At 40.4% G+C, this 72089-nt stretch overlaps 2 protein-coding genes across 2 annotated transcripts; one reads left to right on the top strand and one right to left on the bottom strand.

Moving 5' to 3' along the window:
• Positions 1-37594: 37594 nt before the first annotated feature.
• On the bottom strand, positions 37595-43806 carry LOC141782048 (homeobox protein engrailed-1a-like). Its single transcript, XM_074658059.1, has 2 exons — positions 42889-43806; positions 37595-40295 (listed from the first exon to the last, which is right to left on the bottom strand). The coding sequence occupies exons 1-2, from the start codon at positions 43472-43474 to the stop codon at positions 39973-39975; spliced, it is 909 nt and encodes a 302-aa protein (XP_074514160.1). The 5' UTR covers positions 43475-43806; the 3' UTR covers positions 37595-39972.
• An 8697-nt stretch (positions 43807-52503) lies between these two features.
• Positions 52504-65994, top strand: marco (macrophage receptor with collagenous structure). Its single transcript, XM_074658242.1, has 10 exons — positions 52504-52716; positions 58076-58174; positions 58343-58509; positions 60012-60129; positions 61946-62026; positions 63228-63314; positions 63705-63740; positions 64473-64532; positions 64684-64848; positions 65743-65994. Exons 1-10 carry the CDS (start codon positions 52611-52613, stop codon positions 65871-65873), a joined length of 1050 nt encoding a protein of 349 aa, XP_074514343.1. The 5' UTR covers positions 52504-52610; the 3' UTR covers positions 65874-65994.
• The last annotated feature ends 6095 nt before the right edge of the window (positions 65995-72089 follow it).

Below are 72089 nucleotides of genomic sequence, written 5' to 3'. Positions count from 1 at the left end.
ATACATAATATATGTTATATAATCTAACTATATAATAATATAAATAAACAACTGTGTAATATTTCTATTTTTTATTTAGTCATCATACAGTGTGTGTGTGAATCCTTGTTGTCATTAAGCTGCAGTGTTTATTCTGTACCAGCTCTCCTCTACTAGCACCTCTTGAACAGGTGCAATGTGAACATGTGAATGTGTGTTGGTGCTTTTGCTGTGTATATGTGTGTGTAGTGTGTGTGTGTGTGTGTGTGTGTGTGTGTGTGTGTGTGTGTGTGTGTGTGCAGAGCAGGTGGGGGGTGGGGAGAGAGGGTAATGGGTCAGGGCTCTATTTTGAACAAGTACTTACTGGTTCTTTAATAAACCTTTGACCCCCCCCATGGGGTCATATATCCCTAAACAACTGTGCCGCTCTGCCACCCACAGTGACTAGCTGCTGGGGGTTTTCTCAAAAGACACTGTACTGTACACATTTACCCTTCAAACACACCTCAATACGAGATGACTGTTTCCTTTATTCACTGACTAATCCAATTATTCATATTTTTAGAAGATGAACTCCCTGGTGGAGCCCCACAGGGCTCCGTCTCTGGCTCATTATTATTCTGTACACAATGACTTGATCTTGATGTCTTTTTAATAAGAGCTTTTGCTGGTGCTGTGAATGTCACTGTGCTCACTGTCAGTTCATCAATGTGTTATTCTGTTGATGCACAAATGTATTTCATCCATAGTGATGCATCGTAACACGTCACACCGTTGCTACTCTTCAAACCACAGTATCACAATCACTTCACTGTACATATTTATGAAATGAATGTATAGGAAGTTGGTTCGTGACATAATGACAGATAATGGGCATATTGACACACTGTCACAGTCTGAGCTAAGGTGGTATATGTATATATATGTATATACTGTATACAGTATATACAGTATATATATGTATTGACATAGGAAGACCTGTGCAGTAAAAATAAAACTGTGATTAGCTCCACAGTAAAGGCTGTGAGGTGATAACATTGAAAGTGTTACAGATATACTGCACAGCTTCAGTCCAGCAGTGTGGGCTGGACGGTGATCTCTTATTCCATTGTTTTATTGTTTGTTTTTTGATTGTATTTGTCTTTGTTGCTCATGATTAACATCCAGTTAGTTCTCCTGAATACTACGAACAATCTGCTGGAAATGTACAACGTCCCGTATCACACTTCCTGTTTTGCATCACTTTTATTTTCTTCCAGTGAAGATCAGACACAAAGGGACTTTATTTATGACACATTGTGCACCCAGAGAAGAGCTTGTGATTCATCACACTACATTCATTACATACAGTCATACTGGTTTTCAACCAAAGGGTCATGTATTATATTACAGTCATGTGTGTGCTATTCAAGCAATGCATTTTTTCTTTTTGGGGTCGGGGTTGGGGGGTCAGGGGGTGGTTGGTAAAGCTCAATCTGTAAAGTAAATTGTGACTGCAGCGGTTGACAACGTGTAGTGTAATAAAAAATACAATATTTCCTTCTGAAACGTAACACTATGCATTACATACACCACTTGGTGTAGACGTAGAAAGTAGCATAAAATAGAAAAAAAAACTATTTATTTGTACTTATTCTCTCTTCGTGCTGCTGTACCACCTGGGGATCAATAAAGGCTTATCTTATTATCTTATGTACTTATTTTCCTCCAGTAAAGTCTGTACCTGAGTTCTAGATTGCTTGAATAACTCATTATTATTTTTCCCAGATGTGATCCTTCTAATATTGCCCAGTTATGAGCATTTGCCCTTTTTCCACTTCTCCATTGATGTCTGACAGCAGAGAAAGATTTCATGTGCACATGTATGTGAATGTTTGTGTTGGTGAGGCTTGGGTAGGGGGTGAGTGTTGCATCAGGAGGAGCAGACGGGGTTCTCCTCCTCATCTGAAAGTGGCTATGTAACCCCTCGGATGCGGGCTGGGGTCAGGGTTCAGCCCGGGACAACACCCTCTATCACTCAGATGCTGTCAGGTTGCCCCCTCAGCCACACGGCCAACAGCACCCTTAACAATAATCTAATTAGGTATCAATGAGCTCCGTAGCCCTGGCTGTAATTGGCTTTTTATGGGCGGGTGTGAGGGGGAGGTGGGAGGCGGTGGGCGTACAGCTGGTGGCGGTAAATGAGACAGGATACATCCTCATAAATGTTTAGCATGTTCAACAGACACACACGACATGCATACATACTTACAAACACCAGGACACACACACACACACACACACACACAATTTCATATTGTGGATTTTGTCCAGTCAGCAGTTTTTGACCACATGAGTATTGACCTTTACACTACAAATATATACAATAACTTGTAAAAATGACTACATGGTCAAATATTCCATACTACATTAAAGCAGGATTTGAGCTGATGTCACTGGCAAGCTAGCTTCACCATCAGCTAAAGCCAAATATTATTAGAAAAAACTTTTTTTATACGTCAAAATTCCTCTTTTTTATCTCCCTGTAAAACATGGAGATATTTTTGATGACCTCATGGACTTGCTAAGTCCTCTTGTCCTGTCAAAACTATTCACAGACTAATAACACACCTGCGCAAATGTGAGACTGTTTAAGCGGAAGTGTTTTAAATAGTACACTTTTAGTGAAGATGCATGTGTTTGGGAAATAGTGATCATCCGACTGCATGAATGAGACTCGGGTTATACTTCACCAGTTGTGTGAGAGTTTATAAACAGATGTTTACTTCAATCCATCAAGACTTTTCTCTGTTTTTGGATTCTTCGCTTGACGTGGAGGCATGAGAGTAAAAAAAATATCTAAGTTTTCTTCAAGAACTTCAAGGTAACAGAGGAATTGATATACAAATATTGAATACATTTTGTGGGTGAAGTTCCTTTAAGCCAATCATACTAGTTCCTGCCAGTTTATATTCCAGCAATGAGAATTGCTGCCCAGTAGCTATGTGACCGTACCTGTTAGCATGGATATGAAACTGTAATACCCATATAATACAGCAGCACACACCTGCAGACCAATACAACAGTCTCAGATGCATTATTTAGTTTTAAAGGAGAATTCTAGCATATTTCCACCTTGTATTTCCTTTAACTGTTGCCATCTATGGGTCATTTATTATCACCAGCGGGATCTCCAAAGTGCAATGGATGTTTATTCATGTGGTGTTGGTACTTTAATTGATTGGCTGATCATGATGTACTTCAGGTCTAGTCTGTTTTGGAAGTACTGCACATGGCTCCTGTATTCCAGATTGTCAAAACTATCTGAATCAGTGTGTACACTGTTACATAAGACACTGTTATGTGGGTGGTATGGTGATGGTGCAGTAAGACTAAGTGTGGAAACTATCCTCAATTAGCTGCTGCTACCAGACAGGTCACTATCACCCCCCCCTCTCTCTGGTCCACTTCCTCCTTGCTATCGTCCCTGGCTCGGCTCTCCTTGCTCTTCAGACCCCACAGCGTTCTTCCCTGAGCTGGCCACGCTGACCGCAGTGCCGACGCGCTACATTAGCTCAACGCCAAAGAGCAGGGGCGCGCTAATGAGACACGGGCGTGGGCTCTGTAGCTCGTTCATCATCCTGCTCCCTCCAATCCCAGCGCCCTTTTATCAGGCCCCGGCCGGGCCCCGTGTCTTCTCCTCCGACATTAATCAGCTGTCCGGCCAGGCAGGGGCCGCGATAATGCCCTATTAGCCGCCGAGCCCCGGAATCATTACAGGCCAATGAAAAGGCCAAGGATTACGCTCCCACCAACCCCTTTGCCAGCACCCCACCCCTCCAGACGCTCACTTAGAGAGAGAGAGAGAGTCTCCTGGAATCAACAACGCCTGTCCAGGAGGCGGAAATTAGCAAGCTGGCACAAAGGCTTAGCCTCAGGAAGGGGTTTGTTTGGCTTGTATACCCTCCCTCCCTCCTTCCAGCTTCCTCTCTGTGCTGGATGAATACATTTCAGCTATTCTAGAACCTTTTGTTTTCAGTCTGAAGGCTTATTGTCTTCAGAAGAGCTTCTGTAAATCTGAGTTTGGGATGGTGTAGGTAGCACAAACAACATGATCGCTGGCAATGCATTTTCTGAGCCAGGTTTCCACAAAACCACATGAGCATTGAGATGGCCTGCCGTTGTCTCTTATTGGCTCGCAGTGGGATGAAGATGATATTTGGGGAAACCTGTGCTCCCACAACAGCCTCAGTTTAACCCATATTTCTTTCCATTTCCATATCCAGTCAGACACCTCCCATCCATCTTTCAGCCCTTTGCCATAACTCATTTATTATCACCACCGGGATCTCCACAGTGATCAATGATTATGAATGTCATCAGAAAGCGTGTTGCAGAGCGCCAAATCCCCTCGGTAGTAATTCGTCGGTATGGATCATAATCGTAATGATGAGATATGCTTTCACTTCCCTTTCTGATTATCTGTCTGCATGCATGAGCGAACTGGCATTAGAGGTAGCAAAACATCCATCATGTGCAGACACAGGCAGATTAGTAGGGCTAGCCTGGTGATAGATAGCCACTGAAAGGGTAATGATTAGCTCCTTTAGTGTCCATGGTGCCGGGCCTGCTGGTGTCACACACTGCCCTCCACCAGCCATGCAAAGTGGAGCAGATGAGGGCCCATTTGTATTCATTAGAGCATGGAGTTAGCTCGTAAAAAGGTACTCCTCTTTCTCTCCTCCGTGTCTGCTCCCATCTCTCTCTGTCTGTCTCACGCACAAAATGTGCACAGCCTCAGCAAGAAAGAAATCAATTCTGAATCAAAACATTTGTACAAGGTGACACAGAACACGGCGCGACAGGAAATGCCCAGGTGAGATGCATGCACTCTCGTTCTGTAGACATTACTGTGTTGTAATGCAGCCTGTAAGTGTGGACCTGAGACCTGGCTATGAATCCTGCAGAGCTGACAAGTCTGCTTGTCCTGCCTGCTGATAGCATCTTCCTGCCTGCTGATAGCATCTTCCTGCCTCCTAATACCCTGGAGGGGAGTGCACTGCTGTACGTCATGGCCACAAAACAAATGATCAGACACACTGATCCAAACTCTTTTGACCAAAACCAGAAGGAATTAAGAGTCAGGTTTTACAACATTAATCACAAATTAATCACATTTTTTATCTGTTCAAAATGTACCTTAAAGGTAAATTGGTCAAGTATTAAATACTCTTATGAACATGGGAGTGGAAAAATATGCTGCTTTTTGCAAATGTAGTTTAGCGTAAGTTTGGTTATTTAACCTCCTTCAGACAAGCTAGTATGACATGGTTGGTACCAATGGATTTATTAGATTTTATTAATTTCATATGATACCAGTATCTTCAGTCTAGCTTTAAAACTGAGTCCGATGCAACCTAAAAATTGAAAGTTAAAAAAATTTAAGAAATTATTGGCGTTAAAACGAATTGGTATTTATTTTGATATTTATAAATTATAAATTGGCAAAAACAAAAAAGATAAACATTGAATAAGAAATAACACGGTTAGTGCACATACTGTTTATTCTATTTTCATGACCTAAATTAACTGGTTGATCTGCAATATAATCAGTATTTTTTTTTTTATTAAATAAGTTGCATTATAGACTATAATATAGGCTGCATGTGACTTGATACAGTCATGCATGCAATATACTGCTGTTACCTTACATTACTATTTAATGGACAGGTCATGTTCAAAACATTACACTGTAAAGATACATTCATGTTACTCTCCACTTTGTTAATAAATGTGATATTCAGTCTACACACATTCACCTGTTTCTCAGTGTGTTGTACATGTTGTTGTTGAGGTGAGACGAGACAACATGTCGGCCAATTAAAACCACCGTGTTGACGTGATGGAGGTTAGATGACACATTTGATGTTCTAATTAGTCCAGCGGGGTATTTTACAACATGTTGGTTCCATACAGTTACCTCTGATGGCATACAACCAACACAAACACACTCCTGGTTTAAAGGTGTTTTAATAAGCCCAACTGTAACACAGCACTGCCACCGTACTGCCACTGGATGCTGATGCCATTTACAGTTGGATGTTAAATGTGTTGGCAGACTTAAGGGAGTAGTTGAATTATGTAAGCAGCCAGATAGAGAATTACATTTAAGGTTAAAGTGGAAGTGTTAAGTGTTATTATTATTATTATTATGTAAGGGATAATGTACAGCGAGTCGGTCACTGTTCCGGCTCGCATCACGGAAAAAAAATAGTCTGGTATTTCATTTCATTCGGCCCAAATGTAAAGACCGGATGGGCTGCCTTGCCGTTTACCTGCCTACCTGCCCGTGTGCACTCATTTACGCATCACCAGAGTCTTCCATCAGCTGCTAGCTTGACAGTTGTGAGTACTAACAGTAGCCATGTTGGTTGTTTATGTTCACAACAATAATTATAATTTGGGGGAGTGTCTTTGGAGGGAGGCCTGAGGTTTCTCTTCTGGAGCTGGAGCTGCTAGTTACTTTCATTGGAAAAGATTTGGCAACACTGGGCTGGTTTATTGGTTGGATCATTTTTAAAATGTAGCGTTCTCTTGCTAGTTTCTCCAATGTTGCTGACCCCAGCTTTAACTTGAAAGATGACAGATGAGTTGCACCGAACATCACTCAGAGGAATATTCCTGATTTCTGATCATAGCAGCCACAATCCACACGTGGCACATGTGTTGACATTTAGCTTTTGCTTTTATCCCGAGTGGTCAACAATACGGGAGTGTGTAGGCTCACTGTATGAGACATTTGTTGATGGATTGAACCTGTTACCTTTGTTGATTTCTGACATATCTGTTACCTGTTTACCTCCCTTAACCTTTATTTCCTATGATCATATAGTGGAAGACATTGGTTTCAAATGATTAGACTTCCATGGCTGTCATCTGTTCGCTGTTTCTCTTTCTTTTAAATGGCTGACACCATGCGACTGTATGTGTGTCTGTTCAACCTCAGCAGGGAAACAATAAAAGCAGCCTGAGGCTATTGTCACAGCCTGCCTGCCACTGTTGGGGCCCAGTATTGACATATGATGATAGTGTCATTGTAAATCAGCCTGGTTGCAGTGTATCAGATAAGTGGCGCACTGCTACATGAAGACAGGAGGCTGTAATGAATCAACGGGGGCAGAGAGGCCTCTTTAAATAAATACAGTTCACTGTGCAGATAAGAAAAGATCAGAGGAGTAACGTACTGATGCAGCTGACTGGACAGCCGTCTGTTACATACATATATTATATTGGCGGTGGCATTATAATGCAATAAATTACAATGACAGTCACTGCTATTATTCCATCACTCCCTGTCTCAGTGTTGAATGGGCGTGTCTAATTGTGAACCGCTGTCATAAACTGGGTTCATCATACGTACTTAGCGTCACGTCGTCACCTGTACAGAAGCGGGCTCACTGATAGAATCAGCGTCCTGACACAGCTGATCTTCACAGGGTGATTTATGGGAAACAGAGGATGTGGCGTCGCCTGCCTGCAGACAGCAACAGGCGTCTGCTGTTGTCTGGACGGAAAGAGGAGGACGTAAAGAGCCCCGCTGTGACCGTCCCCCCCGTCTGTCTGATAACAGGGTTAGGTGTGTCCCTCAGGTCTGCTCAGGCCAAAACCAAACCGCCTCAAGATGCTTGACACCACATGCTTATCTTCCTCCACTGTTGAGGACATGGAACACCGCTGAACCTTTTCTGGCAGTGTTGATTGACAGATTTATGCCTTAATAATATGATGATGTCTTTTGATATGTCTTCATTAAGAACCCTTAAAAAGACTATTTCTTCCCCTACAACCCACAAGAGTCACTGATTGTGTCTCATCTTAAAACTCCATTCATGCTAAAGCAATGCTATCCCCCTCCCCTGTGTGAAAGGGCAGCGTGCATCATGACCCTTCTTATTTCCATTAATCAAAAATCACCATTTAGTCTGATAGATGTAATTCAGGTTGTCTTACTGTTTGGAAACAAGGCTAAGAGTCTGCAGCCACGCTAGCAGCACAGCAGTGCTTTGAGCTAATTGCTAATGCCAACATGCTGACAATGACAATGCTGACAGTGGTGGAAGAAGTATTCCAAAACTTTACTTAAGTAATACTACATTGTAAAAAAATACTATTACGTACAAGTATATTACTTAAAACAGAACTTTCAATCTGTGTTGATTTTGGCGGTGCCTGTGAACAAAAGTGGTCGTGTTTCTGAGCACCAGATTCTCTTTAGAAAGCTTCTCATTTTACTGCAGCAGGGTCTGACAGCCTGTCCCGCTCAGTCTTGGTTCTGGTTCTCCCGCGCCTCCCTCCCCTGCAGTGGGCCCAGCGGGTCCCTCCAGAGGGCCTCCAGCAGCGTGGGACCGGTGGCGCAGTGAGGCGAAGCTCTGCTCCTGGCCGGAGGAGGAGCTGCTGCTGCCGGGCGCAGAGCTCTCCACCTCCCGCCGGAGCTCCGATTGAAGGTCTAAGGTGGCAGCGAAGCGAGGCCCCGCTGGAGTCTGAGCTGAAGGAGTTTCTGGTGAACCTGCATTACTTATCTGATTTCACACAGAATCCGGCCCAGTGGCACCGATGACAAGCATTAAGAATAACTATAGCCTATAGAAATAGTCAATCTTCTCTTATCTTTGCATTTTCCTGTAATATTGGATCATTTCTAGCTTGTTGGGCCTAGAAGAATTATTTAAATTAAAGTTTAGTGTGGTATTCACCCTCTGATAGAAATCTGAAACATGACAAGGGGCTCCCAACCTTTTGTGAGAGGTCAAAAGCCACTTATTCAATCTTTAACAATGTGTTGTTGATATACAATTTTACAAACTTCGGTTTTTAAAAAAAGTCTAGAATCAGACTATGCCCAGTAACGTGTAACTATAGCTGTTAGATCACTATAGTGGAGTAAAAAATACAATATTTACCTCTGAGTTGAAGTATAATGTGTGTAAATGTACCTGCTTACAATCCACCTCTGGCTACATTCTCCTGTTTACCATGTTCACCATCTCGTAGGCCTTTCACACACAACGTGGCAACGGCATCGCTACGCTCTGAGAAACAGTATTTAACGGCTTTTCGCTGCGCCGAAAGCGCGAAGGCAACGGAGCGAACGCAGCGCAAACCGCGTTCTATGTAAAAGCCTCAAGTCTGCGGGTTCCTACTGAAGATGTAAATATTCAAAAACAGCTCACGAATATAGTTTGATTTTAAAAATGGCTCAATAATTTTCTCAAACAGCTGGTCATTGTAGTCTTTAGCAAACTTTACTCAAACAGGAGGGAATAAAGTATTTGTTGGGGACTATTTTCAGCGGCGGAATAATCCACATCTGGTGCTCTAGTGAGTATTAGTGTCAGCAGGACGGTGTGTGTGGGGTTGAGTCAGAATGAACTACAGTGTGTGTGTTCATGGTGATGAAGGAACATGTCACCCAGTGACACACTGAGGCTCACTGATGGGTCTTAATAGTTTTTTTTGGAGCTCTCTGTCACAGAGGAAGAAGATATATCAGGCTTTAGATACATACACAATACTTGACTGAATTGTTGACTGTAAGAAAAATACAAAATGTCCTTATCCTTTAACCTGGTTGTCATTACATTCTCAGCCAGTTTAAACCAGAACAGTATTTGAACACAAAGAACACAATTGTAAAAGACACCTGCCAGCCAATCAGGTGTAGTATTTTCTGTGTCCATGTTGAAAAATAATGTAACTACTTCCTCTACCATTCCCCAACATTGAACCTTGAGGATGGAAAAAGACAATATTCCTACTAAGCTGTTTACGTCGCTAATGAAAATGAATATTCCTCTTATATTCCTGTTTACAAGCAGCCGTGAATACTCTGATTAACGTAACCGGTGGAGGACCTTCAGCCTCCTTCTTGCAAAGGTCGGTGTTGTGATATTTGTGCGTATCCAAAAACCTGCTGATATACAAGTCTTTCAGAATGTTTAAAAGTAGGTGCGTCTCTCCTTCAGACAAAAAATATGGGCTTTTCTTTTGGGCATGCATCTCTGCTAACTGTCGGCTAGTTGGTTTGTGTATACAACACACAGAGCTGGAAGTAAACAGAGGCAAATAGAGATGCATATTCTGAATGTGCTTTATACATGTCCAAAGAATGCTCCTAAAAGCAGAATAATATCGGCACATCCTACATGTATTACTGAGAAAATGCTCCATTCAGGATAGGACCTAATTCCGAATATCCAAATGGAATCTGCTGTTTACATGACCCGTATTAAATTCAGAATATTTTCATATTCAGAATAATAGTGGAATATTAGTGTGCATGTAAATGTATTCAGTGGTCAGTGCCTTGCTCATAGAAACTTCAGCAGGGAGATATTTGCCAATATTCTGGCTCGAGGTCTCTCTACTTGCATCTGCCAAGATTTTAAATATTGTACCTGAGCATCCACCTGTGTGGAGGAAGCTGTTAGTCCTGACCTTTGGAGAAGAGCACTGGAAGGTCTCTTTTTAATTAGGTGTGTCATTTTTTGGCTGCTGCTTTGCAAAATCCATTTAAAAACCAACCTGCAGCCCGTCCTCATAAAGTTTTGGAGTTTCACATTTCACTGCTTTATGGCCTCTTTCTGCCTGCACAGTGTCAAGGTGGCTGATGGAGGGAATTAGTCATGACCTTTAAGGAGGAGGAGTGGAAGGCCTGTCATTAGCAAGGTACCAGGAAGACATTACCCCGCCTCTGTGACCTACACAGATACTGTTCAGATAAGGGATGAAGAATCACCACTCTGTCCCTGGAAGCCTCAGCAGGAAAAAGAATGTCTTCGCTGACTTGATGCATTTTTCTTCTCAGTTCAGGATTTTCTCCTGAATATTTCAACAACATTCCTCTGGAAGCACACTTTGATTTCCTTATGAAGCATTTCTAGGTATGTTTGTTATATCCACTTATTGCATATATACAGTATATTATACTTAGTATTGTGTCTTGGACATCACAAGGCGGTGTAAACTGTATGTCTGTGGTGTCTTGTCTCAACATATTTGCAGTTAACATTAGAAATAATGTACAGTAGTTGGACTTTGTGAATGTCACAAATCTGGCGTCTTCAAAATAAATGGATGTCATGCCACAGGAACACAACCATGATGTATTAAGTAAAATAAAACGGAGGTAAAATCCCGAAATGTGCCATCATACTATCAGAGCTGTGAGGATTGTTTACGTGATGGGAAGTGTAGAGGAGCAGATGCTGCTCTTCATGCTATTATTCATCTTCGTGCTTGGCCAGTTTGCCGATGTATTTGCCAGAAATATCTGTACTGGCTATAACATGTAGTGCACATAACAGAAATGAGACTGATGTAAAGACATGTGAATATCCACACTTTCTTATTTTCTGGTCATTTTTGGCATTCATTTTGGAAAATACATATCTTTAAAGGTGAAGAATGAGTAAACATGTTTAAAGGGCAACTCATTTTTACAGTTAAATGTCAGTTCAGTAAGGGGACTGCTACCCAGCCTGTGATAACTACGCTTTGAAAATGTGGCTGTTGTTTGTTAAAGGGGCACTCCAGTCATTTTATACATGAGGGTCAGTTTACTCACTAAAACTAACTAAAAGAAAAATGACCCTGATGATGTCAGTTACCTCAACTTGAGCTTGGAAACTACATAGAAAGTCTGTGCAAACTGGATGCACGGAGAAACACGTGAAAGGGATCAAACAAAAAGACGCTAGTGGTTGCATTATGGGAAATGTAGGATTCAATGTTTTTGTAGCTTGACCCATACAACGAACCAAAGTCTGGATGTCTCAGCCTCTGCTTCTTTGATTTTGATCTTTCTTTTTTAAAACTCTCACTCAACTTTAAGTGCAATACTAAATCACTGGAGTATCCCTTTAAATTAAGAATTAGTTTTCAACAAGTATTAAACAGTAAACAAAGAGTACCTGCAGTACACAGTATATTTTTGGCATCATTGGGCATAAATTCGATAACAACCTTTCAGCATATTGTAATTCAAGTGTTCTGAGAGATAATATACTTCTGCTCCTCCTCATGGCTCTGTTTTCAGGCTTTAAAAATCTAGCCTGTGACGGTAGACTTTGGCCAATCACAGGTCATTTCAGAGAGAGAGCATTCCTATTGGCTGTGATCCGGCTGGTGGGCGGTGCTTGGTATTTCCTCAACTGATCTCAACATGGCTGCCGGGTCACAAAGTTTCTCATTTTACAGCTAAACAAGATGTTTCTGAAAACAGAGAGAAATAGGCATTACAGTAACAGGATATTGATTCATATTTGATCAGCGCTGCCTAATTAAACCATTTGATCAGAGTAAGTGAGTGATTGACAGCCGGCTCTCATAGACGGCAGCTGGACGGCAGACTCCAGATCAGCTCTGATTGCTTGTTTTCCTCCGGTCTGTGAAATCTTGCAGATGCCGTTAGGAGGACCGGAAGACACCGGAGGACACAGAGGAACATGATTTTTTCAGGTTACCTGTCTCATGCACTACTGTCAGGATATAGTCTTATAAAAATAACATTTTAGCCTACTTCGGCTTTAATGTATCATAAGCAGTAAACAACACAAAGAAGAGGTGGCACGGTAATAAAACCTCCTCAGGACCTGAGACAAGAGACTCACTAATGTCTGTCCCTCTGTCTCTCTCTCACCTGACTAATGACTAATTATCCTCAGGAAGCCTCATCAGGATGGAGGTGGGGGAGAGCTCGGGCGACGGAGCATTCAGACATAGAGAAGAGGCAGACGGTGGGTGTCTGTCTCCTCCCTGGGCGTGAATGAGGCACCGCCGCCTGGCTGCTCATTGGATGGTATGATTACAGTGCCCCCCCCACCACCACCCCCCGCCACTCTATGTTGGCCTGGTTGCCTTGCATCACTTCCCTGATGCGTCGTATACATCTGTCGCTGGTAAGTGTGAATCACTAGCTGTTTGAGCCACTGATGCAAGGCTCAAGCTTAGAAACAGTGCACGACTAGTCGGTGACGGACTCTTAGGGGCAAAAATACCCAACAAATATATTCAAATAAATAATGATTTTGTATTTGCATCTTTACTACAAAGAGGACTGATGCTCATTGTCTTTTCAGGTGAATATTAACTGTAAATAAAAATATTAAGGGAAAGACGAAGTTGGCAGCATCATCATTTTATTCAGCTCTGAGTAGTATGTACAGGTATTCCTTTCAGGCTGCATAAACCCCTTAACAACCTTTACCATTAAAACAGCAGTAGGTAGAAATGGAGCAAATATGATTAAAAGTTATTTATTAAAGATATTTTTATAAAGCCGTCACTATATCCTGACAGTAGTGCATGAGACAGGTAATCTGAAAAAATCATGTCCTCAGGTGTCCTCCGGTGCTCCTAACGGCATCTGCAAGATTTCAACAACCAGTCAGAGATGATCTGGAGTCTGCCGTCTCTGAGCAGCTGTCAATCACCCACTAACTCTGATCAAACGGTCAAACTAGGCAGCGCTGATCAAATATGAATCAATATTCTGTTACTGTAATGCTTATTCCTCCCCTAAAATGTTCTCAGAAACATAACAGAGCTGTAAAATGAGAAAGTTTGTGAACCGGAAGCCATGTTGAGATCAGTTGAGGAAATACCAAGCACCGCCCACCAGCCGGAGCACAGCCAACAGGAATGCTCTCTCTCTCTGAAATGACCTGTGATTGGTCAAAGTCTCCCGTCACGGGCTAGATTTTTTAAAGCCTGAAAACAGAGCCATGAGGAGGAGCAGAAGTCTAGTTATCTCTCAGAACACTTGAATTACAATATGCTGAAAGGTTATTATGGAATTTTTTTCCCAATGATGCCAAAACCATTCTGCCTGCTGCAGGTTTAAAGGCCTGTGTGTCCTGTCCCCTGAGAGGCAAAACTGCGCCTCACATAAGTGGGAAATTGGACATGACTACCTCGACCTCTGCCTGTTCTACCTCACACACCTTCTTGCTAGGATTTCGACCCACCACTGAATGCTAAATTCAATCAAAGACAACGCCGCTGTGATCAAGGGGCTGGTTTCACAGTTGCTTTTGGCTCAGACTCCACACGCTTTGAACCGAAACCGCTGAAGGACATCGGGAGCTAGACTAAATACACACACAGAGTCCCAACGGCTCGCTGGCAAGCCTTTTTTTGTTTTTCATATATTTTCTCTCTGCATGAGCCAGGGGCACAGGAATCCTATGCCAGAGCATTTATTGATCCTGAGCACGGTCCTCCGGAGCCCCTGCCTCTCGTAACATTGAGCACATATGAACTAACACAGGCGCTGCAGTTTTTCATTATGTGAATGTGTGATGTAGATGTGATTGAGAAATGCTGCCCTGATTCTGGGGCTGAAAACCACACTTTGAAAGCATTTCTGAAGAACGCACAGAATGTAAAGCAAAAAATGAAATTGCTGACAGACCCTCCACAGATTATAGATAACATCACAATATACTTGGCATTTGTACAAACATAGACTTGTCATCACCTCCACACACCCTGTGGTGACATTACGTTTTTGTATTAATGTATTTCTTGGTCAGCTGAATGTCTCCTTTCCCTTTGTATTTGTCAGCATCCAACTGATTTGTGGTTACAGATCAAGCTCAGTCCACTGGCAACACTCAGACCCCAAGATACTCCTGTCCAAACCAAAATATCTGGGAGATAGTGCGTGTTTTGTAGACCCAGAAATTGCAAATAATGCAGTGATAGAGAGAAGCGGGGCAGTGATTTAGTTCAAACCTTGAAGTGACTTAGAAAGTAAAGAACAACCCTCCATTTCTTTCCAACCACCCTTAAGATCCTTTACCAAGGCACGAGTCAGGATAGAGTAAAGTCAGGGGAAAAAAACCAGTCATGTCTCACTCACATCAGATCTTTTTACAGGTTTCTAAACATCAAATCCTTAGTGGAGCCCCTTTGTTCTGGTATGTAACACCTGGATCTAAATGTTCTTGTCATTTAGGTTATTCAGAACAGCTCTCCAGACAGCCAGATTTGGCTGTTCTGAATAACGTGTGTCTGCTGAAAGGAGGATCACAGATCTGGTTCTGATAGTGTGGATCTGCATTACAAACTGGGGATGTGCAGTTTGAAAGACATAGCCATTTGCCAGGCATGGAGGGTGTAATGCAGAGATGCTATTAAGTTGCATTATGGGAAGTGTAGGATCCAGTGGTTTTGGATCTTGGCCCATACTAGGGACTTAAAGTCAGGATATGTGGACCTCTGATGCTTCAATTTCATTTTTCACACAACGTATTCTCATCCCAACTCATCACATACTGACGCTTTGTCAGTAAACACGTGCTTGATGTTGTGAATTAAACAAAACCACTTGCCAGGTGCGTTGCATACCGACGCTAAAGGCTGCCTTGTGCAGCGTTGTTGAACGCCGACGGCTGTGACAAGGCGTCAGTATTTGACGCCCTGGGAATGAAAACAGCCTGTTTCATACATCCCACAACTTTATAGAAGGACAATACAAAATCACTATAGTGTTCCTTTAAACATGTAATGTAATATAATCAGTGGGCAACCTCCAGTTCTGAAAAGTGAAGTCAATATGGAAGTACCTTAAAGCAGCAGGGGGCGACTCCTCTGGTTGTATAGAAAATGTCTATCAGAAAATGACCCTACTTCTCACTTGATTTATTGCCTCAGTAAACATTGTAAACAGGAGTTTATAGTCCCAATTGCTAGTTTCAAGTCTTCTTCAATACAGCATGATGTTCATTTAGTAAATTATGGTCCCATTTAGAGTCAAATAGACCATAAAGCAGGGGATGCTTTAGGGAGGGGCTACCTTGTGATTGACAGGTCTCTGCCATGGTGTTGTCTGCTATGGGGGTTTTCATCTTACAACTTTAATAACCAATAAATGTGACTTTCACTAGTTTGCCAACCAACCATGACTTCCAGTTGGTACAAACCAAATTGCACTCTTGTTTGAAAGTCTGTCTGTGTTATGGTGTTTTCGATGGCATGCAGGACTACAACAACATTTCTTGGGAGCAAAACTGATATTGAGAATCAAATTTACTCATGGCCTCTACAGGATCATTTTCATATTAGTTATTTCACAACAGCATATGCTTAAGGAAGACTCCTTATAACATTATAGAGATGTGAATTGGTAATCTACAAATGTTACACGTTGTTTCAGATTTATAGCAGAAATCAGAATATAGGAGGTCACAGTCTCACAGCTCAAGCTCAGCTTTCAGTCTTCATCAAGGCAGCGGATAAAGATGCAGTAACGCTTTGGATAGAGAGCAGAGACGACCTGAGCTGGATTCAGTCTTGTGCAAACAAAGCTGTAATGTGGTTCCAGAGTTTAAGATTTGTATGCGATCTGTTCCCCACATATGAAAATCTTTGCAATCACTCCGATCGCATTCATCTCCGACGGGGCAAAGCGCTCAACGCTAGTGATGGATTAGTTTGTCGATGAGGTCTGAGCATCCAAAAAGGCTGTGTAACTTTGACACAGCATTAGTCAAAGAATGCCATATGTTGGTGCCTGAGCCTCTGTGTAGTACATGACAAGCCATTATGGTGCCAAATAACTTAGAGCCGACTCTATGAGAACCAGCCAGGCTGTGGAATTCAGGCCTCTGCTACGTCTGCGAAAGGAAACATGCGGGATGTTTCCAAAGCTCATTAATTCCACAGAGCTGATATTAATTAAAATGTAATCTCATGATCAGAGTGACCATGATCACAGTCATGTCATTAGAACCATATGTAATTGACTTTATTGTTGATGTATCTATTGCGTGGAAACACACCCTGGACTTACTTGTCTTGATATCCATCTGTGTCCTAAACAACACTGGGTATCTGACCCAGTGTCAGTGTTCATTCTACATTACTGTTGGGTTACCGGATCAAAACAACCCTTCTGTTGGGTGGTTTTCTACCCGTGGGTACTGGGTGAAATTAACACCATACCACTGACACTGGGTCAAAACACTGCATTGGGACTGGGTAAAGTTAACCCAGTATTGCGTCTGTGCTATATTGACCCACGCTCTGTACATCATTAACCCAGAGTTGTCTAGTGTGAGCTGTCTTTGCTGATAGAACTGCGTGAATAGGTGAAGTTATCAGTGCTGGAGGTGTTGTGTTAAAGGTACTGTATGTAACTTTCAGAAAATCCTTGTTATTAATGACACCGGTGGCCATTAAGTGAACTGCAGTCAGCATCCTGTTGCTTGTGTAAGTGCTCGCACGCCGTAGGCGAGCAATCATCCTGGGCATCGGCCAAAACAAAAATCATATGCAGTATCACCATTACTATCTGTAATGTCTAATCTGCATGATATCAAATTGCTTGCCATTTGCAAATTACTTCATCAGCTAACGTTACAAAGTAAAACCGTCCTGTGGCCTTTAAATAGAAATCAGTCCACAGGCTGTTATAGACAACAAAGTCGGGGAAGATCTCAGTTTTTAAGTTACAATAAAATTTCGGGTTCACACATCGGCAATACGCAGCAATTAATACATGTACATTTTTACATATAGTACCTTTAATGTCCATCACCTGAGAGATGGTGACTTTGAGAACTGTAAACCTAATGACACAGAACTAGATCTTTTTTTTGTTTATTTCCCTGCCCGGAACTGAACCAGGGATGCCGTGGTCACATGCATTTGTCTAAAACACTATAGGCTCCGATCTCTCCACAGAACTAGCTCATTTCATTCATAAAGGAATCTTAAGACTCTTCAAGAATGATCTTGTATTGACTTGTTTTGACCACTCAATTTGCTCATGTTTTGAAGGGTCTGGGAAAACACTTGAACTTCTACAAAAAGTCCCTGAGTATCTCAAATACCACATCTGTCGGGTTATGGAAACAGCTGGCTGGGGTCCGATACCAACATGGCTGTTCCCAAAGGTTTTGTGGTGCCAGAAAAAAAGTTATCACCACAAATTTTAAAAATAAACTGATAGCAATTTAGTTTGTTAGTAATACGTCACCTCGCCTCGACTCCTGCATCTGTAATGTCTTTACCACTGTGAAAATAAATCTTGGACATTCTTGACATTTGTTTGTGATTAATTGTACTCCTCATAATATCAGAAAAAACAAAACACTTTGAACGCAGCACATCAACAGTGTCAGAGCGCTGTGCTTTGTACACCCAACAGTTCAATATACACTATTAGGACATTCTTATGGTCTTTTTTCTCTCCTTTGATATGTTTTTTTTTTCTCCTCACAAAAACGGTGTGCATTTGATTTGGGAGAAAATGGAACACAGCTTCTGAGATTGAGCAATGAGGTGTGGTATGCTGGGCCGACTGGCCGACCGCAGTAACACAGGAACTCAGATTTTTAGCTGTGGAATGTTGTGTTTAAAAATAATCTGGCAATACGCTGGAGGTCTGGAGGGGAAAATGGCCCTATAATGTATCCATCAAACTTTATCTTTAATCTCTATCAATCCACAGCTGCAGTGGAGAAGAGCATGCAGCAAATATGACGGTGTTAGTGTGCTGCACCAATGAACTATGAGTCTGTTTCTCCACTCGCTAGTGTAGAAAAGTCAAAGTAAACTTATTTTATCTGGATAAGACTTTGGCCTGATTTTACATCTCAAAAAGCTGCATTTATTTCCTTTGTGTTTCCAAATAATTTAAGGTGCATCTGTATATCTTTAAGATGTATTATTCATATATTTATTGCATTTCAAACTCACACAACTGACATTCAGTTAATAAAACATTTTTTTATTAATATTTTTGGCAGTCGTTGGTGTGATATTATATATTTAGCTGCTCCGGGGGAGTAGAGCTTCAATCATATTTTAGATACATTTAAAATGAGCCTTGAGTTAAAGAGTAACTTCAGTATTTTTCAACCTGGACCCTATGTTTCCATTTTGTTGTGTCTAACTGACCAACGGGGACAACACGTTCTGAAACAGGTCCAGTATTGAGGGAGAACGCTGTAGACGGCAGCTGCTCACAGGCTGTAACGTCATCTTATTGGGGCGAGCTGGCAACGCCATGTACGTCCACTAATTTATTTATTTATTTGGTTTAAAAGGACTGTGTGCACAGACATTAGTTATTTACAAAAAAAAAAAGATGGGTGCATCAGCTTTAGCAGGAAAGCTAATTTCCATCTGTAGTCCTAAACACAGACACAATAAACACACTACATAACATCACAACAGGATCACAATGTCAAGTACAATCCAAAATACAATAAATATATATAACACAATAATAAAATATGACAGACTTCAATCAAGCAGTTTATCATAAATAATACAGTAAAAATACCCCCTGCCTAGTATAAAGTGCATAAGTGCGGGTTTTTGCCATGACAGGCTCTGATTGTTATTAGAAGTGTGTGACTTTATGGAAAGAGTCTTTCTCAAGGAGAAGTCTCGTTGTGAAATCTGGCAAGGTGACGTGTTGCAGGAAGACAACGTTGGATCAGTGGAATACATCCATGGTGGAAACGTGAGTGTCTGTTGTGTTGGGAGTACTGTGACGCCCTTCCCCCTGTCTTGCTGCCCTGGCCAACCTCAGCAGGCAGTTGGCTGGCGAGGGAGGTTCGTCAGCCTGATTGAGCTCACCTGGGCCTTCCAGGCAATAAAAGCTGCCCCATGTGCTCATTCTCTCTCTCTCTCTTTCCATCGTCGGGCATGTGGCGGCCTTAGGTTCTCCTTGGTTAATCTTTTGCTTGTTTTATACATTTTACAACATGCACACCCCATTTACACTCTCCATGCACACCTTACACTACTGATTCACACTCCATACCTTTTGATCCTTTCGTTCTGCAAAATGTACTCTACTTTTGTTGAATAAATTAATTGATTTAATCGTTACCACGGTGTGTCTTCCTATTTGTCATGCGGCCTTGAGAGCCAAGTTGGGACAGTACAGAAAGCGTAGCTTAGAGTTATCTAAAAGATTTTCAACGTGATGGCTGAATGTTTAGATGATTTCAACAATGTGGATGAGCTCTTTGAATCCGTATTTATTTGAGCCAGAGTATACAGATATTCAGATTTCCCAACCAGACTTCTCCTTGAGAGGGACTTAGACACAATAATAAACAGACAGGTTGGCGCGGAGGGAAGGTTGTGTTGCTCTGGTTCTACCTGTTTTGCGTGGAGTGGAGGTCGTGTTGCTCTGGCTCTATCTGGTTGGTGTGGAGAGGAGGTCATGTTGCTCTGGCTCTACCTGGTTGGCGTGGAGAGGAGGTCGTGTAGCTCTGGTTCTATCTCTTTGGCGACGCCAGGAAGCTGCTTGACATCCTCCTGGATCCACCTTCTCACATGTTCACATTATACTGTATGTATTATTTTTTGTCATATGGATTGTCTATGTTGTATTTTCATTATGTTGTTACTCTGTACACACGACATCTATTGCACGTCTGTCCATCCTGGAAGGAGGATCCCTCATCTGTTACTCTTCCTGAGGTTTCTTCCATTTTTTCCCTGTTAAAAGGATTTTTTTTGGTTACGATTTTCCTCATCCGATGGGAGGGTTGTACTGTAAAACACAGAGGGTGTCATATCCTGTACAGATTGTAAAGCCCCCTGAGGCAAATTTGTGAATTTTGGCTATACAAATAAAATTGACTTGATTTGACCGGATCAAGAGAAAGGTCAGACATTTTTTTTATTTCTCTGTAGGGTTCTTTCCATAATTTTGTCAGACACTTATACTAACAATCTGAGCCTGTCAGCGGCAACAACAAGAACTTTTAGTGAACGTAACATTACATTAATGCTGCTCACTGCCCTCACAGCTCGTGAACAGCTGCCGTCTACAGCACTCTCCCTAAATACTGGACCAGTTTCAGAAAGTGTTGTCTCCGTTAGTCACTTATAGACACAAAAACATGAGAAAATAGGTTCAGGTCGAAAAATCCAGAAGCTACCCTTTAAAAACTGTTTGTCAAACTATTATTCAACGGTCCAGAAGGGACTTGGCTCAAACATTATGACATTAAATGAAGTTTCTGACTGAACTTGTTAGCACAGAGTAGCAACACTGACACATTCCACTGTGAGCTTTCAAATACAAGTCACATGTACAGCAGGATCTGATTCTGTGCACATATGTCCACAGCCCAACTGAAGAAATGTGACTCCAAACAGTTTTTTAGGTGTTTACAGTGATTAGAAAACATCAAACCTATTTCACATGGGAGAAAATATTTAATTTGGCATACCTCCAGATGAAATGTAAGCATCACCTAAGACAGACACTACACACACGGAGACCCTTTCAGTCCCTGTCAGACCCGGCGTCTGGCCCCAGCAGACAGACGGTTGGATGTGAGCAGCTCTTCATCTCTCCGCCACATTAGAGTGACACATGGAAACGAGGCTCCCTGGGTGTTTGTGGTGGCAGTAGCCCGGTGAACTCTGGCTGAACCTTAGCCTTTGACGGCCTCCAACGGGTCAGGCCTGAGCTCAGCATAAAGACTGGCAGAACACACACAATGTCCATCCAGAGCGGTCCAGGAGAACGGGAGAGAATTCATTCTTGTATTCCTCGTAAAATATCCAGCATTTAAAAGATATTGGCCTCCATTTTGAAACATTCCTCACATGACAGCTAATCATTTATAACGTGCTGACATGAAATAAGAACTCACTTAGTGGTTTTGTGGTCGGCTCCTTCCTTATCATGGATGAGATCAGTTACCTCTGAACTATTCAGTCAACATTAAAATTAATGTTTTGTCCAATTGAATACTTGGCATTTTCTTTTAAAAGAAATCTCAATATGCTAATTCAAACTATATATATATATATATATATATATATATATAGGGCTGTCAATCAATTAAAATATTTAATTATTCTAAAGATTAATAGCATGATGTCCAGAGTTAATTACAATTAATCGCTAATTAATCAAACATTTTTTATCTGTTCAAAATGTACCTTAAAGGGAGATTTGTCAAGTATATATAATACTCATATCATCATGGGAGTGGGAAAATATGCTGCTTTATGCAAAGTTATGTATATATTTATTCTTGGAAATTAATTAACAACACAAAACAGGCAACAACAAATATCAGTGTGTCAGTGTGCTGACTTGACTATGACTTGACCCAAACTGCATGTGATTATCATAAAGTGGGCATGTCTGTAAAGGGGAGACTTGTGGGTACCCATAGAACCCATTTTCATTCACATATCTGGAGGTCAGAGGTCAAGGGACCCCTTTGAAAATGGCCATGACGGTTTTCCTCGCCAAAATTCAGCGTAAGTTTGGAGCGTTATTTAACCTCCTTCATGACAAGCTAGTATGACATGGTTGGTACCAATGGATTATTTAGGTTTTCTTGTTTCTAAGCACTGATCTCTCTGGTCACGGTATCCCCCCGCCCGACACACACACCCGGCGGAAGCTTCGAATAGACTTCGCTAGACTCTACTTTTATTGAACAGACCTGCTAAACATAAAGTAAAGTGCTGCTTTAAGTGTCAGCATAGGGTTGCTGAAGAGTCATTGGTGTAACGTTAATGTTACCAGAGGCCCAATCTCAGAACCCATTGGCTATCGGTCTGAGGACGATTTAGCCTCTGGAGGCAATGACCAATATTTCAGGGGTTCCAGTGTAGCCGGCCAATATCTTGATAACAGATATCTGGGCCAAGACTTCCTCTTCTGTGCATTGGTCTTTGTTTACAGTCCGATTAGCAACTTGAGACGCGAGAACGTAGTCGGAGTTGAGAGACGAAATCTACGACCGGATATTGTTTCCCAAGTAGTTTACACTCCGTTAACAACGGTTTATTTTTTAACTGATAAAAAGCTAAATCATCATTAGACGACAGTCAGATTGCATTTGGGCCGATGATTTCCGTCTGTTTTACTCTCCACACAGACTGTTTATTCAACCAAAGCCTGCTCAAACGTGATTGGTCAATACTACTCAGACTACAAAACAGAAACCAGAACACTTTGGATACCAAAATCTGGTCCTGTTGCTACAGATTACATTCATATGCACATATCTGTTTATAGAGATTAGCCTAGCAGAGAGCCATTGATCATTTTGATTAATAATACATAAAAAAACGATTGTTTATGGATATTTCACCCACTACACATCGATATGAAAAGACACAAAGAGAGATGTGTCTTCAGATGTTATCTTTGTAAACAGTTCTTATACTCATCTGTTACTGCCTCGTCTTCGCCTCAAGCATCCACTTCTATGTGATCAATTATGAGACGGTGAGGTTTGCGATGCGTTCTGTCAGAGCGGCTGGATTGAGACATACAGGTAGCCGAGGTCCTGCCTCATGGTGACTGATGGCACAGGAATGTTCAATCCCTTCAGGTGAAGTCAGAGCTCAACCTGGGCAGGATCCTCTTCACCAGCTGTAGATCAGCGGCTGCAGCGCTGTTAGCCTGCGTGTCCGTGCTTGCTGTGTGTGGGGAGGTTGTTCAACCCGCAGTTGGCCTATTTATGTGCGTTTTTGTGTTGTTTGCATGTTGATGCATGTTATGAATGTGCGTGAGTAAAGGAGTTTACAGTAAAATGGCTCTATTTATAAAAAGTTGAGAAAAACGCAAATGAAAAAAGAAGAAATGGCTAAACTAAGGAGTCTTTGAGCTTGAAGGTTAATCTTAAAATTCTTAGCACAAGGTTTCGGACTGGACATTGTATGTATGACAAGTTATGGCCTTCATCAGCACATGAAGTTTGTTTAGATGGAGATGGTTCAGTAGTTATTACGTGACCAAAGTCCATTACATTAAGTACATTACAGGCGATGAATAAGTTTAAAGCTACACTAAGAAATGTATGAGCACTAAACTCCCGCGCAAACTTCCATAGATACAAATAGAACAACGTGGACATAATGCTTCTTATACTTCATTCACTGATACTTTATTATGTCCTCAAACTCCTGAGAAACATATCTTGGTCTTTATTTTTAATTTGACATATCCTCTTCATCTTGATCTGGGGTGGGAGCGTACAGTAGAACTGGCATGTGTGAGCGTGTGTGCAGCTGCCTGCCGTTTTATTACAGTAAATGGTATCATTGTTTGGTTTAGTTGGGCTGGCAGCTTTAAATGTACATGCACGTGTGTATGTGTGTGAGCGTGTATGAGTGTGTGTGTGTTGACATGTCCGTATATTGTCTGTGATTGGGAGTGCTCGTGTATTTATATTTGTCTATATTACTTTTGATTGTGTAGTAATTACAAGCATGGATGTGTGTGTGTGTGTATGTGCACAAAATACTTGTTATATGTGTGATACATATTGTTCATGAATATGTACGTGCATGTTTCTGTGTGTGTGTGTATGTACAATGAGTGGCAGGGTTGTGTGAACAAACAGATGTACACTGTTTGCTTTTACGCATACATATGCATGTAAGAGTATATACATATGAGTAGAGTGTGTGTCTGTGTAGGTGTGTGTGTAAGGGCGATAAGTGTGCTGGTGTTCAAGGTGAGGAAGAGGAGGAGGAGGACGGCGTCTCATCTTCTGTCTGTGCGCTGCAGCGCCGGCAGGGCAGACAGGTAAAGGCCATTACCCCTGGCTTGAACGATATTAGACATGGTCCGACGTGCCCTGATTCTAAAGCCTAAAACTCATTCCATCTCTGCGTGACCTTTGCCACTATCACAACGCAGCAGAAGGTTAAGGTCGATTGTTAAGGTTGAGGTGTAAAACGCCTTCTTTCTTTCTTTCTTTCTTTCTGTCTGCATCCACACAATGTGCGTACATGGATAGCTAAAGATAGGATGAATTGCACCCTGCAGAGGACAACGTCATTTCATTTTGTGTGAAAAAGCACAATAATGATCACAAGAGTCCTGCTCAGAGGAGACAAAGTATCACAGGTTCACCGATGGGAGTTGAGAGCTCTCAGCTGCAGGTTTCCACCAGGTTGTAACAGCAGCTATGTTGCTAACAGCATGGCAGCACATATGGCCCTCTGCATTTTTGGCAGTTACCATACGGCTAATATACCTTACAGCAACCGGCAGGGTGATAAACATTCATCTTCAGAGAATTAACATCACCTGTGAAAAACGTTTGCGTGCTGGAGTAAAAAATGAAGTCAAGCTAAACTCAAGCTATTCTAACTGGCTTTATCATCAACTACTTTTTATTTTTCTAGCTGCTATCATCTCATCAATATGCATCTAAATCTACCTCTAATTTCTAAACCTTTTCATGTAGGCTGTTGTATAGACTGTGTAACTCAAGTGTCATGAATAGAGAGGATCCAGACACTGGAATACAGAGCCAACCCAAGCGGCTGCTTAGGGCCACCTTATGCATTCACCACGCAAGATGCATAAGGTCTGCAAATTATGCAAGGGCTCCGCCTCCCCCTCGTCTCAAAGCGGGTGTCCATGTTTACAATTTCAGTGAGAAGATGTAGAAGAACCATCCTTTTATTCACAAAAAGAGAAAAACCATGAGAGTGAATTGGCGCTGTAAGTAAAGTCTGTTCTCTTCATGTTTGATGTCAGTAAATAACAGTAAGATTAAGTTGATGTGTGATTAATGCATCTCTTGGTCTGTCTGTGTCTTCCACAGCCGTTCTGTCGCTTTGTGCCTGACAAAAGTGAGATAGAAATACAACTACTGTATTTATTATGTTCCATAAACGCCAACGGGCAACGCTGTTGTTCGGAAAAGATGGCCGCGTGCATATAAAGGCGCACATCATTTTAAAACTAGAAAATGATGATCCAGCCTCTCAGTCGAGGTTTAGTTACAACTCTGGACTAATGTAAGATGGAAAGCAATACATTGAAATTGACTATTGACTTAAAATGTTGATTAGCTGGGTTTCGGGGCAATATGGATGCACATCTCTTAGTGAATAATTGTATTCAGCCAAGTCATAGTAGTATTTTATATTTGAAACTGTATGAAAGGAGCCCTGGGGGAGTCTGCTTGAATGGACCTGATGCAGCTGATTAAATTAATAACAGTATTGTTATCTATAATTAACAGGAGATGCTGGATCATCAGCCAGTACAAGCACAGACTGGGGCAAACCAAATCCTGTTTAGGGCACTGTAAAGTCTAGGGCTGGCCCCCGCCAACCAGTCAAGTTGCAGTTTACATCCATGTCTGTCCAAAATGTCATCACTTCATCACTGTTAGACATTTGTGTGACATTGTAATAATTAGCATATGAATTCTTGAGTTATGGCCAAAAACGTGTTTTGTGAGGTGACCTTTGACCTTTGACCACCTAACTCTAAGCACTTCTTCCTTGAGTCCAAGTGGACGTTTGTGCCAAATTTGAAGAAATTGTCTCCAGGCGTTCCTGAGATATCACGAGAATGGAACGTCCGTACAGACGTATGGACGGATAACCTGAGAACATAATGCCTCCGGTCACGACTATCACCGGGGTGGAGGCATAAAAACAAAGGAGAAGAAGTTCTCTGGACAAACAATGGGGATCAGTGATCAGCTCATTCATACCTCTGTCTACCTGACGGTGCTGCTGCTTTGTCCCACTCGCTGGACACAGTCAGTCCGCCCGATGAGTCCAAACATTTATTCAAATCTTGTGCCGTCTTGTTCTTCAAACATACGTGGGCTCTCCGGTTGCCATGTTATTGAAGAAGGTGGAATAGAAGGTGATCGAGGTGGCTCGAGGGCACCGCAGACCAACAAGCATATCATTAGCAAGGATTCGCATGCAGCTGCTGCAGCCACACACTGTGATGTTTCACAAGGCAAGCACTGGGTTTGTAAGCCAAGTACGTAATTGCAGAGGTTTGGGGGGCTGCATCTGACAATTTCTGAAACTTTCCGAAACCAGCCGCCCAGACAATCACGCCTACTTTACACCAATAGCATCCCGCTGCAGAGCTGCAGGCTCAGGCACCTCTGGCTCTGGGACTCATCTCCAGCAGGCTTCTCGTCAGTGTGGCCACTAGGAACAACTATCATTACAGATGTGGCCAGTTCTTTTCAAGCATACCCGCCTTTAATCTGAGAGATGGACTCGGTTATGTATCTCTAGGTTCACAGTAAATCCCAGAGGTGTGTCTATGCAGGTGTTACACCTGTTATTAGTTAGCCTACTGTAGGTAAGTTTCTGTAGTGTGCCACAAAGTAACGTAATATGCAACCAGCAAAGATGTTACAAGTTACATCCCGATGTGATCTAAAACAGCAAATGTGCTGATCATTACTTTGATATTAATATCCTTCTGTAAGAATGTTCTCAGAAGGAGCATGTGTGGTATGTTTAGTTTGTATTTGTGTGTGAGAAGTGTCTCATACGATCCAGATGTAAGGTGCTGGAAAGAGACCACACAGAGGGCAGGCTCTTCTTGACCTCTGCAGGGTCACTGCTTCCATTCACTAACGCTACACACACCTCCTCATCTGCAGACAACACCATGAAGCCTCCAGGAATACAGTAGGTGTTCCTCCACAAACCTCTCGCCTTTCGTTTTTTTTCTGTTTACACGAAAACATGTGATTGACCTCTCCCTCCATTCTCTCTCGCCTCCACACCAAACGGGGAGCTGAAAGCAAATCTGTTTCTTGCAACTGTGTAATGGTTTCCATATGGGAGTCCTCGGCTCCAAGTCTACCACTAAGAGAGTCTATAAACCTTTGAGGTGCACATGCGGCGGTTTCCAAAGTTCAACTCTGGGAACAAGTGGGGATTGTGGGACAATGATAGAGCTTTTATGGGCTGCTTCTATCCAGCTTCTTGGAAGATTATGATCTGGCAGGCAAGGGAGAGGACATGGGTGGCTAGAATTAGGAAGTGCCGTTGAATATTAATTGAACACAGTACACACACATGGAGTGCACACACAGTAAAAGGTGCATACAGTATCAAAGATACACAAACATGATAATTATACAGCTTTGATATTTCACACTTATCACATTCCACACGTATTACAGACAATGTGCTCCTGCATATATCAACATAAACTCAGCGGTTAACACCTTTTAAGAGGCTCTCAAACACACTGGTGATGAAGAGCAACTGCTGCTGAATCAGAGCTCGCGCAGGCTGGCAAATGCACCTGCAGTGAGTTAATCAGTCAGTGTCTCGGGCAGCTTATACAGACCAGCTGTGCAGTTCTGCACTCTGGAGGGTCCCCTGGAAAAGCAGCACATTTCCCCTCACGCTGGATTCGGGTAGATGATAAATTGGGATCCAACAAAGGCGGCCATTCAGCCTCGCTAAAAAGCATATAACCAATTGCTTGTGGATGAGCGATGAGCGAGAATTATGCCTCACAATTTTATGTATTTCTCACTCTCCGCCTACAGCAGAATCGCCCACGTAGACGGCAGATTTGCTGCGGGTCAGCTCGAAATGAACCTGACCTGAATTTAAGCTTTAAGCCCGAATCTGGATTTTGTTGCATCTTTTCTAATAAATATGGTGTTCAGCAGATTACAACTCATACATCAAGGTCACTCCATCTAATTCTTCTCATTAATTGTGGCGTGTCCCGTAGCTCATTTGTTGCTATCTGTAATGAATTTGCCGTTTTTATTTCTCGACACCGCCCTCAGCTGATTACACACACTGCCCAGTTAATTAAGGCACTACCTCAATTATATCACAGCAAGTGATAATCTACCTTCTCCTCATGAAATAGAGCAGTTGTCTAGTAACCGGAAGGTTCCCGGTTCGATCCCAAGCTCCTCCAAAGAGTGTTGAAGTGTCCTTGAGCAATACACTGAACCCCTATAGGTGCAAAATCAGCCATATTGTCGCAGTGAACATGGTGGGAATCCTTTTCCAACCATAGGGTTAGGACCCCACATGATGTTTACTGATATGCAAATGAGGTTGCAAAAGAAATGCTAAAAATAGAAGAAAAAAAAAAATCATTCAGCTTGACAAAGCAGTGTGCCTTGACTTTTTGGGGAATTCTATCCCCTTTTTCTGTACATGGATTTTTATAAATCAAGTTTTTAAAATCAAGTTTGTTTTGTAAAGTTTCCCTTATTATAAAATGTATAAAAAGTAAATTGCTTATATGTTTCATGACCCTTGAACTTCACCAGACTGCATGCTGATGTGATCAGAACAGATGTGTACATAGTGAGGGTGATAAGAGGGTAAACTAGCACGTTAGCAGAAAGTCTGACTCTGTGATTGACCCATTCAACTGTGGTGCGATCTCCGTGGATCTGCCAGCTATAGTGCCACCGAACAGCTGGCTGAGCAGCCATGACATTGAATGCTGCAAGGACTGCATTCAGTCATTCATTGGTAGAGGAGTTTCCCTTTGTACGCAGTGTGAGGCTGGATTCAGTGCTCTCCTTTGTATCGAGTACTGGCCCAGGCTAGGTGTGACAGATGAGATGCACGTTCTGGACTACAGCCCATGAGGCACAACCATCTCGTCAGACACCAGAGTGCAAATGAACATCAGAGTTTAGGACTCTTACAAAGTGATTGTAGATTCAAATATTCTTTCATATCTCCATTAAAATCCTGTCTGTCATTAAAAAGTATCCAACAGAAAACACATGTTATGATATGTTCAATACCAGAGCGTTCAAACTCTTTGTAAACACAGAATATTGAGATGCAGGCAAAAAGCAGTAGCTCCTTACAAAAGAGGGAAACCGACTATACAAATACTCAAATTTTGGTAATTTATAGTGCAATATGTAGATGATATATGGTATAATCAATGAAATAGAGATCATTTCATTGCTTTACTTGTCTTTTCCTATTTTAATGAAAAAGAAAAGACCTTGAACCTGGACGATTTATCTCTACCTAACAATATTAATAAATGCACACAGAAGGATTCACAGATGTATTTTGTGATTTATATATATATAACTCTCTCCACAACTTTTTTTTTTCAATGCACACAAAATAGTTATCGTTGTATATGAATGTAAAAAAAATCCACATATAAAGAAATGAGGTTCACAAATATATTTCTGATGCACACACAAATATTTCTTGTTTTAAATAAATGTAATAGAAATCCACAAATATATGCATCCAGAGGTGCGTGGACACTGGGGTCCACTCTGCCGTATATCTACCAGACACACTCTCTCTCTCTCTCTCTCTTCACGCCTGCCAGTATGCATTGGCGTCCAAAAATATCGCCAATGACATCATGACATGCATATGAGCAGCAGTGAAACCTCTGATCTACACTGTGGCCGTCAGCTCAGCACCGTTTAACAACACTGACTGTACCAAATAAAACTCAGCAACTGTGTCTCTCTCTCGTTTTCATGTGATTACAGAAACTCGACAGCAGTCAGCATCAGGTGCCTTGTTGAGGCTGTGTTGGTCTGTATTGGTGTTGATTTTAATTCTGTATATGAATGCTCACCGTACATCACTGATGCACTTGCTAACTTAAACTCCCTCAAATGAATACACAGGTACAGGTCCAGACACACATGCGATCCATTTCTCTCTCTCTCTCACACACACACACACACACACACACACACACACACACACACACACACACACACACACACACAGAGTGAATTCCATAGGGACCACACATGACGCTGGCTGGTGTTAAAGCTGTTAGACACGGTCTGTGCTCAGCTCCATTCCCAAAATGCCTCCCAGTTGTAACTTGAACTCTTTGAGGAACACATGGGATGAGCACAGCCTCTCCACCTCTCCATCTCTCCATCTCTCTCTCTGTCTGAGTCTCTGACTCTCTCTTTATACACCATCATACTCATTTCAAACATCAACACATTACCTTACCATAACTCTTACCCAATCTATTGATTATTACTCAAGCTCCATCTGCAGCTGAGAAAATCTTCCTCACTATCAGTCAGTGGCCAGTATCCTTTACCTTTGTATCGGACAGTCCTGCAACACACAACCTGTTCATTGCAAATCTTGGCAGCCAGTGCAGGAAGTAGTGTGCTTTTCACACCAGAAACCGGAGTTATTGTTCTCAGACCAAGTGTTCATGTTATCTTCTTTTTTAAATCTGTTTGTAATGCTAACACCATGCACAGGCAGTGTGGGAATACATGTTAATGAAATTGTCAGCAATGAACATCATGCAGAGTTTTGATATGTCCTCCCCAGAAAAATGACCCCAAACTTTTCCTTGACCTTAAACTAGCTGTTTGTGCCTAAACATAGCACTAGGTCTTAGTAGCTTAGTATTTTAAACTATTGTCTTTCATTACTTTTTATTATTTTAAAGAACCACTGTCTCACACTCAACATGTGAATTTAAGCACGTTCATGCATGAGTGTATGTATGATCCATGTTTTATGCGTGTATATACATTGTGACTTTGGTATGTTGTGTGATGCAGTGGCCTAGAGCCCAAGACAAATTTCCCTGTGGGACAATAAATCGTATCTTCTCTTATCTGACCACCATAGAGGTGACAGATCACAATGCAGTCATCATAAAAATCATTTTTAATGGTCATTTGTAACAAATTTGGATTCGATTTTTTTTTTTTTTTTTTTGACAAGACATTGATATACTGTACATATACATTATTATTATCACCTTTTAAAGTTGTTGTGTTGTGTCCCTGTCCACCTGATGTTTTGGTTTTATATCTGTCTCTTTAGCTGCTAAATGCTCTACTATGTTCCCCAGCTGGTCTCTAACTGTGCCATGTCTGGTGGTTTGGTGCTGAGCAGCTAGTGTCCAGTGTGTCTATCAGAACCTTTTCACTGAAAACAGCTGCCTGCTGGAAAAAACAATAATGTTGAAACCAAAACCGTGAGCAGAAGGAGGCGAAAAAGCTCCATGGAACCGAGGTGATAATTCTCTGTAGGTTTCGTCACTATGAGTGACCCCTTTTACTTTCTTATTGTTATATGACCCATTCTTAATATAAACATATGAATTAATGAAGCTTTAAAGACATTACATTTGCTACTAAAAAACTGCTAAATTGGGTTGTTGCTGGCTATCAAGCTGCAGCTGGATTCTTGTGTCAAATATAATTAATCATTCCAATGTTATACTGTACATTCCTCCACATTATCATCCATTTTAAACATTTGATAAAAATTGTCCATGCGTGTTGTGAATTTGGTACCGAAACTTAAGACTGAGCTAAATTCAGATGTGGATTTTATTTAGAGATTTGACACTAGTAGTGATTCATTTTATTCAGTTGAAGTGTTTCAAGTTAAGCATCTTCATCATATTTACATACAGTCTTATAGAAGAAGACCTGTGATATTAGCTGATTGCTGTATAGTGATATATACTACTGTGTATTAATATGTTATGTTCCATGGGTTCAATAAAACATATTAATTTTAACACAGTGTGTTTGTGAGTGAAACATTGTGATCTACATGCTGCTGATAGTAATCCTTCTGTTGCTCAGTAATAACTGCAGTGCTACTGTCCATCTCTGCTCCACTGTAAACACTATGTAACCTTTTATCAGGCAAGAATATGATAAGATTCAATATCACAACACAGTGCGAGTCTATTATTGCCCAGAGGAGGTGCACACAGGCTCCTGCAACAGTATTTTCATTTCATGCGGAGAAGCCCTCGCCTCGATTATCTATCTCTGACACCTCTATAAATGTCTGCTCTGCTGCGGCGATGGAAAGCCTCCCCCCCCCAGTCACTCATACATATTTATGGGGCATATGATACAGCAAAGCGGCGCATTCACACAAACAAAAAATGATCTGTGTGAAGACAAATGCAACCATTAAGGCTCACACACATAGTGATCAAAGCAGGGTGCATGTTGAACTCAAATTCAAGTTTGTTTCTAGAACTTATTCAAATGCTGCATTAAATGTAACTTTAAATTGATCCTTTATTGCTCCAGTTACCTTTATTTAGAAATGTGGATACATATTTGCCTTTTAATTGCATGATAATATACAATAAATGTTTTTCAGGTAAAAAAAAAAGTTATAAATTCTAAGCTTTTTCTATCTAATTTCAAGATCACATTATCGTAAATGATTCATGTTTTTATTGATTAATTTGATCCAAAGTGCCTTATAATATTATATATTTGTATCACGTGTGGCCCCAGAGGGAGTAATGGCAAGATCTTTGCTGTTGTCTTATTAAAATATGATGAGGAGCTGATTTTCTCACATGATTTTTATTACAGTACATTGTATTTTCCATGTCTTTTATTATATTTAGATAAAATAGCCTATACCAAATTAATTCCTGCAGTAAATTCTAACCCAGTGTTCTTAAACTGGTGCAAAAAATGTTTTTCCTCCAGGCACACATGCAGTAAGCACTGCTGCCATTTTGTTTGACAATCTTTGGTAAAGGCGATTGCAAACAGATGATTTGGGGAAATGCCAGTGCTGTCACTTTTATTGCTTCTTTAACCTTTCATACTGGACGCCCAGAAAAGTGGAGGAGACAGTTTTACTGCGCTGCTCGGAAAACAAATAAAACGTTGGTGTGTTTTGGTATTCTTCGTGTCTCGCGGATTGAAGTGGGAGTGTATTTTGGATGATGGGATGTGCTGAATTTGGAGCCTCAAGTAATTAAAGATTGTACAACATCAGTGACACTAGAGACAGACCAATTTGTTTTGAGCCCACTGACACTGACAATTACAGCTGCCATATGTCTTTGTTTTATGGTTTCCATGTTACCGTGTAAATGATGCACCTCTGAAGAATGTTTTCAAAACACTACGCCGTTATATTTAGTCATTTTGAGACCTTTAAAGGAAAACTGAAGGGACATTTCTATTGTGACATTCTCCCACACTCACCAACATGATGAATTCGGCTTCAGCGCCGCACCGCAGACACCGAAACAACTCTCACATGTGACTCGATTCCAAAACTGAATCAGAAACACGGCAGGCAGACCAGTGGGTTTCGGGTGACGCTCGCCTACCTGCTGGCTTGAATCAAAATGGCGTTGCCTCAGCGGGGGGGTGCCCGGCTCAGCCCTTTGAATGGCGGTCCTGTTGAGGAGCAGTGGAATCGGACCATGTAACGCCGGCTTCTTGAAACGCTCTCATCTGGGGATGAGCTAATCCTGTTTGCATGGTTCGTCTGGGAGGAAACGGGGGCTGAGAGGAGGTGCACTGGGGACCAACCAGTGTGGCGTTTTGGGCACTGATACAGTCAGTGATATGTGCAGCCTGAAGCAGCTTTTATTGTGAATCAGGTGTACCTTTAAAGTTGGTCATTTTTCTGCTATTCTTGGAATTAAAGCCTCTGAAGAAGCTTTTACACCATCACTAAACCCGTCTACTAAAACCCCAAATAATTACAATCATTTTACCCACCACTCAGCCATATGGGAAACTATAGGAGACATTCAACAGTGCTGAGCAATTAAATCAATATCACCTGTTTGTGCCTGTTTTATTGAAGAAGACTTATCATATCAGAGGTGGGCTGGTCAAAACATCTGATATTTAACAAATGATATATCACACACACACACACACACACACACACACACACACACACACACACACACACACGTACAGTGTTTAGCAGCAGTGTGGGAGGCCTGTACATCTCAATGCCACTTTTGTTACTCACCCATGATAAAACAACGGCGGCCATTTGTGCCACAACTGCTCTGCTGCCTCACAGCTCACTTGTTGACAGGCTGGTAGACAGAGGGAGACATGTGGAGTATAGTCTGCCTCCTCCTGCACAGCCACTGTGTGTGTGTGTGTGTGTGTGTGTGTGTGTGTGTGTGTGTGTGTGCATATGGAACACGCCAATACACAAGCCTCATGTAAAGCATTTGCTTATGTGTTGGTGTACCCGATCGCCTTGTTGCCTGTATTCCCATGCATGTGTGTGTGTGTGTGTGTGTGTGCTGCTGAGGATCAAAGAGCAAGACGGATGAGTTATTGGACGCAGGATTTGAACAGAGAGGTTTTCTGTGGCTCCCTCAATGTCACACCAGACTGGAGTCGGGTCAGACCCGTATACTGTGCAGTGTGTACTGTATATGGACTCAATCAGACACTGATGATATGATACACACTGTGTGCTGCAGTGATCAAAGCTACCCAGTTTGTCTGCAGGTGTCCCACAGCATGAAGTGCTTCTTGATGACCTTTTCAGTGTACAGGGTCTCTTTGTGGCTCTGTTACACTGAGAACAATGAACAATGACATTCTGTTGGGAATATAACTATGTCGAACATATTGGCCGTAGGTTGCTTTACTATAACTCCCCAAATGAGTCAAACGTGAAAGAGACAACAGGATACTCCGTGTGTGATCTCTATGCATTATTGCAGGGAAACATGATGTCATTTTTAGAAAACAGCTGTTCCAGTTGTGGGGGGAAAAGATCATTATTTAAAGAACCTTTTACTAGTACTTAAAGTCACTATTTATAGTCATTAATTTTAGTGCATCATTGTATGTGAACATGATAATCAATAAACAATAAACCTTAAGATTTAAGACTCTGAAAACATGAAACACAACAATATAACAATACTAGTGATCAGATCAGAGTACTGGGACGATGTTGGTGGCACCTCAGATCAAGAATTACCACTTTAAATCCGAATGCTTGCTCTCTCTGATGCTAAACATTGGGATCCTTTTTTTCTCATTTGGTGAGAAAAATAAAGAACAGTTGTATTTTAATAATTTCTTCTGTTAGAACCACAAAAAGTGATGAAAACAACAAAATCTCAGCGCTCCCCGCTCTGATCCTGGGTCAGCCCTCCTGCTCTGTAAACCTAAACATCACTGACCCACGCAGGCAGAGCCAAGTCCTCTCAGAGTTGTTGTTTTATTTCTGTAGAATAAATCAGTGTGAGTTCTGATACTGTACATCCATGTTCTTCATCAGCAGGGAGGACAGCAGCAGTGAGTCTGTTATTACCTTCATTTGCATGTAAATTAAAGCTGCTTTGTAGCCGCAGGGCCGGCTGTGTGGCCACTGTACTGCTACACACACACACACACACACACACACACACACACACACACACACACACACACACACACACACACACAGTCCTGTGTAATTGGTAGGGAAATGTTAATTTGTCTAATTGTTTTGAAATTTGCATCAAACTCTGATTTCACACACATGCACACACTCTGCTTTTATTATGCAATTATGCATGCATGAAAATGAAGAAGCAGGACTGGAGCATGTGAATAAATGATATGATCCTTCCTCTGTGTTTCTATTGGATAATTACAGACTCTTCTTCTTCTCCTCCCTGCAGATCTGAGGCCAGCAGAGTGGAAGAAAACAGGTAGAGGCAAAGATCCAGTCAGCCTGTCACAACATTTACCTTTGAATTTGACAAATTGATCTCAGCCTTACTGTTACCCTCTGTTTTCTTTTTAAAGAGGGCTCTACTTTCTTTGGCCCGGCTCCAGAGTGATTACAGAAGAGACAAACTCTTCCTATAAGGGAAGTATGAAGCTCCGGATGACAGATGACCTCCAGGCTGGAGGAAATTGCCGGGTTTCATCAGGAAGATGCTCACTCGATAAGTAATTTGGTCCAAAATAATTACACAGTGGACTGCTGTCAGCAGCAGCAGCTCCACGGCTCTCAGTTCACCATCTGAGACACTCAGCAGCTTCACAGAAAAAGATGATATCTATCTATCTATCTATCTATCTATCTATCTATCTATCTATCTATCTATCTATCTATCTATCTATCTATCTATCTATCTATCTATCTATCTATCTATATATATATTTATCTATCTATCTGGAAAAAAAAATAGATTTTCAAACAGTTTCTGGTGCAGAATAAATAAACTTTTCTTCCTCATCACTTTAGAAATAAAGTTTCTCAGGCTGCTGCTGACATCAAGCTGATGAGTTAAATATGAAAATAGTTGGAGGAGGTTGGAGTGATGATTCATTTACTGTTCAAAGTAACTGGAGGGCATCTCACTATTCCACATATCTTAAATCACATATGTTCATCTCTCTCTCTCTGTCTCTCTCTCTCTCTCTCTCTCTCTCTCTCTCTCTCTCAGTAAATAATGATGAAATGAAAAGTAACGACATGTACTGAAGCCTTCTCCTGTAATTTAGCTCAGTAAAAGGGACGAAAGCAATAAATTAATTTAGATAAAAAACAGCCGATAAAGAAGTGAGGGATTATTTTTTGGCTGCTTTTCCTTCATTTTTTGAAAATTGTTATAAACACACACACACGTCATTTGTTTGCATAAAAAAGCCTGGCATCGACAGAAGCTCTCAGTAATCACTTTTAAATGCACACTTTATATGTTATTGTAAATACAATTTTAGCTGGAAAGCACTTTATGCATTTTTTGGGTATATCTTTGTAAAACATCAGATCCTGCAAACAGCCGTTATTTTAAATGGAGATTTAGTTTCTTGTTAGTTTAGTCCGAATAAATAAAACTGAATGGATGAATGATTATCTTGTATTATCTTGTATCTGAATCAGTATTTTAAAGGGTTTCAAAGAAGTCATTATTTACTGTAATGTATATAAAAACAAAACCACAACTTGTTTGAAAGAATGAATCATTATTTGTCTTAATATATGTATTAATAATAATGACTTCTGATGAATAATTGACTTTCATTTAGCATTATGAGACAAAGTCAAAATAGAACTGGGCGGCATATTGTGTAAAATAAAAACGTGGGGAATGTGGAAATAAATACAAAATAGACAGAAAAAACGATCTGTGCTAATAATTGTTTGTGATTTAAACATTTAAATAAATAAAAAATATAGAGGAAAAAAAAACGATCTGAGATTTTGTGTAAATAATATGTTTGTGATTTAAATTTTTAAAAATATAGAATAATTATCTAAATACAGACTGTAGGGCTGCTTGGTATATGATTGTCCATCATTATTTAACGCATTAGAGGTTTTTTTTGTGCGTCATTCTGGGGGATGAGACTGGAGGCCTCGACGCGGCCGTTTGAATGTCTCACAAACACACACAAAGGAAGCTTCCCTCTCTATAACTCCAACACTTCTATATTTGTGTTTCAGGCCTGCAGAGGCTGCTGATGAAATGAGTGAACACAGAGACGGAGAGGCAATTTCATGCTCCGCAACGCTTTGAACAGCGCTGATAGCGGCGCGTCTCGCAGTGTAAATTCACCTCCTTTTCCAAAGACCAAAGACCTCTATGAATATGGATTCAGTTGTCCCCACTCACTTGAACCAATGAGCTGCGACCCACACACACGCACACACACACGCACGCGCACGTGCACGCCTCAATTTATTAATTGAATATATTCGTTTGTCACCCACCAGAATAAAATGAGTGTTTCCTGAGGATTTCCTTTTTTTTCTGATATAAAAGTGTTTATTTGGAAACATGTTTTAATGTACAGAATATCTCCCGCCGCTCTCTAAACACACTGTATATCTCAGATAGTCTGTCTGCAGGCCGCTGCAGCTTTATGTGCCAAAATAAAGACAACACCACATGGAAATGATGCTCCATGGTGTATATACAGTATATGTATGTATACCTTCATATACAGTATATATGTATTTATACCTTGTGTATAAATCCCCTCTGTAAGAAGTGCAGTAATCCTGCAGAGACTTTCAGAGGGACGTTATATACAAACACCACAGTGAACATGTCGGAATATTAGAGAAGATATTCTCTTAAAGTATAACAGGAGGCTATACCAACACAGTCTGGGTCAAAAGAGAAGCATTAAAGAAGATGATAGAGATGCCAGTAATGAATCACTATGATATCAGACAACCAGGAATTTATAGGAATATGCTATAGATTGTTTCTTATTAGTGTGAATCATTTAAACACTGCTAGCTTCATGGATTTCATCTACCTTTAACTGTTTTACAGCAGTATTATAGGCTATATAATACCTATAATACTAATAATACTAAAGAATTTAGAGATACTGAGGTCATGATTCAAAGTTCCCCAAAAATCTTTGATCTTTCTTCAAAGATCTATCTTTTGATATATATATTTGGATTTTTCACATTTATTTGCCTTGTTAATTATTCATTTATATTTTCTGTATGGTCGAAATCTTTGGTTTCAAAGGTTCTGGTGGGAGAATAAAGAATCATTTATTTATTTAATATTTAATTTGGCCTAAAAAAAATTGTCCAATTGAAATTGAAAATTCTGCATCAACAATTCTGGTTGCATATTAATTTTTCATTTAAAAAAAATAAACTCCCTTTAATTTGTTCTAATCCCCAATTTGTAAAAGGCATAATAAGCCCATTGTTCACAATGCTTATAGGCCCCGACATTATAGGCCTTATCTATAGTAATCTAAAATATTCCTGTAATAACTGTGTGTTCCTCGCGCTCCCAGGTGATTTTAAAGTACAGTGCATCCCCTCTCCTGTATCATAACTATATAGGCTATTGATTCGTTTGGCACTTCAGATGTGTGTGTGGCATCTCTGTGACGTGTATACTGTGGGATTATTACAGTTCTTACAAGTCAGTTGGTCCAGAAAAAAACAATAAAACAAAAGTGTAATAAAGCCAGTGACTGTTCTCGTGGTGTTTGGGTGGTGTTTCGGCGGTGGTGCAGCAGCAGCTTCGTCCACAACCTCCAGCAACATGAGCTGAAGGGATGTGGAGGCCGTTGTGGGTTTATCACGGCTGCATGATGGAGGTGGAAGAGATGGAGGAAGGGGGTCCATTTCACTCTCATCTCAGGGCTCACAGAAATCAGCTAAATGTGGGGGTGTTGCTTCTCTCTTTCTTTCTTTCTGGTTTGTGAAAGTGTCCAGGCTCTGATTCCCAATAAAATCTTTGGTTTTTGCGGTGGCAGGTCAGTCCCAGTCTGCAGTCTGTTCTGCTCTCTAGTCTCTTGTGAAGAGGAGGAGACGAAGCTCATCCTCATCCTTAAATTAGATATGATATATTTACATTGTACAGAGTGTGTATGTGGACCAGGACCGTGTCCTCAGTCGCTGTCCTCCTCCTTGTCCTCCTGGATGGTGGTGGTGGAGTGGTTGTACAGTCCCTGATCAGTCGCTGTCCTCCTCCTTGTCCTCCTGGATGGTGGTGGTGGAGTGGTTGTACAGTCCCTGCGCCATCAGCTGCAGCGCCAGGCCGTTCTTGAAGCCGCTGGCCTTCTTGATCTTGGCCCGCTTGTTCTGGAACCAGATCTTGATCTGGGACTCGTTGAGGTTGAGCTCGGTGGCCAGAGACTGTCTCCGCTGCTCCGTGATGTACCGGTTCACCGTGAACTCCGTCTTCAGTCTCTGCAGCTGCTCGGCCGTGAAGGCCGTGCGCGGACGCTTGTCCTCTTTGCCGCTTTTCGACTTTTTCAGTTTCCGTGTCCTTGGGCCTGCAGTAAGGGCGAAAGAACAGGAGGGCGCAATATGAATATTCAGCGCATGGAATAAACAATAATTCATCAGACACAAATAGATACAAGTTTCACTATCGGAGCTGATTATATACACATCAACATCAGCCTGCATGCAATCAAATAAACACACACACACACACACACACACACACACACACACACACTGTTATTATTATTATTATTATTATTATTACTACTACTGTTTTAGTGGAATAGGAAGAATCATTATAATAATAATAATCAGCATAATTATAACTACAATAATAACAGCCCTAGTTGTTGTTATAAGCTACGTCAACATAAACTATAACAATCTCGGTTAGTCGTAACAGTGTAATAATAATAATAATAATGTTGATCATAATAATAATGGCAATAATAATAATAATAATAATAATAATAATAATAATAATAATAATACTGCTGATAATAATAATAATGGTAATAATAATAATAATAATAATAATAATAATAATAATAATAATAATGGTAATAATAATAATAATAATGATAATAATTTTAACAATAGTAATAATAATCATAATAATAATAATCCCAAAGGAATATGTGTGCTTGTCGCTGTATTATGTCCAGTGTGTCAGTGTGTTCCAGCAGCAGAGATGCTGCAGCTGAGCATCAGCCCGTTAACACACTCTCCTTCTACCGCCTAGTTGGGACTGCATGGATGAATGCAGCACACACACACACACACACACACACACACACACACACACACACACACACACACACACACAGGTATTCAGCACACAATCCCCGTTACACAATTATTGCATCATTTGTGAAGAAGCGCTCGTGTAGTCAGTAAATGTAAATGAACACAGAGGAGCAGCAGGATGAAGGAAACCGTCCACACACCTTAACTGCATTTTCTTACATAAATATTTATAAGTAAATAAACACTAACATGATTATAAATAATGCCAATGATACGTTAATATTATCACACAGACTTGTAGTCAAATAATGCGCAATATCTCTCCAACACCATCACCATCCAAGCAATAGTCCTCTGGTGTTACATGATGTCTGGATTCTTTAATAAAAGATGTTGGCTATTCGTTTATAATGTTGTTTATTATTACACACATATTTATACGAAGGATAACTATTTTAGGCTTCTTGTTGTCGTGCAAAATAATAAAATACGTTAAATTAAAACACAACCGATTCATCAGTAGGCTAGTTGTGTTTCTCCACAAAAATAATAATAAAGGCCACATCATGTAATAAAAGAAAGACAGTTAGGGCTACTGAAATGAAGGGTTTCAGGAGGAAGCCTCTATGTGCTCAATGTAGAGTATTTTATTATAATAATATTATTGTAGTAATATTATTATTATTATTATTATTATTATTATTATTATTTTACACAGACTGTACGTAGATTTGTATTTTGGTGATTTGGGCTGAAGTCAGACCCAAATCAAACAGGCGGTTAATGAATTCAAAATGTCTCCTGTAGGAGGGCTGATAGCCATTATTTACCTTTAATTCCATTGTGTTTTATTCCGCCGTGCGTTAGTGACAGCAGCTCATATACAGCCAACAGGTTACACACCGACATCAGTGGGAAAATGACTTTATATGGAGAGAAAATGTCTGCTGTCCCTGAACCCAAACACGTGTCACACAGCGGCTTGTAACGCTGTCATCTGTACAATCATAATCCTAAAGGATCAATGTTGGCCAACTGCTTATGTAAATGGAACAAGACAGATTGGGTCGAAAAGAGAGTGAATTTAATAAGTATAATAAGTCAGACAACTGAATAATAATAATAATAATAATAATAATAATAATAATATCTGACTCAACCTGCTGCACGTGCTTGTTCTTCTCTATTTGAAACCTATAACACATAAACAATATATAAACCTATTAGTTCTTATTTTTGTCTTTATTTCATTTTATTTTGCAAATGCACGGATGCAGTTAAAGACACACGGCAGAGAAGAAGAGAAAATCACAGAAACGTTTGTGTTGTTTTCATTCAGCAGCTGAAGAATCATAATTATTAACTATTAGAATAATTTGTTATAAACGTGTTCAATAAGTCCAATCGGTCCAATAAGATCAAATAAAAATAAAAAATAAAAGAAAATATTAACAGTTTATTTTTTTAGTTTGCATTAATCGTCTTTGAGCGTGTGATATATTTAATATCTAATAAATGTAATATCCCAAAGAACTCATTAGTAATTTAAAGGATATCCACTAAGGAAGGTTAACTCTGTTTTTAACCACCTTTTATTTAAAACACCATATGTTGGCCTACATGTTTCATAGTAGGATTAAGATGAACTGTTTTCTTTTTTTTTTTTAGGTTATAAAGATAAAATAAAAACAAGATTTGTTAGCTATGATCTTTAAATATTCTAAAACATGATTCACTGAATTAAAACGTCTCCATGCAGGATAAATGTGTGTATGTCAGAAAAAGCAGGATTAAAACTATAGTGTGACTTTAATTCCTCCATTAGTAAAAAACACATTGCGCGCTTGTTTTGAATTGTTGTTTTGGTTGGTCTTCATGAAACTATTGCCTTACCAGATGAGGGCCTGTCCGAGTACCGGGTGCAGTAGACCCAGGCGGGCCAGAGTAACGGCTGGCTCTCCGGTGTGGACGCCCCGGTACCGTTCAGCACCACCAGCGACGAGGACCCGTTCTCCCCAGTCCCCCCGCCGCCGGTCCTCTCCTCGGCTTTCACTCCGCCGCTGCTCCCGGTGGAGGCGGCGGCTGCGGTTCCTCCTCCGTTACTCTTCTTGGGACTCGCCAAAGAGGTGGAGGAGGCGGAGGAGGACGAGGTGCTGTCACTGCTGCAGTTGGAGTCGTGGCACGGTGTCCCGGGTAGACTCGGCCTGCTGACAGGCGGGTGGACCCGGTGCTCCCGGTGCTCCCGGTCCCGGCCGGAGGTCTGCGCCCTCTCCCGCGGGCCATGCAGGCCGTGCTCCTTCTTGCAGCCAAAGTCCGGGCGCAAGATGTTGTCTATGAAGAAGTTGGTGGTCCTGTGAGCCTGCTGGGCGGCCTGCAGAGGCAGTATGGGCGGTGAGGGCAGGCTGTGAGCCGGAGAGACGCTGCTCTCTGCCTCGCTGCTGTCAGAGCTGTTCACATCCCGCTGCTGCTGCTCCTCCATCGCTGCTGCTGCTCTCAACAACGTGCTTCTGGTTTCTTTCAATCCACTTTCCACTTTCCTTGCGTTTGTATCCAAAATATGACAACAGGAAAGCACTAAAACATAGTTATTTTCTCTCCGAAATATTGCTGGTTGGTGTAATTATTCGCAAACTGTGAACAATCCTGCTGCGTAAAGGCGCTCCGGCGCGTCATGGTGGGTGACTATATGGTTGCTATTATACGAGCTGCTCTCACACACCCAGAGCTTTACACCGCTGGATGACAGTCGGATCTTCACAAAGTCCATACATCACATCACCATGCGCGCACACACACTCACACACACTCACATACACTCACACAAACTCATACACACACCAGCCGGAGGTGCATGAATAACATCCAAAGCGCAGCGGACCAATCACCGACCGGGACACTTTTGGACAAGGGGTGACGACGTCCAATAATGTCAGGCGTCTCTGAGCCAAGAGGGTAGTCTGTGGAGCAGCGAGCAGCAACCAAACAAGAGATTATCACTGGCACACGCGCGCACACACACACACACACACACACACACACACACACACACACACACACACACACACACACACACACACACACGCACACACGCACACACACACACACACACACACACACACACACACACACACACACACACACACACACACACACACACACAGCCGTGTACTTCTGTCTTTGTGAGGACACTCATTGACTTACCCTAACCTTAACCATCACAACTAAATGCCTGACCCCAACCCTTACACTAACCCTAACCTAGACATAATTCTAACCTGGACCTTAAAACCAAGTTTGAACCCTCAAACAGGCCTTTGAAGGTCTGTTTGAAAAAAATTCCTCACTCTGAAGGTCTAAAACTCAAATTGGTCCTCACAAAGGTAGCTGTACAAGAACACACACACACACACACACACACACACACACACACACACACACACAGCTCACCTCACTTCCTCCAGGTAGTTGACTTTGAATCGGATACGCGCGCGGAGGGATTGACGGATGTTGCGCGTGAAACAACAACATTTACACTTTAATTCACGAATTGGTCATTTTCTGGTGTGACCTCCCAGCAGCTGATGCGTCCTGCTTTAACATCTTACACTACAGGATGGTGCATACTTTGGTGTACAGGGGCCTTTTTTTTTTTTTTGCTTATCTCTGGCACACAAGCACGCGCACACAAGACAAACCCAATCACGTCACAGTGTCATCATGGAGAATAGGCCCACAGCTATACCACTAACCATCTCCCTATTTCATATCCAAACTGTATACACCTCCTATATCTTCATATGCGTCCATTTAACGTCCATTCTCCCTAAGGTACAGCCACTATTGTCAAGCCGGTATTGTTTTCCAGGCCGAGCTCTGGAAAAAGCGCGCTCTTATCGAGAAGCTGCCGGCGGATAATTGATAGGTTTTAATTACTGTGTATTCCGCCTGATCAGCCGGACCTTCATCACCGAGCTGCGGGAGAAAAGCGACTCAAAGCCTCTGTCACCATCACCGCGCCAAACCCTTCATCAAAGTGCACGCAAAGTGGGCCGATAGGATAATAAATGGAACATAACAGACAAGAGGAGCGGTTTCAAGGTGTTAATAGAAAGCCTGGAATACAGAGAAGACTGCATGAAGGAACAGCTTAATTGGTGTAATTCATATTAAGGCCTTTGTTTTATTTAAGCCTTATAGTGCGCCTCTCACACCAACAACGGACAAATACAGAAATTCACCATAATTTTACTAATAATAATTTCCTATCTGGTATATTCAGTGATTTTAAGTATTTCTCAAGATCCCTCAATGACATTTAGTGTCACTATAATATTCCTATAATAATTCTGTAATAGTCCTCCAGGGACTCAAAGAGATTTTTTTTTTTTTTTACAATACAGAAGTCTGGGCAGATTTTTTTTATGTGCATCTGTGTTATTTTTATAATATTCCTAATATCTGGTTGTGTATATAGTGTTATGTGGTATTATTCTTTTGTTTTAGATAAATATTACCAAATATAAACATATATTTTGGAAATCATTCTGCTATTTATAATAATTGCTATCATATTTAATGTGAAGATTTAATTATGAGGACCATAATCGTCCAAAACTCTACTTATGCTATCAACAAACTGACAGACAGTTAAACAGGAAACAGCTTTCACTTCTAATAAGAAGGTTTTCCTGCACGGTGCTGGTGCTGCTGCTGCTGCTGCTGCTGCTGGGATTAGCCAGCTCGCAGGCCAAACACACGCGCACTGTGAGGTGAGGCTGATAAGAGCTGTTCGTGGATGAAGACGCTGTCAGTCGGTCAGCTCCTCTCATTTAGAGACTGTTTCTCCACAGTTTAGCGTTTACACTGAAGATTAAGATTCAATCAAAGATCATCTGATCTGGTGTCACTGTCTGCACGAAGATGCATCTAAAGGAAAAAATAAAGGATAGGGAATAATCGCAGCAAAATATACGACTCAATGGATCGAAAAGTAAAAAGTAATATTTATTTTGTTAAAATAAATACAATACACAGACGTTCGTTGTAGTAGCCTCTGGTGTCATCTATAATAACCTATTAGAGACATGTGTTAGGACATGGCAGGGGATTATTACACATTATTCCAAATTAAAAAAAATCCACGTTTTACACCTTTTTTATAATCGTTCCCTTATTATGAAATAAATGTTTTAAAATAAACGCATTTGAATTGAATAAGCTGTGCATAAATTAATATGCATATTTAGATTTTCTTAATGACAATAATAATAATAATAATAATTAGAGATGAGCGCAGATCTTCCAGCACAGGGGGAAACTTTTAGTTATTAAACGCACCAAACTCAGACATGAACCTTCCTTCTCTGATCTGATCTGATCACCTATTTCAGATGTTGACCCTGTGCACGAGCTCTGAGGCCTCACATAGAGATACTGCTGTTGATCACAGCGTGTGAACCGTCTCTGCTGTCTGGTATGAACACACATCATATACAGTATAATATACTGTAGCACCACTGAGCCCTGCAGGTACAGATGAACTAAACTAAGGACATACTGCCTTCCCTCTCAGCCTGATGTAATGTCTTTGTTCTAGACCCCACAGAGGCCAATATACCAACACATTCTCACTCCTCCTAACTCGTCAAATACCGCCACTTGTGTCCGTGCCCCTATAGGTACCGGAGACCTTTACGCACGACGGTATTTGACGCGTTGGGAGTGAGAATGTGTTGAATATACAGGTAGGTTAGAGAAGAGGTCTCTGTTAGTAGCTCTGGCCTGTATTAGTGGAGTCTGTTCTTCAGTGAGTCTGCTCTGTGTGATTTACTTTTTACTTTACTTTTTTGCTGTTATATCAATGACAAAACGGCTGAAAGGGAAAAATAAAAACTAATATGAAATCAAAATTAAAAAAGCCTTTAGTCTAAATTTCAGGAACATTTATTAGTCATAATAACGACTTTAAAGCTGCAATATGTTCGGTCCATGGTGGCAAAGAGAAATGTTGTGTGTGACTCCAGTATAGGAACATGGTGACAGTCAGGAACCCTGTTTATCTGCTGACATTAGACTGTTAACTCCTCATCACTCTGATTATCACACAAGTGCTTCACACTGGATTTCCACAACCCAAATACTAGAGAACATTATATCAGAGCGACATCTAGTGGTCAATGACAGTAACACATGTGAAATAAATCAGCCACCTATACAGTATAATACTGTGTCAGGATGAACTTACAGTAATATACATATACAAGGAATTTGACTTCACTTCTCAGTGGCAGATGTGTTAATGTGTTCATCACCTTAATGTTACAGCTGGTAAAGGTGGAGCTCATTTTAATTACTTTATATATTGCTGGTAGGATAATCTATAATAATCATTTATTAGTTCATTTATATTTTATATTAATGATCTTAATCTGCAAATTAACTAAATCTGTCATATAAATGTAGTGCAGTAAACAGTACAATATTTGTCTCTGAGATGTAGTGGAGTAGAAGTAGAAAGTAGTACTCGAGTAAAGTACTAGTACCTGAAAATGTGTCCTTAAGTGCAGTAACTGAGTAAATGTACTTAGTTAAATTCCACCTCTGCTCAACACCCCTTGAAGAGATGGAGAGAGCAGCCATTGATGTTAAGGGTGGAAAAGACAGAACTAGTGACGGGTCCATGGTACATAAACAAGAAGGAGGTAAAGGGAGTAAAAACAGTAGAGTACACTGGAACAGACAGAGGAGGTAGAGGAGGAACTGGCTGACCACTGACCAGTTCCATGGCCTATACTCACAGAAACACTGTGAACTGGCATTAACAATGCTGTCCCCAACTAGTGGAAAGAAAAGAGTTTAACAGGTAGGGTTGGCTGGGAATTAAATGATCCAGTAAGTCAGCTAAATTGTTTTACCAACGGCAAAACATTTTTTTAACTTATTTTTATATTTTCATAATAAAGAGTTACCTATACTATGATAAACCATACAACTAAATATATGAGATACTGAGCAAAAATAAATGAACTCCACTAAAAGATCAATGGAGCCAGAGCAAAGGATATTTCATTTGTCATTAAAGTGGGAATTTGTCATTTGTAATCTAAAATGTCGGCTATTAAATTAGTAACTGCAGAACTCTCTTTGGTGTAAAATGTTCACGATGCAATTAAAGATGATTTTGTAGGTTTCCTTTTTGTAGTAGTCTTGTGATTATCACATAAAAGTCTCTTGCGTGTTCATTCACCAATCATGCACTATCTTCACTCATAGTCTGACCACATTCACTGGTAATAATGTTTAACAGAGTGGGAACATTGTGGAGCACAATTTAGAATAAAATGATACACATTACAATGCAGGAACACACATAAAATGAGAGTTAATACGTTTTTATTTATTTATGTCAACCTATTGCCCCAGTGCATGCTGGGAGGGTTCCCATCACACCTACCTCATCACATGATGAGGGACTTAACCAATAATATGAATGCTGATCATATTGTATTCTTTCTTTCAACTCTCTACTCAAGTTGCCTTCATTTCTTTACAAGAGCACACTTGTTTGGGTTTGGCAACGAGCGGACCCAAATGCAGCACACAGACTCAGACAGCAGTTTAAGAAGGTTTATTGCAAAAGGCGGACAGGGCAAAAGGTGAGAGTTCCTGGGATGATCTGGTGGCTTAGAGCATTGCCCTCTTCAGAAATGACTTCATGTATGTGGTTCACAGTAAACTGTCTGGGTCATGATCCAGCTAACTGTCAATGAGCTTTAAGCCCTTTTGCAGGTTTGGGTTTAAGGACTTGTTGCTCTGACAACAGTTCCAGATATACAGTATATTAAACAGCTCTGAAGAACCAAAAACTGGGTTATCCATGTACAAAGAACAGGGCCCTGGTGTCTGGTTGTTTTAGCATACAGCGTTCTGTAGCGCCTCCCAGAGGGGAGAAGATGAAACAGTTCCCCAGGGTGTGAGGGGTCTCTGGAGGTGTACAAGTCCAGGGTTCAGTTCTTCTAATTCAGGCTAACATGCTGTTATCAGGAAACCATGAGCAGCATTCACATGACTGGTGAGTGCTGATCATGTGATTGCGGTTACACAAGGTGGGTGTGTTTGAAACTGTCCCAGCATGCACTGAGGCAGTAGATTCATTGATGTGTGTTCCTGCACTGTTACTGGTGTCATCTTGTACATTGTGCTCCACGTTTCCACTGGTGAGGTTCTCCCCACGGACCAACAAGACACTCTACAGTGATAATCATAAGCTTGTTATGACTTCCTAGTGTCTCTTACAAGCAACTTTAATTACATAAACAATATTCAGAAAAGTGAGTTTTATAGTGTTCAAATGACAAATTCCCATTTTAATGTTACATTTGATGCCATATATTGTAGCTCCATTGGTCTTTTAACAGTTAGCATCTTTTAGTTGAGTTTGTGATTTTTCTCTCACAGTTTCTTAAACTCAATTTAGTTCTTGTTTGCTTCCAAGCTTATTTTTATTAGTTTTAATTCATACTCCCTGAGATATCGTGGTGTACAAATATGGAACACCAAAATACATGTTATCAAGAGCTCGTTATCCTTAGAACATTTTAAAAGGAAAATATCATCACATTTAATTAATGATGTCTAATTATCTTTTGATATGTTTAGATATATTTTCTTTTCCTCTGTAGTGTTTTTTGTATGAATTTCATTGTTTTTATTGGATTATTTTCCACTGTTTGGTTAGGTTTGTCTGCACATTTTGTGTACTTCTTGTTGTTGTTTAACTTTTGTTGTATTTTTAAAATGATGTTAGCTTAGATTTTTCTTCCCTTTTTGTTGTTGTTTTTTTTTCTCCTGGGGTTGAGGGGAGGTCCTTTGTATAAGCCTGTGGCTTCTTGACCTCTCCTGACACATTTCTTGTTTTGTTTTCATTGACTGGATTTTGTGAAGTTTTATATATGTGCAAATAAAAAAAATAAAATAAAAAAAAATGTGTTTTGTTTGAGGTAATCATTCAATTAATACACAAAACAAACATAAATGCCATAATTCCATCATGTTTTCCACAGTTTGACAGGAGCTCATTTAATTTTTAAATTTAAAAATGTTTCTGCTTTGCTCTAAATTTGAACAGAAAGCTGGCTACTGTCATGTCTTACTGGGACACAAGAGTAGAATGGTGCATCTTTAATGCTGTTAGTAAGATTATGACAAGTCAAACTATTACTACTATGACAGGTCAAAGATATGCTGTGAAAGGACTATTATGTTTAAAAAATCAGTCCATGAAATGATTCAACATATTGTGTTCAAATGAGACAGTGTGAGAAGAACATTTGACCTTTTTACCTTCTACTAGGGAAGAAGGAAGTAAGTAAAACTTTATTTATTGGTTCCTTTTTTGGTCACTTGAGGGCAGCAGGGTTTCTAGGTGTGTGAGAGCTCTTCTCTTCCTTTTCTGGAGTCCACTGGATCATCTTCAACTTTCACACCATTTCTACACCTTCATTTATTCCCCATCCAAGTTTTAGTCCAAACACATCCACTGAGTAATAGACGTCTTGTCAACGTTGCATCTATGCATTATAGCTCTGATATAGACCAGCATTTATTAACTACATATAGCCCAGCTTTAGACCATATTTTAAAACATCATTACATATTTTAAAAATGCATAAAAACCTGTGAATATTTAACATAAGCACTGCACACCCCCACGTTTACAGTACAACTGTTTATTTTTTGTCATATCTTCAGAGATTAAAATAACATCTAAACTAAGACTAGACGTCTACTAAACTTTAACTTTTCAACCTTGAATAACCTTAATCTCAACTAACCGTCTACAGACAAATAGGCGTATAATATACATCTAATGAATATATTTTCAACATCAAATTGCTCTGTGGGCCCTTAACTTATTCACAACAATAACTGAGAGTACACTGGAATAAGTTTCAATTCCTACTTTTGCCAGGGTCAAAGAAGAAAAGAAGAAATTAAATGAGAAATTAAGGCTGAGACAAGTGGAAATTTAGAGCCATAAAAGCTTACATGAGGAAACAGAAGGAAGACGTGATGTAACTTCTTCTTTTCGTTTTCCTCCTCTTCTCCTGCATATAAAAACTACTGTATCTCAGGCACAGTTAGACTGTGTGAATAAAAATTATGTTTCTCGGATTTTCCTCTATTTATACTTTTTATCCTCACTACATTGTTTTAATCAAATTTGCATTTCTTTTCTTTTAGTCACTGTCAATGATCAGTTTATTACATGCTTTTGTGTGTTATTGGGTTGCGTATATTTGCAACCCAATAACACACAAAAGTAAGACACGGTAATGTGCAAAGCAAAAGCGCGTAATAAGAACGCCGTTCTTGCTTTAAGTGTATCATTTGTATACCATGAAGTCTGTACTGACTACAATGTAAATGCATCCACATGAAAATGCTACGCTCAGACAACACGTTCTCATCCCAACTCGTCACATACCACCGCTTTGTCACGTCACTTGGGTCACTTTAGGAATAGGCAACAAAACCACTATAGTTAGGTTTCCATTTATCATTTAACAGTTAGGTTTCACACCGACGGCCGTGACAAAACCTCGGTGTGTGATGGCCTGGAAATGAGAACAGGCCAGCTCAGAACTTTTTGTAAGCTACATTAGTGACGCCTTTGACGTGTTTAATGTACTTATGTTACGTTGTTTCCGTACGTATTGTACTTAGTTTACATAATAGTTTATATAAGAAAAACCATGGCGTTTTTTTAGTAAACCTAACTAAGTAATTTTGTTGTGTTTTTTGTTTTGCTTTATTGCAATTTAGAACATTAATCACGTCTTTAAAACTGTTTAAAACTGTGACCGGAGAAAATATGTTTCCCTCAGAACATATTGTGGTTATGCAGTTTAGTTGTATGTCGTATGTTGTATGTATTTTTTTTTTCGATTACAAGCTTTTGTGTGTTATTGGGTTGCACATATATACAAATTTATATAATATGTTTTTCTATTTTGTAGTTTTTTGCTCTGTGCTGGGATTTTCTATATTTTATATTCATACAAGTACTGATGGTCTGCAGCTCTCAGCTCCAAGTCCATTGGTTCCTACTGAAGATGAAAATATACAGAGAAGTGTGTGTTTTCTTAATTTACCTTTTACTCCTCTATTGTAGATTGTTATGTGATCCTGTCTAGTTGCTTCAGTACAAGTTAAACCAGCCGACACGATGGCCAAATTGTCAATAATAATAATAATAGAAATGATAATATGGATGGATGGATAATTTCCCCAGTCATTCTAACCGTGATGAAAGATACTGAGCATGATTTCTGTTACTGTTTTGCAAGGCCATGTTGCATACATGGTTAAGAGTAACAACTTCCTCATTCTACTCACCAGCTGTACTGCTAAACATGGGTGTTGTGTTGCTGAATTTTGTCCACCTCAGCTACAAATCAGATATAGTTCCTTCCTCTACTTCAATACGTGTGAGTTTTTTTCAAAGAGAGGTTCTGTTGCAATCTGGGGATATTTGTGTTTCCCCAACATCATGCACTGCATGTTATAAGAGTTCCTGCAGTAGGAAGTAAAGGTGATTGTGGACTCTAGAGAGGATGGAGACATCAGCAGACCAGAGGGATCATATCTCCTTCACCAAGAGTAACCCGCTGTTTGACATGTCACTCAGCAGGACTGATCTCTACAGTTTCACGCCTGAGGGTGAGTATTACAGTAAAGTATTACAGAAAGTATGAAACCTTTCAAATCAAATAGATTTGGACTTGTGAGAGAAAACATGGCAACCAGATTTACAGGATTTTAATTACTTAACCTTAACTTAAAGTTACTACATGGACACAATAATTCAGACAGGTTGTCATTTGCTTCACCGTGTAGCTCCTGATAGGTTGTATCTTTTTAACCATCTGCAGATGAAATAGCTCCTCGGCAGGAGTATTTATTTCTCAACAATTGAAAAAGTGAGAAAATCTGTCTAATTCGAGAAATATTTCTTGACCTTTTTTGAACACTCTTGGGGCTAATAATATGGACCTCTCTGTCTTATTCTATTTAAATGATGGTTATATGGTATGCATCTTAACCACTCAGACACCAGAACACCCCAAATTTAGAACATTTTGTAACATCCAGGTCTGGACCCTACAGTCCAGGCAGTAATTTAGGTTAGTTATATTGCTGAGATCATCACATTTGTAAAAATTACAGCTTGCAGTGTCGTCCACATAAATGAAATAGATATTAAAACAAAGAATTAAAAGGTCCTTAATGGAAGCATATACATAGAAAATAAGATGGTGGCGAACAGATCCTTGAGGCGCTCCATAGTTCAAAATAAATTATTTTTATTAATTATTAATGAATGATTTATGGAGAAGGGGTGGAATTAAATAAGTTTGTACTTTTCAAATATGTAAACCAAGGCATCAAGTGTTTGACAATTTATTTTACTTATGCTTTTCATTGTATGTAAATACTATGATCATTCTCTTTTTATTTTTTTATTTCTTTGTTATTTTACATGTTCAACATAAATTTTGAAATGAAATGAAATGAATCTTGTTTCCTGCATAAACATTGACAGTTTCTATTTGGTATTTCTACTTTTGGCTCTCGATGTTGCAACCTATAAAATGTAATTAAAGTCCAAACTATTGAACAGCAACTGGGACACTGATTGGCTAGCTGCTTTAAGTTGTCAGGGCTCTGGCCAATCAGAGCTTCTACCACTGCTGTCTGGTATTTTGACAGTGATGAACTGTGTATATTTGTGTTTTTAAAACTTCAATGTCTGGTAGTTATGGCAGCAATTTACATGCTTAAAACAGTAAAGCTTCCAAAACTCAAGAATACACATGAAGTACTGTAGGCCTACTGTGTTGGTATAAACTATAAGTCACAAGGAACATTTTTATAGATACTTTACTGTCAAAGTAAGAAAGGTTTCTAATTGTTTTCAACATCAAGGAATTTACTATTGAGAGCATTTCCACCCAGAGGAAGTAAAGCAATACCAAATTAGTTTCTATTCTCCTCCCACCTCCACAGTTTTTGGACAGACTGATGTTTCAGCAGTAGAGCAGTCAACAAACCTCTCTCACAGTCATGTTTTCACTTGTTAAACACAGGTGGAACTAAGAAGATTAAACCTGCATTTGTTTTTTGGCCACTTGCGGGCAGCGTAGCAAGCTGTAAACATAACACTGACATAGCTCATAAAGTTATTGTGAAAAACGTGTCAGCAAACAGTCACGGGGTGGCTGTGGCTCAGAGGCAAAGTAGGTCGTATGTCAAAGTGTCCGTGAGCAAGATACTGAACCCCAAATTGCTCCGGAAAGCCATCAGTGTGGGAATGAGTATTTAGATGCATCAGTGTTTGTGTGAATGCATAAATGTTGGCATGTAGTGTGAAGTGCTTTGAGTGGTCAGAAGACTAGAAAAGCGCTGTATAAATACACGTCCACCATTGACGTATCCAGCAGGCACACATTTGATCAGCTCTGCGATTGACAGCTGCCTAGAGACTGCTGGACTCTGATTGGTTAATTTTTTCACAGATTATCTGTCCTATGCACTACTGTCAGGATATAGTGACAGTTTTATAAAAATGACTTTTTTTTATATCATATTTGCTCAAAGTTACCAACTGCAGCTTTAAAGTCAGACAGTGACAATGAGGAGAAGATAGCACCGATTCAAAAGTTATTTTCAGGTTGAGTAACACAAAAAGAGCTTGTCTACCAAGCTGATGTGGAAAAGTGTACAGAATCTGCTGTCAGTCAGGAAATGTTCTCACACAGCACCTGAATGAAAGACGTATTTTGTGGAAATTAGTTGAACTGTGAGCAAACAAGATGTTCATGTTGTTTTAAAGTAGATACTTGTAGGAGTAAGGTTGTATTGTTTCTCATGTCAGTTGTTAAAGGAAGCATTGTCATGTCAATTGTACAAATTAAAATCTCCTTCGGTTTTCAACCACATCAGCTGCAAGTGTTAAACCTGAGAGTGAATGAAATGGCAGCCGTGACCAGCAGGTGGTAGCACAATTTCATCTTTCCTGTTTCTGAGGGTTCTGCTGCAAGTGACTAAAGACTATTTTAGTTGCGTTTATAGGAGCACAGAAAACTGCATAAGTAAGATAATACAGCACCCCAACAAACAATACACAAGGTTATCATATTATACACACAGAAAAGGTTTTAGCACATACAAACACACTACAAAAAAACATAGGTAAATAATTAAATAAATCTTAAATGTCTTTAAAAAGGCGTGTGAGTGAATGTGAAAAATAAAAAAAAAGTGTTAACAAGCTTGTTTTAGTGGTAGAGGGGAGTTCCCAACAATCTAATAGATCCTGTCACTTAGGGTGTAATGACATAACTACTCATAATAGTTGACATATTAATTATTCTTTCCAACCACAGCCATGGCAAACATTTTACGTCAGGGGTTACATATGAATGAATCAAAAGGCCTTTAAGAAGTTTGACAAAGTTTGGAAGATGTCTTAACTCCACCTACAGTGATATGTCAAAATGTCTTTGTGATAAAAGCCTGTTGTGCCAGATAACTTCAAAATGTTATCAAGTTATGCTCATTGCTATCTCTCAATATTACACCAGACAGACACTGCTGTCAAAAGGTCTAAATGGACAAGCCTGTTCAAGACTTCCTACAAAGTTTAGAAGTTGCTTCAATGATAATTTGATAAATTAGGACAACTTGAAAATAAATATTAGCCTATGACACTTGCACTGACCCACCCCATCCCCCCACTTCCTCTATAGTGTATGTACTAGAGCTAGAAATGATCGATCATCAGGAAATTATTTGGCAATCATTTTCATAATTGATTTATCATTCAGGTAATTTCTGAAAGGTCCAGTGTGTACGATCTGGCGGTATCTAGCAGTGTGGTTGCAGATTGCAACCATCTGAAGCTTCTTCCGTGTGCCAAGCGCGTAGGAGAGCTACGGTGGCCGACGCAAAAATGCGAATGGCCCTCTCTAGAGCCAGTTGTTGTAAGAGTAGCGTAGGTCATTTGGAGCAGAGCCAGTGCTCAGAGTGTGAGTGCTCAGCCTTGGGCCAGCCCTAACTATAAGCATTATCAAAGAGGAAAGTCTTCAGCCTCCTCTTAAATGTGGAGAGGGTGTCTGCCTCCGGGACTGAAACTGGGAGCTGGTTCCACAGAAGAGGAGCTTGATAGCTGAAGGCTCTGGCTCCCATTCTACTTTTAGAGACTCTAGGGACCTCAAGTAACCCTGCATTCTGGGAGCGCAGTGCTCTAGTGGGGTAGTAGGGTACTATGAGCTCTTTAAGATATGATAGGGCGTGACCGTTTAGCGCTTTGTAGGTGAGGAGGGCGATTTTCAATTATATTCTGGATTTTACAGGGAGCCAGTGCAGAGAAGCTAATACAGGAAAAATATGATCTCTTTTTCTAGTTCTTGTCAGTACACGTACTGCAGCATTCTGGATCAACCGGAGAGACTTAAGATATTTATTGGAGGAGCCTGATAATAAGGAGTTGCAGTAATCTAGTCTAGAAGTAACAAATGCATGGACTCATTTTTCTGCATTGTTTTGAGACAGGATGTGAGTGATTTTTGAAATGTTACTTACATGATAGAAGGCAGTCCTTGAAGTTTGTTTTATGTGGGAGTTAAAGGACATATCCTGATCAAAGATAGCTCCCAGATTCTCTACGGTGGTGCTGGAGGCCAGAGCAATGCCATCTAGAGCAACTATATCATTAGATAATTTGTTTCGGAGGCGTTCAGGGCCAAGTAAAATAACTTCAGTTTTGTCTGAGTTTAATATCAGGAAATTGCAGGTCATCCAGGTTGTTATGTCCTTAAGGCATGCTTGAAGTTTAGTTAACTGGTTGGTTTCATCTGGCTTGATCGATAGATATAATTGGGTATCATCTGCATAACAATGAAAGTTTATGGAGTGTTTTCTAAGAACATTGCCTAAAGAAAGCATATATAAGGTGAATAGAATTGGTCCAAGTACAGAACCCTGTGGAACTCCGTGACTAACTTTGGCGTGCATAGAGGACTCATCGTTAACATGTACAAACTGAGAATGATCTGATAAATAGGACTTAAACCAGCTTAGTGACGTTCCTTTAATGCCAATTAAATAGGATGTGATGGTCAATGGTGTTGACTTTAACAAGGTTATAGGTAACAATGTGTAACATGTTTCGCTTTATTTCTTTTTGATATATATTTATTTAAGCATTTGAAATCTTTCCAAAGATTTCAGTCGAAAGTTAATAAAGTAAAAATGTTGTGGCTCTTGCATCATCTTTCCTTAAATTTAACCAAGTGCTGTGAGTACCTAAACATAGATAAAAAAACGTAATCAGTAGTATTTCATTACAAGAGCAGATAATGTAGAAAAAAATAAATGACATAGTGAAGGTTTTGCAGATAGTACTTTCAGCAACATTTTGCAGCTTATCAGATAATAAAATCTCCTCATTATATTAATAGAAAACGCAATTCACATAATTTTACAAAATATATTTGCTGTTGTAAATTAGTTGTATAAACACGATATCTATGAGACAGGGTTGGTGCAACTGCTTAAAATATGAAGACTCCTCTAATTGCTATTCTAAGATTTAATGCATTCTGAATTAAAATGAAACAAAACCATCACTGACTACTGATTACATATTTCTCTAACCTGCAGGCCCCTGCCGACTCACAACCACACACAAGCACCTCTGAAACCTTCAGAGGGGACAGTAGTTTACCTCTCAGTCATAACCAGTTTGGTCTAATGTCACTTTCATGAATTTTCTGCCAACAAAAAGAAACCTATCTCCATTCCCTCGAGGTTGTCATCGTGATTGACAGCTGACATTTTCCACTGGTTGTCCAAATGTTTCATGCTCGGAGCTTTCAAATTTATAAAAGCATTTGTATCAGCTGGATGAACCAGGCTACTTTTTGTCTCCTGAAATGACCTTCCCAAGATGCAAGTTTGCTGCAGGAGATTGATCACATTCTGGTGTTTTAAATGTAGTTTCCTGTATGTGTTTCAGATCTGAAGCCAGCGAGGTCCAGAAGACAGTGGTGTTTTTATGTGATTGTTATTTACCTCATCTTGCAGACCATTCTTAATGCCGTTCTCATTCACAAAGGTAAGACTGCATACAGATAGTATTATTTGTTATCAAATATTTATTTTTAAATGTGATATATTGAAGATAATCAAGATTATTTCTATACAGTTTGTATTATGTATTATCAAACTCAAAGTGAATGAAGTTACTGATGAAACATGCTTGTTATTTTTTTCCCCGTCCAAGTTTTCACGGTGGGGTCTTCACTATCTAACACCAAGTTGGAGAAACAGATCTCTAATGACATTCCCCTGGATGGAAAACAGGGCACTGACAACATCCAAACTCTCCTCTACAACAACAGTCAAGAAACCAAGACCTTGAGGGATAACCTAACGGCCCTGAAGAGCCAGGTCCTCCTGCTTTTTATATACAACATTTTACTGAATATAGCTTCTGTATATAGCTTCAGAGTATATAGTTCAGTTTGTTTTTTGTTCAGCTCACATTCGGTTTAGTTTTTAATGTACTTTAGCTCTATTTATCCAGTTTATCAATGACAAAAAGTAACTGTAAGGCCCTGGAATAATTACCATGAATTAGATCATTACAAATACTTCAACGTTTTAGGAAATAGGCTTTTTCCTGTGTGAGATGAGAAGAACCATATCAAGCTCATGTCTGGATGTTAACTACAGAGTTGGAGCCAGGATGTTAGCCAAGTTTAGCATTAAGACTGGAACCTCTGAAGATCACTAATTTGCATCCTTTCTATAATCTGCAAAAAAGCAGAAATGTATTAACAACAAGGTGTGGTTTCATGAAGAGTTACGGGCTGGGAATATTCCTTTATTTTTCTTATCTTGATTTTGCCAAGTGGTTGTTGTCACAGACCATGTGAATATAGCCACATTCATCTGATGGTCTGAAGACAAAATCATGTAACAGAGAATAAAGCAATGATGACTTGAGGTCATATCTGCTTTTGCAATATTGCCCCTAAATTGCCCAGAGTATCCCTAACCCAAGGATAGCGATAGACAAAGCAATACAACTACTGATGTTCAACAGTACCCACAGGAGTTGCCTCAGCACTGTTGCTTGTTTCCTGCAGCATTGCCCATAGAATTGCTGAATATAAATAATTAAATATGAAAATAAATCAAATGTCTTTTTGAGTCAAATATTAATATTTGATTTAAAGTACACATTAAATGTTTTGTTAGTATTGGCTTTGTTGCTTGCTAGCTCGCAAGGTATTTGTTTTTTTAGCTATTAGCTAAGCACGCTATAACAATATCCACGTCTAAGTATTACTTTCGGATTGTTTCAATTTGAATAATATCAATGATCATCAGTTTTGTCTGGTAGCAGCCTGGCTAACTCTTAGCTCACCTATGGGAGCTAATGTTACCTTACTTCCATGGTCGAAAAATGCTAATCTAAAAAGCAAATATGCATTTCAACATCATCATCATAACAAAGCTGTAGTGGCACACTAATGTAAAATAATAAGCAATTTTGCACAGCCGTTTTATTTCTTAAATGTTGCATTGGCAGCCGGGCTCTCTGTGATGACATCACAAACGTTGATTGGCTGAGGCAGTTGTTGTCCCAGGGCTATCATATAAAATGTTGGTATCAGGACAACAATCAATTGGCAAAATCAGGCAATCTTCCAGTGAGGTTTCTAGGTTTGGTACCATCATATCTGTACAGTACAGACAGTCCAGCCAGAGGGGCTGCACAGAACTACTGGGTAGATGGATACTGTTATTTGTCAAGAAACAGTTCCAATATCTATCTAACAATGTGTTAACATTAGCTAACATTAGCCACAATGAACTACTGGTCAAACCAGACCAATGTTGCTTTAACATCACAGTTATGTTTCTGTTGGTCGCCATGACAACAGGTCACCAGCCTGTGTGGAAAGGAGGGTCAACTGGGCAGGCTGCGGTCTGACCTGAACCTGCTCAACACCAGCACCCTCAACCTCGAGGGAAAACTGACAAACATCAGCGTCACCCCAGGTAGGATACACGTCTGTGTGTGTGTGTGTGTGTGTGTGTGTGTGTGTGTGTGTGTGTGTGTGTGTGTGTGTTTGTGTGTCTGTGTGTGTGTCTGCGTTGTGTGTGTGTGTGTGTGTGTGTGTGTGTGTGTGTGTGTCTACCTTAAGCAATTAAAAAATAAAGTTAGAAGCTGAAGTTAATCAATTAAATATGAAAAGTGTGGTCGTGTTTAGCAACCAAAGATTCTCAGTGTAAAACGTTCATTTGGTTACAACTGATTTAGCGAAGGTGCATATATGTGCAGCAGGAGACATTAGCTTTCAGCTGCAGGTCTGGCGATGATCCCGCCGTTGATGACCTGTCATCTCTTGTCAGACGGCTGATGAAAACCAGCTGATGGATGGGCTGCAGCCATTATTTCACATACCCTCGCAACTTAGTCAGCGCACTGACATTTCCTGTATGAAATCTCTATCAGGGTGGACTTTTACTCAAAGCCGACAAATTACCAGTCTGAGGCAGATGTTTTCCAATAGGTCCGCCATCACCCAACCACACCACCTCTGAGTCCTTGATCAAACTTACAATTAGTGATAATGACCTTTAGCAACCCTTGTTAGTGTGTGTATGATTTGCTAATAGTTTCAATATGTTTGACATTGCACAGGAACAAATGGCAGACGAACAATCTGTCTGTCCAACTCTTTGCTCCAGACAGGGCTGTCTCTAACAGTGAGGACACTGAGGTCATGTCCTCTCTATTGTTACTTACTTACATGGTGGATATTTTAACAAGTATTTTTAGACTCAGTATATCTAACCCTTGTGCCTCACTTGAAAATGTTTGCTCTGATATCCTTAAAGACAAAAACGTCTGCCAAAAGACTGCCATAAAATTACATATTAAAGCTGGTAATCTTCTTCAAAAACATTTTTATTTTATTTGTTGAAATTCTCATTACATCCCGACAGCAATCAATAAATTGGTAACACTTTATATTAATAACCATCATTTATAAATGAGTTAAATAAACTTAGTTAATAGTTATTTTAATGTTAACAATGAGTTATATACTGTATCACAGCTGATAAGAGACAATAACAATTACATTCTGATTACTTTAGTAAACTATTTATCATCAGTTTATTGTCGCACACATTATAACATTTTATATACCATATTATGTATTTGTTAATAATTACCAAATTATTTGTTAACCTCTAAAAAATTGTTAGCAAAACATCTATAAATATTACATAGATAGATGGGCCAGAAACCAATTATTAACCATTGACAGAGTATTAACTATCTATCTAAATAATGTTTATAGATGTTTTGCAAACAATTTCATATATATGTATGAACAGTTAACTGACTAATATAAAGGGTGAAGGGGTCTAAAGGATTTTGATGACACCATGACCTTTCCTGCTGCCATCAACCCTAAATTTCGATTGGTAAAAAAAAAAAAATCTAAATCTAATAAACAGATTTATTGAGAAACTTCCAGAGAAATAACTCCTCTCGACTTTATTGACCTTTCCTCAAACACCACCCTCAGGATAAACCTTTCATTTTAGGCTTTGAGAGCAGCACTTCAGTATAGTGGGATGTAATGAGCATTGTAGGCTCTAACATCAGAATTTACTAATTTTGTTCAGCTGGACTTCCAAGGATTTGTGATTGAAATATATTCATTAGTCACATACGTGTGTGGTCTAAACTACTTAAAACTGAGACTTCTGACTGGTATACAGCCTACATCGGCACTGTCTGTGTGCATTATTCAGCATGCCATGTCCATCAGTAGATCACATACCGTATGCTTCTTTCCAGGTGGCCGTGGTGTTGCTGGCCTTCCGGGACCGAAGGGTGATGGAGGACAAAAAGGAGAACCTGGAAGGCCAGGTGAAAGTGGTGGGTTTCATTGCGATTATTTGTAGAATAATGTACTTGTTGGTATTATTAAAGCCGTATTAGATATGAGTTTTTTTAAAGGAACTTACAAAATGGGGCTGCAACAGAAAAGGGTGTCACATCCACACTAACTGAGATGCTGTCGGGCACTTCAGTGCACACACCAGAACTGACAAATCAAATGAAAAACAAACTGTGACAACTACAAAGCTGGACTCACTGATGTATAAACCTTCTGAAATCTCTGTCTGCTTCAGGCTAGGCATGGCATCTTTATTATTTTGTTATAAAGCATCATAGACCTGCCAGATTTGCAAACGGTAGTAAAAATGTAAAAGTTAAGTCTAAAAGGTACCTCTCCACCCTGGCCCAGCTGGACCTCTGTGGTTTATCACCACATACCTGCAGAACTAATGACTTTCCCATCACCTCAGCTGTACTTTGCGTTTTGTGCTGGTTAGCAAATGTTAGCTTGCTAACATAAGACTCTTGTGCCGAACGTACACATCACCCTGCTGCGCTTCCTCAACAGCCACATTTATAGCCTAGGTTAGAGTTGTTTTGCTGACATTTTTCAACATCAGAGTTGCGAGTTGCTCCGGTAAAAGCAGACCCAGCGCGTAAAGACAGTAGAGCCAGGAAAAGGCAGCGGAATGTCTCCGGCAGCTGCTACGAGCCGAAACGTGATGCATCCGGATGCTGTGTACATTGCCCATTAGTCGTGTTTTTAATTAGCATATATTTGATGCATAAATACATTAGAAAAACTGTTTTTGAAAAGAGCTCTTGCCAAATAAAGTTGTATTATAAGCAGGGCGGTACTGAATGTGTGTTCAGGCAAAGAATCCTGAAAATCTGTTCCTCATACTGCGCATATTTACTGGTTGACTCACATACTGACTCACAGTGAGGCCGACAAAACCACTCTACTGAGGCTCAGATCCTGGATGTATCAACAGATTGAAATTATGAAATTATTATGAAACTTCAGTTTCTCTTCCTCCTTTAACTTCTGGTCATTGTCTGTGATATTGCTGACACGGTGCCGTTTCACGTGATGAATAATACAGTTTGCACAACTTGCATTTACGAAATATATATTTGCACTAAAAATACATACACATCTGTTCATAATCATCACGCTCACGTGTGTGTGTGTGTGTGTGTGTGTGTGTGTGTGTGTGTGAGTGTGTGAATGCAGGTGCCAAAGGGTCACCTGGGGCCCAAGGACCCCCAGGGGATCAAGCAGCAGCTGTACACGGACCAAAAGGAGACCCAGGGCTTCCAGGTAAGGGTTTGTATATTGGTTGAAGAGTTCATAGCTCCACTATGGAGACTCTACATGAAAACAAAAGCGTCTTGAAAAACATTTTTCATTTCTCATGTTAAATCGTTTCCTTGCCATTGAATAGGCGTGGTGGGTCTCCTTCCTTATAGAGCTGTTACACAGAAATAAAACATGTATCCCGACGTAACAGCCAATATTTCCTCTTTATTTAATATCATACAGTTTATCAACTAGTCATGTCATAATAAACACAAACATTATGGCCCAGTGATTCAAAAGAGCTTTTGGTTGCTGATCTGAAATAACTTTAAATCGTAGTTTTAATCCACTCCTGTTTTATTTATTGATATATATCTTTCACGAGATCTAATTTTGATGTCTTGTTGTCAGGTTTAAATGGGCTTCCTGGTTTCAATGGAACTGAAGGTGAGTGTGTATTAAAGTAAAAGGTTTCTTCCATATGTGATGTGCTGTGCAAAGCATTTGAAGTTACAGAAAACATCAAATAACAACTAAAGATAAAAAAAAAACGTCACTCTAACGTTTCTTACAAAGATCCAGACTCCAGGAGCCATGTATAAATGATATGTAAGCACAGAAACCATTCAGACCCCATTTCATACCCACACAGCAACTGGCGTGTGGTATGTGATGAGAATGTGCCGAATTCAGACCAGGCGTACACCGAGGTTTAGTGAAATGATAAGAGTTTTTAGGTTGTTGTTGTTGTAATATCCATTTTTTCTGTCTGCAAATCTGCACAGAGTTTTATGAACCTGGCTCCAGGTCTGAATTTCACTCTGTGAAAGAGGGCTGAGTTCATTCAACAATACCAAAAAGCTGTGTAATGTTACAAGTTCACCCAAAGATAAAACTGTAAGTGTGAAATGTAACAAATACAGTATCTGTAGTATTAATTAGAATATACTTTTACATCTGTAAGAGTGTCCAGCTCACTCCCCCACTGCTGAGCTCCACACAATGAACACAATGAGCCGCCTCGACGCCTCCTGCACTGAATAGTTTACTAGTCCAGTTTGTTTTGCAGTCAGTTCTGGTTAAAATCACCTATGACAGTTTATGATATAAGGATTATAAGTTTATATCAGTTAATGTCAACTTGGTTGGAAGATGTATTTGATCATTTTTCCACCACAGGTCCTGCCGGACCACCAGGTGCCAAAGGAGACAAGGGAGACCCAGGAAACGCACCAGAATGTAAGTCTGCACGTGACTGACCTGAGAGCAGCAGAGACAACAGAAGTAGAGAACTACTACTTCAACTAGTTCAAAAACTACTATATATACAGTATATATAACAAAACGAAAAACAGCAAAAGAAAACAGCTGCAACTTTGTGTCACCACAGTGACTGTGCGTCTGGTGCCGGGGAAATACCGAGGGCGAGTGGAGGTGAAGCATAACGGGGTCTGGGGCACCGTGTGTGACGACAGCTTTGACACCGTGGATGGCAGAGTGATCTGTAAGATGCTGGGCTTCCAAACCGCCGTTACCACCTTCACTGCCACCCCGGGTAAGAAGTCCACTTCCACCATCACATGATGTTCTCTGCACTGTATAATATCCTCTAATATAATAGATTAAGCTCCACAGCAGTATATCAACTTGTTAAAATTAGCCCCACCTTTACCAGCTGCAACATTACTGATGCTTACACACTAATGCATCAATAATTACAACCCAATTATATAATATACATGATTCTTTACTTTTACTTAAAGGTCCCATATTATAAAAAAGTGAGATTTTTATGTTTTTTTTATTATAAAGCAGGCTTAAGTCCTATATAAATACTGTGAAAGTATCGGAACACTCAATCCACAGGGAAATACACAAAGCCCGTATTCAGAAACTCTGCATTTGAAACAAGCTGTCACGATTTCTGTCCATTCGTGATGTCACGAATATACAATATTTAGACCCTTGACACAATTTTAAACGTAAACATTCTAAATGTGTCCCAGTTTATTACTGGTTGCAGTGTATGTGAATGTCATCAGCTGACAGGAAGTACACATGGACCCAAGCTGTTGCCTAGCAACGCAATTCTGTTGCAATTCCGTCAAAATGCGCTAAAACGGAGCGTTTCAGACAGAGGGTGAATACAGGTATATTCAGGCCGACAGTATGAAGAAAATAAAGTTTTTTTTTAACATTACAGCATGTAAACATATTCTAGTAGAAACACATAATACAAGTATGAACCTGAAAATGAGCATGATATGGGACCTTTAAGATTCAAATACAGGACTTTTACTTGTACCAGAGTAAATTTACACTGTGGTATTACTACTTTTACTTAAGTAAAAGATCTGATATATATATAAATATATATATATATGTTATAACATATAAAAAAGCACTTGATGATTGCATGTCTTATTCTCACTGTGCTGTTGTTCTGTAGGGTCTGGTAAGATCTGGCTGGATGATCTGAGATGTTTAGGAACAGAGTCGGACATCTTTAGCTGCACACATAATGGAGTTGGTGTTAGCAACTGCCAACACAATGAAGACGCCGGATTGCAGTGTGTCTAGACTGACACCACACCGAAGGCCAACAAGAAAAACATGTTTCAACTTTACTGCTAAACACATGAGCTTAAATGACAGTGTACTGTAAACAAAGATCATGCTAATAAAACTTCACGGCATCATGTCTATGTCTTTGTACTCCGTTGATTAATAATGTGTCCCAAATGATTCTGAGCTGCGACTGTGCACCTCCTCAGCCCGAATCATTGCTGCACTGTCCCCATGTCCTCCTCCACTCAGCCTCTCTTGCCTTCAGCGACATGCTTGCCATCACCTTCCATCCATCGCACATCACCACAGATGACTTTGCAGAGGTCAGCAAAGATGAAGAGGTCACATTCAAGGACAGGAGTCGTGCTGAGGAGAGGGTTTCTGACACAGCTGGCTCGGTCACGTTTTCCCAGACGCCTCAGGGAGAACAGAGGCTACTGTATAGATACACATGACGAGTTCACATCAAGCAGCGTCACAGTTTATACCCTTAAATGAGCAATAAGTTAGATTTCACTTGTTAATATCACCAACACAACACTAGACATGATCAGGCTGTATCGTGCTTTAATTATTACCCACAGTGACTGCGTTTATTCTCTCATTTACTTTGTGACAGGAGAGAGTTGGGCTATGCTCATACCTTATTATCTATAGCCAGGAGATTAAGTATTTAGTATGTGTGTGTGTGTGTGTGTGCTAGTCAGTTAGTCCAGAGATGAGTTGTACAGTCTGATGGCAGTGGGTAGGATACCACCTTCTGTGGTAGGATGTCTTTTTCTGAATGTGCTCCTCTGTCTGGCCAAAGTCTGGTGAAGTGGGTGGGTGATGTTGTCCATAATAGCCATCAGCTTAGCCAGCACTCTCCTCTCAGCCACCGTATCCACTGGGTCCAGACTGGCTCCAAGGAGAGACTCCGCCTCCTTCAACAGCTTGTCTAATCTGCTGGCATCTGTGGCTTTAATGCTGCTGCCCCAACATACAACAGCAAAGAAGAGGAACCTTCCCACCACTGACTGATAGAACACACTCAGCATTGTCTTGCATACACCGAAAGACCTGAGCCTCATAAGGAAGTGGACTCGGCTCTGGCCCTTCTTGTATATGTTGTATATGTCCTCAGTGTTCAGACTCCAGTCCAGCTTGCTGTCCAGGTGCACTCCTATAGGTACTTGTAGGACTGCACCAGTTCCACATTCTCCCCCCCCCCCCGATGGAGACAGGGGTGATTGGTGTCTTAGTCTTCTTAAAATCCACCATCATCGGCTTTGTTTTTCCCACATTTAGCTGCATGTGGTTTCGGTTGCACCACACCACAAAGTCACCGATTAGTCCTCTGTGCTCTTCCTCCTCTCTTATCTCTTATCAGGTTAGGTGTTAAGCATCAGTTACCATGGTGATCTACCCCGGTAAGAAGTGAACCACCGTCGTACGACGGAAAACCTTGAAGGGTTAACCCTGAAGTTACCTCTCTAACCACAAATCCTGCTTCGTAGTACAGGTCTCTTCTTTTTTACAGCTCAGTGGAATAACAGAAACAAAATAACGGCCAGAGAGAAACAGAAAAAACTTAAAAAGATAGAATCTGAGTGAAAGCAATCGCAGGCAGCCGGTTATTAAGAATGATATTAAATTACAGAGAGGTGTTTTTTTGTTGTTCTAGGTGACGTTGTAAATTGTTCCATGAGACCACTGCACTAACAGCAAAGGCAGTTTTGTATTTTTCCTTATTTATTACACATTTCAGAGTGGTGTCTGCTATAATTAGCCAGCTCAATCAACTCCATTGTGAACATTTTTTTTTTTTTTACTTTCTATCTTGTTACAATTCCATCTGGTTACCAAAGGAGGCAGGTGAGATCAAAGATTAATCAGAAATCCTTAAATAAAAAATGAAATGCTGGTTTTAATCAACAGCAGTTCGGCTGACTGATGAGCGAGTACAAATTGAAAAGCAGAGTGAGACATTTAATTTCAGGACAGGGCTGCTGCAAATGGATCGGCCGCCACGAGAAAACGAGACGTCATCACGGCACATCTGGAACGCTAACTTCACAGCCGGGCGAGGAAGGACTTGATTCATAGCCTGCTTTTCCCTTCAGGGGACGGAATCCCACTGCCATCGTGTCTCCCTGTAAGGGGGCACGTCTCCTTTCCTTCCATCCGTCCTTCTATCCTTATGCAGAGGGACGGACGGATGGAGCAGGCAAGGCGTTTTAAAACTACAAAGTGCTGATTATAATTCAGCAGCCCTGTCCCTCCGCTCCTCCCGGGGCCCTGCTCTGGGTGAAAGCTGGAAATAAACATGAGGGGGGTCTCACTCTGTTGTTCATTAGCCAGACCAACCCCAGGTCACCCAGGCCTGCTCCCTGGCCCCCAGACCACTGCCTGTAATTGAGGGCTGACGTGGATAAATAAATGATAGGAGTGAGGGAGGGGGTCGGAGAGAGAAGGAGCGGGTGACAGAATGGGTAATGGGTAATGAGGGTGCCCTCGCTGTCCTCCTCACCTGTGTGAACCACCTCGGTACTGTCGTAGACTCTCTGAGCAGCTGAGACGTTTAGGAAGATATTCATCAGCCATTACTGCACATTACTGTGTCCTCTGAGCCACCGCAGAGACTATGAGACGCTCTCATGGAACTGGCTCAGTCTTTGTAGAGGAATGATGGACAGCAGGCTTACTTCTATTTTTGTCTTGATTTGCACGTCTCTCGAACTAGCGAAGTTTGACAGTGGTCGGCTATAACAGATAAAGTGACATGAACATATGGGTTATACTCTCCTCCGATCACATGCACGCATTCGCCCACTGAGATTTGCATAAACTTAGCAGGCCAATCAGGACGTACCTACTGATTATGCTTGTCCCCACAGTAGCCTATATACAAAATGCTGGGTTGAGCCTTCTGGGTCATTGTATTGGGTTATTTCCACAGTGCCACTGGGTAATTCTCAGTGACAGTTGAAACAATGCCGTCCTCCTCTCTTCTACTGCTGCCATGTGATATCTACCCAGCGGCTGGGTCACTTTAACCCAACTGCTGGGTTATCTACAGGCGGTAAGAAGCTTCTTTTGTCAACAAGCAGTCTCCTACAGCAGTCCTCCAACGCAGTTACATAAAAGTTCCTATCTGCTTTTATACCCACATTAAGTCATTACTGTAGAGACAAACAAATAGCAGTCTGTAGCCTACAGTAATAGTATCTTCATGGAGCTACTGAATGAGGAGACTCTCCTTTAGATTCAGGCTAGCTAGCTGTCACCCCACCTAGCTTGTGTAAGAAATAACTGAAGGCTACTGCAAATGGTTTATTTTAAAGCCATCAGTTGTCATTAGATGTTTCCTTGATCCATACCAGATGTTACAAATGCAGAATACAAACAGTGAATCTATTTTTTGATGGTAAAGAAAAAGCCATCGTGGTCCCTCTTCTGTCTCTCGATCATATAGGTTGGAACCAACATGGTGGAGTACCTCCAACAGGCTGAGGTGTCAAGGCCATACCCCTACGTCCTATCACAAATGTAAAATAAAATGTCTTTTGAAAAATGTTCAGATCTCTGTGTTTATTATTACAAGTATTTATTTGCATTACCAAATCTTAAATGTATTTTAGGTTAGCCCTATTTCCAAGTTATTATATGTACAGTCTATTTAAATGACATTTTTACAGATTTTACTGTAAGGAAACGGAAATTATAATAGTGCATTTATGAGGTAAAATTAACCGGCATTCTAGTCAATATAAACCAATATTTTGGTTGAATAATCTAAATAACGATTCCAAACTTGCATAAAATTTTGGATGAGGAAAAACTGTCATGGCCATTTTAAAAAGGGTTATAGTCAAGTCAGCACACTGACACACTGACAGCTTTTGTTGCCTGTTGGGCTGCAGTTTGCCATGTTATGATTTGAGCATCTTTTTTTATGCTAAATGCAGTACCTGTGAGGGTTTCTGGACAATATTTGTCATTGTTTTGTGTTGTTAATTGATTTCCAATAATAAATATATACATGCATTTGCACAAAGCAACATATTTATCCACTCCCATGTTGATAAGAGTATTAAATACTTGACAAATCTCCCCTTAAGGTACATTTTGAACAGAAATAAAAATGTTATTAATTTGGGATTAATGGCAATTAATTATTGACAGCCCTACTAAAAATATAAAATATAGATAGTATTATATCTTATGTTTATTTTCTTAGATTAAACAGTGAAGCTAAACCCTGGTGAAAATATGTTGAAAGTTGAAAGTTTAATACACATCGAAATTCACATAATAGACATTTATTGATCATCTGATGATGTTGAGGGCAAAATTCATATAACTGTGACCTGGAGGACCAAGAACATCATTACATATCATTCATGGCATACTGCATTTAATTAAGGTTGCAGTTGAGAGCATTTTTGTACCTCTGAAATAAAACTCTGACCTGCATCATTTGTGAAATTGAACTGATTACTACAAGCAAGTAGTAATCAGCAATTGGATTAAAAACATTTGATCTGCTCCACAAGAGGCTGATTATGGGAAGTGTTGTTGTGCATAAGGGACATGCTGCATTGGTTTTCACCACATCTGGCCTGCAGTACCCTCAGTGGTACAGTAGTACAGTTTGATTTGTGGTAAAATTACACATGGGACAAACTTTATTTTGCTAAGCAAGCTGGTTCATAAATTTCATATATTCATGGCAGACACTGAGGAGTTTCAAGTGAGTCATATTATATAACCTTTCTTCATCACACTTCACATTTTATGGGGTTGTTCACACACACTGGTTTACTGGTCTGCCTGAATCAGTGTCTGAAACAACTAAAGGAAAGCTATCACTGCTGTAGCTGTAAGTAACCTTCAGTGGCAGGCAGCTCTTTGAAGCATCCTCATCATCATTCAGTTTGGCACATTTTTAGTTCTCCTTGTTCTTCTCTTGTTTCCAGAATAGCTGTTTGTTTTATGCCGACTGGATTATGTGTTGTGCATAATTTATTTCACTAAGCAGTGTTCAGAAATCTATTTTTTTTTCACCTTTGAGTTCCTTCTAACCTCAGTAAATAAACTCTTTCCACTCTGATTGTCTCCAGGCTGAAGGCTAGCTTGGCTTTCATTTTCATCTCTCTTGAAAGGCATATCACTCAATGGCTTGACAGGATTCATATCTGTACATTCATTGCTGTTTGGAAAAGATGAGCCTTTTCCTCACTTTTCAGTACAATAGGCTGTCAAACAGCCCTGAGCTGAGGTTTCAGGTAACAGCTCAGCGGTGAGTTCGTGACAAAGCGGTGTCCATGGGAGTGAGGCCAGCTGGATGGTCCTGCCGCGTCGCAGCGTCGTCCCAATGACAAATCATCTATCATCCTCTATCTCCAGCTGAGGGTCCGCTCGTGGAAGACAGGGTCAGGCCCGCGCACAAAGACGGGCTTAGCCAAGACCCATCAAAAGCTGACAGAACCCACCATGCCGTGCATGTCAAAGGACTACCCTGTGTAGCATCAAGGGTAGCCATCCTTTGTTGGTTACCCTCTTCCTTTTTAAAGGGATAGTTTGGGTAAGTGGTGGATAAGTGGTCTTGTATGAGGTACTTATCCGTAGTCGGTGTATTACTTACAGTAGATGACGGTGGCACTCCTTTAACTTGGAGAAACCAACAGGAGTACCAGCATGGGAGAAAAGCAATGTACTGCTGCAACACGTTCTCATCCCAACTGGTCACATACTGCTGCTTTGTCACGGCCCTTGGCGTCACTGCCCTGCCCTTGGCATCACTTCATTTTTGGCATCAAAAACACTATAGTTACGCTTGGCATCACTTTAGTTAGCAGAAACAGTGGAGGGATGCTAACTGTTACTAACAAGAATAAGAGCATTTCGTCAGCTTCCCATGAATACAAACATATCAAATTGAAATAACTACTACTAATGTCCTTCTTTACAACACTCATAACTTACATGGCCAATCCTGCACACATACACAAAGGATGATTAGAATAAGAGCGTGGTGATCGGGAGGGAGAGACTCCGTACTGCGGTCTCTGGATGATAATGAACCCTGCCGGGCGTGCAGCGCTGCAGCTATATTGCTGTTTTCACCGAAGGACATATTTTAATTTATAAAACAATAAATGATAAAAGCTTGTATACAAGCGGGTGTAGTGTTAGCGTTATTGTGTGTACCTTGCAATAGCGATTCTAATCTTCAGGAGTCGCTGT

Source organism: Sebastes fasciatus, chromosome 14 (assembly GCF_043250625.1).
Source record: "Sebastes fasciatus isolate fSebFas1 chromosome 14, fSebFas1.pri, whole genome shotgun sequence".
Classification (NCBI taxonomy): Eukaryota; Metazoa; Chordata; class Actinopteri; order Perciformes; family Sebastidae; genus Sebastes; species Sebastes fasciatus.
This window is presented reverse-complemented; position numbering and strand designations above follow the sequence as displayed.

Excerpts from the sequence above, each read along its gene's own strand:
- LOC141782048 (XM_074658059.1), bottom strand. The coding sequence starts at position 43,474 with ATGGAGGAGCAGCAGCAGCGGGATGTGAACAGCTCTGACAGCAGCGAG. Across the intron at positions 40,296-42,888 it reads CTCGGACAGGCCCTCATCTG|GCCCAAGGACACGGAAACTG; the intron begins GTAAGGCAATAG and ends CCCTTACTGCAG.
- marco (XM_074658242.1), top strand. The coding sequence starts at position 52,611 with ATGGAGACATCAGCAGACCAGAGGGATCATATCTCCTTCACCAAGAGT. Across the intron at positions 63,741-64,472 it reads TGGTTTCAATGGAACTGAAG|GTCCTGCCGGACCACCAGGT; the intron begins GTGAGTGTGTAT and ends TTTCCACCACAG. Across the intron at positions 64,849-65,742 it reads CACCTTCACTGCCACCCCGG|GGTCTGGTAAGATCTGGCTG; the intron begins GTAAGAAGTCCA and ends GTTGTTCTGTAG.